This window comes from Melanerpes formicivorus, unplaced genomic scaffold (genome assembly GCF_026170545.1).
Source record: "Melanerpes formicivorus ecotype bairdi unplaced genomic scaffold, bMelFor1.0.p_v2 SCAF_426, whole genome shotgun sequence".
In the NCBI taxonomy this organism is placed as follows: domain Eukaryota; kingdom Metazoa; phylum Chordata; class Aves; order Piciformes; family Picidae; genus Melanerpes; species Melanerpes formicivorus.
The window spans coordinates 6,309-59,624 of NW_027142778.1; the positions used below are offsets into that span (position 1 = coordinate 6,309).

Genomic DNA, 53,316 nt, shown 5'->3' on the forward strand with positions numbered 1-53,316 from the left:
TCCTTCTTCTCTCTTCTCTCTTCTCTCTTCTCTCTTCTCTCTTCTTCTCTCTTCTCTCTCTCTCTTCTCTCTCTCTTCTCTCTTCTCTCTTCTCTCTTCTCTCTCTCTTCTCTCTCTTCTCTCTTCTCTCTTCTCTCTTCTCTCTCTCTTCTCCAGGAGATGATTTCATGCCACATGCGCCTCACTTGGCTTCCTGCTCACCCTCTGAGAGTGAAACACTTCTGTGCCTCAGAGAATCAGGGGCTGGATGGCTCTGGAGTGGGCTCTGGATCAGCTGCTGGAATTACACAGGACAGAGCAGTGGATTTTTAAGAGGGATGGGTCAGCTTGATGGCAACAGAGGAAATGTTTAGAGGCCTCCTGCTGAGCAGCCTGCAACATTTCGCTCCTTTGGGCCCTGGAATTCATTCTTACACTATCACAAACTGCAAGACCTTCTGGACTCCTACCTGAAACCTTTGCTACTGCACTTACCCAGACGCACACCAGATGCTCTGATGTCTCTGCCTCGCTCAGAGGAACACAGTTTGTAAGCAAAGTTAATATATTTGGATTAAAAAAAGATGGAGACAAAGTATTAATCTCTCACTGGAGCCTTGCTCTGGTTGGGGCTGTTGCTCTTTATGGGGGGGATGGATAAATGCTGAGTTTTATCTTTCACCTCCAATAAACCAGATGCCATTTACACAGGGTTGAGGTAGGGTTTTCTTTCTTGCTGGCTACTGTTTGACCCCAAATTTTCTGCCTCCTCCCAGTGTCTGGTCTCCTAAAAGGCAATTTTTTTACCCCAAATTCTCACCTTTCCCAGTGTCCCAGTCTGTGCCAGCAGTGTTTTGCCCCAGGGAGTCTTTGCAGGATGGAAAAGACCTCCAAGAGCTTCAAGTCCAACCCTTAACAGAGCACTGCTGAGCCATGGCCCTCAGCACCACAGCTCCACAGCTTGGAAACCCCTCCAGAGATGGAGACTCCAACACTGCCCGCTGGGCAGCCTGGGCCAGGCCTGGACAACCCTTTTGGGGAAGAGATTGTTCCTTATGTCCAACCCTAAACCTCCCCTGGAGCAACCTGAGACTGTTCCTGCTGCCCTGTCACTTGTTCCTTGGGATCCCAAGCCCTACCTGGCTCCAGACTCCTTGCAGGGAGCTGCAGAGAGCAATGAGGTCTCTCTCAGCCTCCTCTGCTCCAGGCTCAACACCCCCAGCTCCCTCAGCTGCTCCTCCTCAGCCCTCTTCTCCAGACCCTTCCCCAGCTTCATTGCCCTTCCCCCCCAGCCTCTCAATATTCTTCTTGGAGTGAGAGGCCCAAAGCTGAGGGCAGGATTTGAGCTGTGGCTTCCCAGTGCCAGTCGAGAGGCACAGTCCCTGCCCTGCTCCTCTGCCACACCACTGCTGCTCCAGGACAGGCTGCTGCTGGCTTCTTGCCCACCTGGGCACTGCTGGCTCCCCTCCAGCTGCTGCCAGCCAGCACCCCCAGGGCCTTTCCCATCCAGCAGCTCCCAGGCACTCTGCCCCCAGCCTGCAGCCTCCCTGGGGCTGTTGTGCCCCAGCTGCAGGCCCAGCACCAGCCCCTGCTGAGCCTCATCCCATTGCCCTCAGCCCTTGCCCCCAGCCTGGCCAGACCCCTCTGCAGCTCCTCCCTACCCTCCAGCAGACCAACACTGCCACCCAGCTTGGTGCTGGACCTGGAGGATGCTCTTCCTTCCTCTCTGGCCTCAAGGGAGCCCAGGCACAGCTGCTGCCACAGCTGCCCAGCAACCATCTCTGCACAGCCTGCCAGCAGCACCTGGCCCTGCCCTGCCACACCAAACCCTGCTCGTGGGCTTCACACCAAGCCCCAGCTGCTGCCAGACTGCCTCAGCTTCTCCCATTCCCAGCAAGACCAGGGGCTGGGGGTTGCACTTGGGTCATGGCTGCCCCCATGAGGCCTCCAGGCTTGGGGCAGAGAGACTGGGAAGTGCCCAGCAGAGACAGACCTGGGGGTGCTGGCTGGCAGCTGAAGCTGAGCCACTGTGTGCCCAGGTGGCCAAGAAGGCCACCAGCAGCCTGCTCTGGACCAGCAATTGTGTGGCCAAGGGTGTGGAGTGGGGCACTGGGGAGGCCACAGGTGAGCTGTGGGTCCACTTTTGGGGCCTCACTCCTAGGAGGACATTGAGGGGCTGGAGCAGGTCCAGAGAAGGGCAAATGGAGCTGGGGAAGGGTCTGCAGAGCAGGGCTGGGGAGGGGCAGCTGAGGGCCTGGGGCTCTTCAGTCTGGAGAAGGGAATGCTGAGAGGAGATCTGTTGAGGAATGGCTTGAATTGCAGGGACATGGTTCTATGGAACAGCTGTTTGATCAGAGTGTGTAGGCCAGACTCCATCTTGCTGTTTACTGCTCACAGCTTAGCTGCTGTGCTGATGCAGCAAGGCCACCACTGCCCTGTGACTGTGCTGGCAGTTTCTCACAAGATAGCAGCATGTGAAATAGTTACTTATAAGATAGTAGTATGTGAAACAAAGTGTGAAACAAGGAGCTGCTGAGAAAGGAGGCTGTGGAGCTGCACGTAGGCCTGACCACAAGCAGGTTGGATAATATGATGTAACCCTGGACTAAGAGCTAGTAGAATAACGACACCTGTGCATATTTAGCTGCTGAATATACTACATAAGCTGTGCTTCTGAACAATAAAGTTGAAGCCTGCTTATCAATCATATTGATTGCTGCGAGTCTTTCCCTCTCTGTTTCTCGCCGTTGGATCGCGTCCCAACAGAGATCTTCGTGGTGTTCATCAGTATCTGAGGGGTGGGTGTCAAGCAGCAGGGGCCAGGCTCTTTCCAGTGGTCCTGTAGAGGACAAGGGGCAAGGGACACAGACTGGAGCACAGCAAGTTCCACCTCAGCCTGAGGAGAAACTTGTTTGGTGTGAGGGTGCTGAGCCCTGGAGCAGGCTACCCAGAGAGGTTGTGGAGTCTCCTGCTCTGGAGACTTTCAAGACCCATCTGGATGTGCTCCTGTGTGGCCTGCCCTGGGTGATGCTGCTCTGGCAGGGGCTTGGACTGGGTGATCTCCAGAGGTCCCTTCTAACCTGGTTTCTGTGACATGATCTGGGGGGTGGCACTGAAGACATCCTCCCCAAGACTGCTGCTGACACCAGACTGGGTGAGCTGCAGCAGAGGGGCCACAGGCAGCTCCCCTATGGGCTCTGGGCAGCCCTGGTGCCCTCTCCGTTGGATTGCTCTTTGTGTCCTTACAGCTGCTTTCAGCCTTCTTTCCCTCTGCCTCGGTCTCCCTCCTTCATTTCTTTCTCTTCCCCTTTGGTAAGCAGAGGGCTTCCATGGGGAGCAGCTGTCACTCACCTGGGGGCCAGCCCAGGGCTCACCCCTGGCACCAAGATTAAACTGATCCTGCTGGGCCTGCCCAAAGCAGAGGCAGAACTGGCACCAGCTCTTCATGTGGCAGAGGTGTGGAGCAGCAGCTGCAGCAGAGGGCAGTGAGGCACTGACCCCTTGCAGCAGCACCCCTGAGCCCGGCAGGAGCCCTGCCCACGGTGGGACTGCTCACCCTGCTGGGAGCCACCTCCTGATTGCCCCTGGAGCATTTGGTGACAATGGCTTCAGGCCTTTGTGCTCTGGACTCCCATCCCGGCCAGGGCCTTCTGCCTCCTGCATTGGAGTGCAGCTAAAAGCCCCAGGGGCTGCCCCAGCCTTTCCCAGCGGATCAAATACCAACCCCTCTGGGCCACTCCCAGGGAGAGTTTCACTGCAGAGAGCCTCCTTAGAGAAATACCATCTTATTGCATCCAAAGCTACAAATCAGACAACAGGACAGAGCTCACAGACAGACACAGACAGACAGGACCCATCCAGAGGCTGGTGGCTCAGTGCCTGGCAGTCCAGCTGCAGAGCAGTGACAGTGCTGTCCTTCAGGGGTCTGTACTGGCACCTGTACTCTTTAGTATCTTTATCCAGCTATAGAGAGGGGGGTCGAGGGCCCCACCAGCAGTGTGCAGATGGCACCAAGCTGAGTGGTGCTGTTGATAGGCCAGAGGGACAGGATGGCATCCAGAGGACCTGGCCAAGCTGGAGAGGTGGTGCCCCAGGGGAACCTCCTGAGGTTCAACAAGAGCAAGTGCTCTTATTGCAAGAGCAATGGCTTCAAGTAGAGCAGAGCAGCTGTTACACCAGATGTGAGGAACAAGTTCTTCACTGTGAGGGTGGTGGAACCCTGGAACAGGTTGCCAGGGAGGTGGTTGGGGCCCCATCACTGGAGGTATTCAAGGGGAGGCTGCACAGGGCTCTGGGCAGCCTGAGCGAGTTGGGGATGCCCCTGCTGAGTGCAGGGGGAGTTGGACTGGATGAGCTTTGGAGACCCCTTCCAGCCCCAACTATTCTATGATGCTACAAAAGAGAGGAACTAACTAACTAACTAACTAACTAACCCTGAGTCCTGTGTCCAGTTCTGGACCCCTCAACTCAAGAAAAGAGGTTGAGGTGCTGGAAGGTGTCCAGAGAAGGGCAACAAAGCTGGGGAGGGGTCTGGAGCACAGCCCTGTGAGGAGAGGCTGAGGGAGCTGGGGTTGCTTAGCCTAGAGAAGAGGAGGCTCAGGGGAGACCTTCTTGCTCTCTACAACTACCCTGAAGGGAGGTTGTAGCCGGGGGGGGTTGGTCTCTTCTCCCAGGCAACCAGTACCAGAACAAGAGGACACAGTCTCAAGCTGTGCCAGGGCAGGTTTAGGCTGGAGGGTTAGGAAGAAGTTCTTCCCCAGAGGGAGTGATTGCCCATTGGATGTGCTGCCTGAGGCCCTTGGTGCCATGGTTTAGTTGATCAGATGGTGTTGGGTGAGAGGTTGGGCTCGATGATATCGAAGGTCTCTTCCAACCTGGTCTATTCTATTCTATTCTATTCTATTCTATTCTATTCTATTCTATTCTATTCTATTCTATCCTAACTAACTAAGCAAGTAACTAAGTAAGGAAATAAGTAAGTTAACTAACTAACTAACTGAGAAGCCAACCAACAGGCAACAAGGAGGAACCAACAAGGAGGCAAAGGAGGCCAAAGTCAGAGGAGCTGCTGGTGAAGGATCTCCCAGACCATCTTCTTCCTGAAGCTGGGCATGTGTCTCTGGAAGGAAAGCAAAGAGCCATGACATGGGAAGCCACAGCAGGCAGAGGCAGACAATGGCCACGACCCCCTGGCTGCTGCCTCTTGCCCAAGAGGAACCTCACAGGTTCCGCTAGGAAGCAGGCACAGGACACAAGGATGGAGAAGAGAGCTCTGCCCTGCTGAGCCCCCTTGGAACTTCCAAGCCAAGCAGCCATGCCCCAAAGCCAGAGAGAGGGAGGCACAAAAACTCAGCCCCTGCCCCAGGCACAAGGAAGAGCTGCTGAGCAACCTCCCTGGCTCTCGTGCCCAGAGCTCTGGAGCTGCCCACAGCCCTCACTCACCTGGCTGAAGGTGATGGCTCTGTCCCTGCAGATGGACTCAGCATATTTACAGAGGAAGACCCCGCAGTCACTCTGGTTCCTCTGCTGAGGGATCTCCTGGGGAAGGCAAAGCAGAGGGAGAAGTTCACTCCCTGGGCAAGAGAAGCCGCCTGGCAGCTCAGGCTCCCAGCTGGCAGCCCAGCAGTGCTCACGTACCTGGGCCCCCATGCTGTGCAGAGCCCACTCGGCAGAAGCCAGCTCCAGGCCTCTCCTGCTGCGGCTTTCCTCTTGCAGGTATTGGCTGTGCAAAGCAAACCCAGCCCTCACACCCTGGCCTCACCTCTGGCACAACCAGTGCCAAAGCTCTGGGGCTAAGGCTGCTGGCTGCAGAGGGGCCCTGGCCACCAGCTCTCCAGGCAGCAATGGTTGGATGCAGAGCTGCTCCACCCTTCCCCAGGCAGCTGCTGTGACCTGCTCAGGAGAGCACAGGGCTCCAGGGACACTTGACTTGGCTCTGGGGGGCCACTCTCCTGCCCTGGCTCTGCAGAGCTGCTGCAGCTGCTCCTCCCTGCTTGTGCAGCACTGGCAGAGACATCTACGGAGGAGCAGCTGCCCCAGTGCCCTTCCATGGGGACCTCTGGGGCGTGGGTGGCAGACTGCAGGCCCCCAAAACCCTGAGTGCAGGGCCTCAGGGGAGAGCAGGCAGGTAGCCAAGGGCATGCAGCTGGCAGCAGGCACATCAAAGGCTGCTGCTTTCTGCCTCCAAGAAGTAGGAAACCTTGCAGCCAGGAGGCAGAGACAGCCTCTGAACCCCTCCGAATGCACAGCACAAAAGCATTGGCTGAGCAGCTACTTACAGCAGAGCCTGGCAGATCTTCATGCCCCTCTGCCCCAGCGAGTCATAGTAGCTGATGGTCTTCCTCCTGACATCAATGACCTGTGGTTGGAAGGGGACTGCTGGACAAAGCACAGCCTTTGGCTGCACACACAGCCAGAGCCTCCTGACTTCCCTGGTGAGGATTTCACCCCCACCCAGCTCTACCAAGAAGCCACTTGGACTCACCACCAGTGCCCAATGTGTCCCCAGGTGGATGGGAACCAGGATGATGTCCTTCTGGAAGATGTCCAGGCCCCTGGTCCACCTTCTCACCCCCTCATAGCCACCAGACACCAGCCTGGGGTAGAAGAAGGTGCTAAAGGCATGGACAGAAGGGTATCCAGCCTTCCTGCTCCTCGCTGCCACCAGCTGCAGGTAGAAGTTGATGACCTGTGCCAGGAAGAAGCAGCTGGGGATGTAAAAGGGGACCCAGCTGCCCCAAAGCAGAGCAGGGCAGGCAGGGCAGCAGCAGTGGCAAAGCCCTGCTGAGCTCCATGCCCCTGGGCTGCAGCTGCTGTACCTCATCGTTCAGCCACTGGCCCTCCCTGAGCGTGCCCATGGCCTCCCGGGTGACACGGAGCTTGAAGGCACTGCTCAGCACCTCCCGAGGGTCACCTGGGCCCAGGGCAGCTCTGGCTGCTGCCTCCAGGGCCTGCAATGCACAGGGAGAAGCACTTGTGAGGCACAGACCCCAGCACATGGGCCCCTGGGCAGCTCCCCGCTCCAGCAAGGGCTGGCAATCAAGGTGCCCGAGGGGGAGCAGCTTCCTCTGCCACCTTGCACAGCCTCTGGCAGCTGCCAAAGCCTTGCTGACCTCTGCTGCAGGCCCCCTGGCTGCAGAGCCCTGGGGCTTCTCCTTGGCCTTCAGCGGCCTCTTCCTCGCCACCGAAACCTCCCCGGCGTCGTCAGAGGTGACCTCAGCTGGGGAACAGAGAGCCCACAGGAGACCAGGGTTGGAAAGGGCACCAGGAGCTCTCTTTGGCCTAAAGGCCTCTCCTCAGCCCCCCCTGGAGCAGTGGCACTGGCTCCAAGGCACAGAGCCCTTTGCCCCGAGCAGCTGCTGCTGGCTTCGGAGGGGTTGGCTCCTGAGCAGTGCTGCAGAGCTGGAGCTCAGAGCCCGAGCCCCGAGTCTGCCAGCCAGAGGGGCCAGCCCAGCCTGCTGGGGGGCACATTCCCTGCTGCTGCAGCTCACAGCAATGCCATTTCCCTCTGCCTGCCAGCACCGGGCAGGCACCTTCCTTCACAGCCCAGCTGCAAGGCATTTCTCCTCAGGCAAGCAGGCACTTGGAGCTGGCAGAGCCACAGGGCAAGGACAGGGAGCAGGGAGCTCCCAGCTGGGACTTCAGCTCCTCCTGCTGCTGAGGGCTCTGGGCTCCCCAGCACAGAGAGGGGCCTGGGGGAGCTCCTGAGAGCGCCGTGCGCGGGGCCGTGCCCCAGGAGACATCCTCAGGCACTGGCTACAGCCATGGCCAGGGGCACAGAAGGGCTGCAAAGGCCACGGGCTCAGTGGCAGTGCTGAAGGACAAGAGCCAGAGCTTTCCCAGCTCCAGGCAACCCAAGGAACATCTGGCAGCTTGACCTCTCCTGCCATGGCCAGTACCTGACTTCTGCTTCTTGCGAGGCACCTCCTGCTCCTCATCCTCCACAAGCTGCACAGCTCTGAGGGAAGAGCACACAGAGCAGTGCTTGGCAGCCAGGGGCAAGCTGCTGCCAGGCTGAGTTCCCTGCACTCCCACCTCTGCCAGGCCATGGAGCCCTCGCAGAGCCCTGGCTGCCTCACTAGAGCGGGGAGGCTCTGCCTCTCCTTCTGCTGAGGCTTCCCAACCCTTCCTGCCTCTTCCCAGCCCCAAAGCATTGCTGACATCCAGCAAGGAGCTTTCCTCTTTGCTCCAGGCAAGAGCGCACCGGAGGCCCTCTCAGCTCCCAGCTCAGGACGCTGGTGGCAAACCAGAGGAGCCCAAAGCGCCTGGAACCTGCGCTCGGGAGCTGGCTCCGCACGGGAGCAGAGATGCTTCTCGGCTGCTCCTATCCTCGGCAGCCGCCGAGAGCAAGGGCAGAGAGCCTTCTGCTCCGGGAGCAGCCCCTGAGGGACCTGCCAGGCTGCGACCCCGTCCAGCCGCAGAGGGCACAGCAGCCCCGCAGGGCACAGCAGCCCCGGGTGCCCTTCCCCAGCCAGCGCTGCCCGCGGCAGCAGCCCCGCTCCGCCCCAGCCGTGCCCGCCCCGTCCCGCCCGCGGCTGGCTGCGGGGCCTGCGCAGAGCTCTGCAGCGCCGCTGCCTTCCCGAGCCTCGTCCTGCCTGGGCGAGCGACGCTTCTCGCACCTCCTCCGTCCCGCTGCCGGCGCAGCGTCCGGCGGGGCCATGGCTGCAGCGCCACTGGAGGGGACGTTGCCAGGGCGGCTGCTAGGGACGCTGCCGGCTCTGACGTGCCACCTCTGTGACCTGGCCCTGCCACCCTGCCGATGCCGCAGCACCCGGGGGCCCCGCTGCAGCCTCTGCTCTGCCCAGCCGCTCCCGGCTGCCACGGATCCTGCCTGCTGTTGAGTTCGGCCTCTGGCTCCTGAGCTGTGCCTCCCCCAAGGCTTTGCCTCAGGGGCTGCCCTGCTGTGCCCCTGCCGGGGGGCTGAAGCAGTGAGTGCCAGAGCAGTGGGGGAGCAAAGTCCTTGCCCTGCAGAGCTGATGTGGGGCTGGAGGCATGGCTGTGATTGAAGGGGCACAGCTCTTTGCTGTGAGGTCAAGCACCAGCGACCCTCTGAAGCTGCCATTGCCGCCTCTGGGCTTGACCTGTGCTCAGCATGGTGCCCAGCTGGCACGGCCCTGGCCCAAGGAGGTCTTGGCCAGAGAGATGTTTCCCTGCTTCCCCACCACCTCCTCAGGCAACCTCCTGCAGTGTTCTACCACCCTCACAATAAAGAATTCCTTCCTCGTGTCCCAGCTAAGTCTGCCCTGCTCTGCTTTGAAGCCTGGCCCTCTTGGCCTGCCACTCCCAGCCCTTGTCAGAAGTCCCTTCCCAGCTCCCCTGAGCCCTCTGCAGGTACTGCTCTAAGGTCTCCCTGGAGCCTTCTCCAGGCTGAGCAGCTCCAACTCTCCCAGCCCGCCTCCAGAGCAAAGCCCTCTGCTATCTTGGTGTCCCTCTTCCTTCCCTGCATTCATAGTGCTCTGAGTCTGGGTTACCTGTGCTGGGTTTGCTTGGGAATGTCCCTGGGCTGCATCAAGGGAGTGTGGCCAGAGATGGAGAGAGGGGATTCTGTCCCTCTGCTCTGGGGTGACCTCATCTGCAGGACCAGGTCCAGCCCTGGAGCCCCCAGCACGAGGAGGACAAGGACCTGATGGAGAGGATCCAGAGAAGGCCACAAGAAATGATCAGGGGGCTGGAGAACCTCTGCTGTGAGGACAGGCTGGGACAGCTGGGGTTGTCCAGCCTGGGGAAGAGAAGGCTCCAGGGAGACCTTAGAGCTGCTTTTCCCTGTCTGGAGGGCACCTAGAAGAAGGCTGGGGAGGGGCTGTGAAGAAGAGTCTGAATCTCTCTCCGTGTCAAACCATCCTCCCTTGTCCTGGCACAAGAGGCCCTGCTCCAAAGTCTGTCCCCAGCTTTCTGCTCTGCCTCCTGAGGTACCCAAAGGCCCCCAGAAGGTCTCTGTGCAGCCTTCTCCAGGCTGATCAAGGCCAGCTGCCTCTGCCTGGTCTCACAGCAGGTCACTGGATCATTTCTGTGGCCTCCTCTCCCCCACTCCATGGCTCCATGGCTCTGCTGTGCTGAGGACTCCAGAGCTGGCCCTGCAGGGGGGCCTCAGCAGAGCAGAGGCAGAGGGGCAGCCTCTCCTCCCTGCCTCTGCTGCCCAGGCTGCTGGGGCTGTCTTGGTGTCCTGGGTGTTGCCAGGTGCTGTGACACTCTGTCCTGCATGCCAGCTGCCCTTAGGCACTCGGGATCCTGCCCTGGAGTTCTGCTGTGCCTCAGCAGAAGGCCCCAGGGCCGTGGCCGTGCTGCAGCTGTGTTGGGGCAGTTCCATTGCCTCTGGCTGTGGTCAATGTCTGCTCTCCCTGAGCTGCTGTTGCTGCTGGGAGATGCTCTGCAGGCATCCCCAGGGCCTTGTCCCAGCCAGCCAGGGGCACGCAGCTGGTTTGTGTCTCCTGGGGCAGCAGGAGCTGTGTGTGGGCTCCCTGCAGGAGCAGCTTGGCAGCCCTGGCTTCTGGGAGGCTTCCTAGGGCTGCTCTGGGTGAGCTGCAGCAGAGGGGCCACAGGCAGCTCCCCTATGGGCTCTGGGCAGCCCTGTGCCCTCTGCTGTGGCAACCAGGGCACAACCCAGCACTGGGAGTGCCTTGGGGCAGAGCCAGAGCTGCTGGCTGCTGCTGGCTGTCTGCTGGCTGTCTGCTGGTGGATCCTGGTGGCTGCTGCTGGCTGTCTGCTGGTGGATCCTGGTGGCTGTCTGCTGGCTGACTGCTGGTGGATCCTGGTGGCTGCTGCTGGCTGTCTGCTGGTGGGTCCTGGTGGCTGCTGGTGGCTGACTGCTGGTGGATCCTGGTGGCTGCTGGTGGCTGACTGCTGGTGGATCCTGGTGGCTGTCTGCTGGCTGACTGCTGGTGGATCCTGGTGGCTGCTGGTGGCTGACTGCTGGTGGATCCTGGTGGCTGTCTGCTGGCTGTCTGCTGGTGGATCCTGGTGGCTGCTGGTGGCTGACTGCTGGTGGATCCTGGTGGCTGCTGGTGGCTGACTGCTGGTGGATCCTGGTGGCTGTCTGCTGGCTGACTGCTGGTGGATCCTGGTGGCTGTCTGCTGGCTGTCTGCTGGTGGATCCTGGTGGCTGCTGCTGGCTGTCTGCTGGCTGTCTGCTGGTGGCTGCTGGTGGCTGACTGCTGGTGGATCCTGGTGGCTGTCTGCTGGCTGTCTGCTGGCTGTCTGCTGGTGGATCCTGGTGGCTGCTGGTGGCTGTCTGCTGGTGGCTGCTGGTGGCTGACTGCTGGTGGATCCTGGTGGCTGCTGGTGGCTGACTGCTGGTGGATCCTGGTGGCTGCTGGTGGCTGACTGCTGGTGGGTCCTGGTGGCTGCTGGTGTATCCTGGTGGACACTGGTGCTGGCCCCGGGCCGAGGTGATGATGGCTGTGTCCCCTCCCCAGCCAAACACCGGGGCGGGGCTTTGGGTGCCCCAGGAGGGAGGGCTGGGAGCAGGGCAAGGCTGGGAGGGGGGAGGCCTGAGCGCCGCTGTCCCACGCCGCAGTGCTGAGGACATTGCCGGCACGAAGCTGCTTTTGGGGCAGGATTGAGAGAGGAGGTTGTCCCTGGAGCCAAGCGGAGGTTCTTGTGCTGGGGGAGAGGCCCTGGGAGCTGCAGCACTTGCCATGGTGGGGACCCCCGGGGGCTGGGGCCCCTTCTCTTCTCCCTGCCCCCACAGCTGGACAGGCAGCAAACTTTCCATGACTCTGATCTTCTCTCTGGGATTCTCTGAAGTCAACTTCTTGCAGACTTTCACTACTTCAAGAGGCCTCTAAGCAAGCTGGGGACAGACTTTTGCCTAGGAGCTGTAGTGACAGGACAAGAGGGATGGTTTGAAACTCAAAGAGGGAGGTTTAGAGCAGCTGTCCTGTGAGAGCTCAGTGCTGCCAGGCAGGAAACTCCAGCTGCCTTCCCCTGGATCCTGCCCGTGCTTGGCTCGTGCCCAGCCTGCCAGCACATTGCTGCCTCCTGTTCCAAAGGGAAAAACCTCTCCTAGGATGCTGCAGGGTTTGAGCTGAGCAGGGCCTGATGGCCCAAGCACAGCCCTGAAGCATGGAGCATGTCCCACTGCCCCCATGCTGGACCCTTGAGAGCTGCCAGTGTGTTGCCTGCTGGCCAGGGAGCACTGCCTCCAGGAGTCCTCTGCCAGCTTGCTCCCTCTCAGTGTGCTGGGGATGGGCTGGGGGTGCAGCCTGGAGGAGGCTGAGGGAAGACCTTCTGGCTCTCTGCAACTCCCTGGAAGGAGGCTGGAGCCAAGAGGGGGTTGGTCTCTTCTCCCAAGGAACAAGTGATAGGAGGAGAGGACATGGCCTCAGGTTGCTCCAGGTTGGACATGAGGAACAAATTCTTGCCCTTGAGGGCTGTCAAGTCCTGGCCCAGGCTTGTCCCCATCCCTGGAGGGGTTTCCTGGAGCAAAGGGTGGCTGTGTCTGCCCAGCTGCAGTTGTTGTTTCTTTCCATGAAGGAACTTCCATTCCCATGGGACATTCCCTTGGGTTTCTGTCTAGCTCTGGTTGAGTGTCTCTGGCTGTGGCTCTGTTCCCTCAGCAGCCAGAGCTGGCCTGGCTGCCCTACTCCTCTCAGCCACACTCCTGATCTGTGTTCTTAGGCTCAGTGCTCTTTCTAAAACACAAACCCAGCTGCTCTGGTCAGCAGAGGGTGATCTGCTGGGGGTGATGAGGGTTGGATGCTTCCTAAGGGATGCCAAGGCACCCTACCAGCGAGGCCAGTGGTGCCCAGACTGACAGATAGAATCCTGGAATGGTTTGGGTTGGAAAGGACCTTAGAGATCTTCTAGTTCCATGGGCCGGGCCATGAGGAGTCCATACCCTGCAGCTCCCCACTGACATCTGCAGAGGAAGCCATCTGAGGCAGCAGCTGCCAAGGGGGAGCTGCAATGGCCTGGAGCTCTTCCTCCATCCCCTTGCAGCCAGGTCAGGCCAGCTCAGGCTCTGATCCAGGGCGACCTGCAGGCAGCTCCTTGGAAAAACACTGCTGGGTGGGAAGCACCAAGGGCTGCTGCTGGCCTGCCCACAGCAGCTGAGAGGATGTGCCTGACAGGACTATGGTCATTAATGTGATGAATGGAATGATAATTCCTGTCAATTAGGTGATTTTGATTAAAGCAAAAGCAGGAGCATGAATGGTGAACCAAGGGATCAGACACTGGGAACTGACATATGTAACTAGAGTGAGATTCTTTTTAGGCTTCATTATAATCAGTTGTTGATGATTAATTTGACTTGCTTTACTCCAGAGTAAGATTTTAGCTTTCATTATAACCTGTTGTTTATTAATTTGATTTGTTTTAACGTATGTATACAAAGGCCCTAGGGAAATGTTAGGAACTAAGAGCTAACAGTTGAAGTATTATGAAACAAGAAGTTGTTCAAGGATGAGAAAGGAAGAGAGGTTGCTACAGGAGATGTGAACACAAGAGACAATTGTGACAGTCACAAGAACCTATGTGAAAATTCATCCCTGGGAAGGAGGTTGATGGCAACAACAGAGCTAAGAAGACACCACCACAAGGACTCAGCACACAACCCACCGGCTGTGCTGACCAGAGGATTACATCATGGAAAGCCCACCAGAAGGACAAGCTAATTTAAATAAACCCACCTTTCTATGCATATGTATTAAGAGTAGGAGATTTAAAGGGGAGTTAGACTGTGAGGAGTGTGCACTGTGCACCCAGCGCTGTTTTGCATGTCTCTCATTGCCTTAAAATTGCTCCTTTCAAACTGTATTCAATCGACTGTCATTCATAACAGTTAATAACTGGCAGAACTATTAATAATGATATTGATAACTGTATTAATCCCAAAGGCCCCCAGAAAACGTCAATACAACTTTTGTACAGTTATGTTCAGGTTCCTGTGCCCGGCTGGGAAGGATCCACATCAAATGCACCTTCAGGAACAGCTGAACGATTTAGGCAGAGGAAGGGAAAAGACAACTCTGAGCCTAACATCAAATCCAGAGCTAGAGAGAGCCAGGAGCTGCAATTTCTTCTTCGGTCACAAGATGGACTCCCTTCAGCTCCTTCATGGAGCAGAGGCAGAGGAAAGAGGGGGAAACCCCAAACTCTGGAGCCTTTGCTCAAGCTCCAGAGTCAGGTTCCTCACACAGCAATGCTCAGGCTGGGAAATTCGGTCAGTCCAAGGCGCTGTGCCGGGAGCTGCAGGCAGGAAATTTCATAAGCCCAAGCTGTGCTCTGGATGCAGTTGCAGAGGCAAAGCGAAAGCAAGGAGCTAAGCTTCCACCTTGTCCACAGCGAGAGAAGTGGAGCCGCTGGGCACCGGCGGAGGGGGAGGCACCAGCAGCACTCCCCCAGCCGGCCAGCAGCCGGGCAGAAGCAAGGGCGGAAAGGGAAGGGTTTACCAACCCCCCTCTCTTAACTCCTGTTGGACACAAACCAGAGCAGCAGCAGAACAGCAATCTGAAATGTAGCCAAGTAGCTGCTGAGCAGCTCACAGCAGTGAGCGGCCAGGGCCCTGCCCAGCAGCTCTGCTGCTGGCTTGGTGCCGCCGGCAAGTCCGGACCCAGCTCCGTGCAGAGCCTCTGGCATCTACCTCCAGCTGCTGCTGCTGTCCTCCGGCTCTTGGTCAAGCATGGCTGGGCTTGGCTATGCCCCATCGGGACAGTTCTGCAGGAGGATTTCCCTGGCTTGGGTGCTGTAAGGCACCTGAACATGTATCTGGCTCAGCATCGTGGGGGAAGTCATTGGGCATAAAGTTTTGGCATGGGGGAGCTTGGCACTTGGCCCCTGGGCTGAACAGGAGCCAGCAGTGTGCCCAGGTGGCCAAGAAGGCCAATGGCATCCTGGCCTGCATCAGGAGCAGTGTGGCCAGCAGGAGCAGGGAGCTCATCCTGCCCTGTGCTCAGCACTGCTCAGGCCACACCTCGAGTCCTGTGTCCAGTTCTGGGCTCCTCAGGTTAGAAAAGATGTGGAGATGTTGGAAGGTGTCCAGAGAAGGGCAACAAAGCTGGGGAGGGGTCTGGAGCACAGTTCTGTGAGGAGAGGCTGAGGGAGCTGGGGTTTTGTCCACTCCGTTGGATTGCTCTTTGTGTCCTTACAGCTGCTTTCAGCCTTCTTTCCCTCTGCCTCGGTCTCCCTCCTTCAGTTCTTTCTCTTCCCCTTTGGTAAGCAGAGGGCTTCATGGGGAGCAGCTGTCACTCACCTGGGGGCCAGCCCAGGGCTCACCCCTGGCACCAAGATTCAACTGAACCTGCTGGGTTTCCCGACCCAAACGACTCCGTGTCTCTGCGGCTAGGCTCAGCAAACGCCGGCCGTGCAGGCGCAGAACCCGGCGCCTCCGCTCCCTGCTTCCCGCTTGCGGGGCAGCCGGAGCCGCGGCGGAGCGGCTGAAGGGGCCACGGGGTGCGCTCGTAGCGGCGCTCTGGCCACGGCGGGTCCTGGCTGTGCGACTCGGCAGCTGCAGCCTCCCCGTGCGGATCCGGGGGCCGCCGGGCCAGAGCCGCCCAGCTGGCAGCAGCGCCTCTGGAGCACCGCCAGGAGCACTGGGCGTGGGGGCTGGCAGGAAGGGCGGAAGTGACGTCACGACGCAGCACCGGATAGCACCATGGTTGCTGTGGGTAGCACGGCCTCCCCTGCGGAAGGAAGGGCGGAAGTGACGTCTGAGGGCACCCCCGGCGGCGCCATGCCAGGAGCCTTTGGGCTTTCCGTGGCGGTGTTCAGCTCTCCCTGATCACTGAACTGATGTGGAGTGGCCAAAACAGTTCCTTGCCTGCACCCGAGCAAACGAGATTCCTTCTGCTGATCCACTGGTAGGGCATTACGTGGCATATGGTGCCACATCCAGCTGGTGGCCAATCACTAGTGGTGTGCCCCAAGGATCAGTGCTGGGCCCCATGCTCTTTAACATCTTTATTGATGATCTGGATGAGGGCACTGAGTCCATCGGCAGTGATTTTGCAGATGACAGCAAGCTGGGGCAGGAGTTGATCTGCTGGAGGGCAGAGAGGCTCTGCAGAGGGACCTGGACAGGCTGGGCAGATGGGCAGAGGCCAAGGGCAGGAGATTGAACACATCCAAGTGCCAGGTGCTGCACATTGGCCACAGCAACCCCAGGCAGTGCTGCAGGCTGGGGGCAGGGTGGCTGAGAGCAGCCAGGCAGAGAGGGACCTGGGGGTGCTGGTCGATGGTAGGCTGAACATGAGCCTGCAGTGTGCCCAGGCAGCCAGGAGGGCCAAGGGCATCCTGGCCTGCATCAGGAAGAGTGTGGCCAGCAGGAGCAGGGAGCTCATCCTGCCCCTGTACACTGCACTGGTTAGGTCACACCAGTTCAGGGCCCCTCAGGTTAGGAAGGAGGTTGAGCTGCTGGAACGAGTCCAGAGAAGGGCAACAAAGCTGGGGAGGGGTCTGGAGCACAGCCCTGTGAGGAGAGGCTGAGGGAGCTGGGGCTGCTTAGCCTGGAGAAGAGGAGACTCAGGGGAGACCTTCTTGCTCTCTACAACTACCCAAGGGGAGGTTGTAGACAGGCAGAGGTTGGTCTCTTCTCCCAGGCAGCCAGCACCAGAACAAGAGGACACAGTCTCAAGCTGCGCCAGGGGAGGTTTAGGCTGGAGGTGAGGAAGAAATTCTACAGAGAGTGATTGCCCATTGGAATGTGCTGCCCAGGGGGTGGTGGAGTCGCCATCATTGGAGGTGTTTAGGAGGAGACTTGATGGGGTGCTTGGTGCCATGGGTTAGTTGTTTAGGTGGTGTTGGATTGGTTGATGGGTTGGACGTGATGATCTTGAAGGTCTCTTCCAACCTGGTTAATTCTATCCTGTCCTGTCCTGTCCTGTCCTGTCCTGTCCCGTCCTGTCCCGTCCCGTCCCGTCCCGTCCCGTCCCACCCCAGCCTACCCTACCCTATCTTTGACCTGGCTTTGGGCACAAGTGGAGTTTGCCCATGGTGTTTCCCCTTGCTCTGGTTCTGCCTCCAGCCGGGGGCGCTGGCGCAGCCGCCCCAGGGGCAGGAGGAGCTGAGCAGAGCGGGAAGGGTCCCCCTGGGGGAGGTGTCCCCAGCCGGCAGCTTGGCAGCGCCGCAGCATTGCAGGGGGCCGGGAGCGAGGCCGGGCCTGGGCCAGAGCCCGAGAGCGAGCAGGGCAGAGCCTGGGTGCCCGGAGGGAGGCGCAGCCGAGCGAGGCCTGCCCTGGCTGCCGGCTGCTGGCGGCAGCGGCCCCGGGCCCTGCTGCCCCCCCCCCCCGGGCTGCCCCTTGGAGCGGGCACGCAGGCTGCGGGGGGCTGTGGGCTGAGGGGGCTGCTGCAGGGGAGCTGAGCTGGGGCCGGGGGTGTCCCCGGGCGCTCGTTAGCCGCGGCCCAGCCCCCTGCCGCCCCAGCCGCTGCCGGAGCCGCTCCGAGCCGGGCGGGAGCGCAGCGCAGCGCTGCCAGCCCCGCGGCAGGGGCAGGGGCAGGGGCAGGGGCAGGGGCAGCGGCAGGGGCAGGGGCAGGGGCAGCGGCAGGGGCAGGGGCAGCGGCAGGGGCAGGGGCAGGGGCAGGGGCAGCGGCAGGGGCAGGGGCAGCGGCAGGGGCAGGGGCAGGGGCAGGGGCAGGGGCAGGGGCAGGGGCAGCGGCAGGGGCAGGGGCAGGGGCAGCGGCAGGGGCAGGGGCAGCGGCAGGGGCAGGGGCAGGGGCAGGGGCAGGGGCAGGGGCAGGGGCAGCGGCAGGGGCAGGGGCAGGGGCAGGGGCAGCGGCAGGGGCAGCGGCAGGGGCAGCGGCAGGGGCAGGGGCAGCGGCAGGGGCAGCGGCAGGGGCAGGGGCAGGGGCAGGGGCAGGGGCAGCGGCAGGGGCAGGGGCAGGGGCAGGGGCAGCGGCAGGGGCAGCGGCAGGGGCAGCGGCAGGGGCAGGGGCAGGGGCAGCGGCAGGGGCAGGGGCAGGGCCAGCGGCAGCGGCAGGGGCAGGGGCAGGGGCAGCGGCAGGGGCAGGGGCAGGGCAGGGGCAGGGGCAGCGGCAGGGGCAGGGGCAGGGGCAGGGGCAGCGGCAGGGGCAGGGGCAGGGGCAGGGGCAGGGGCAGGGCAGGGGCAGCGGCAGGGGCAGGGGCAGCGGCAGGGGCAGGGGCAGGGGCAGGGGAGCCCTCGCCGGCCTTGGGCAGCGGCGGGGCCCGGGCCGGCTGCTCCCCGCCCTGCAGGAGGCTGCCCGCAGCGGGGGCGAGGAGGAGGTTCCGGGGTGGCTTTGGGGTGCCCGGGCTGCCGTCCGCCCTGCCGGGGCCGGGCCCTGCGTCTCTGCGGGGCGGCAGCCGCGGAGCCGGCCGTGCCCCCACGCCGCCCCCTGCCCCGGCACCGCGGCTCCCTCTGAAGCGCTGCTGCGAGGCTAAGCCTGGGCAGAAGCTAAAGGCCAAGAGCTGCTTTCGGTGGCGGTAAGGCAAGAGAAGAGTCTCGATCTTGTGTTTGCCGAGCAGGCTTCATTCTAAAGCCTGAGCGAGGCCAAGCCCCGCGGCACGGAGCCCTGAGCCAGGCAAGGCTGCGAGCAGCTGCAGTGCAGCTCGGTGCTGAACCCGGCTGCTTCCATCCGGTGAAGTCTGGCAGCCAGGCAGCTCCAGGGTGCCAGGGAGCCTCAGCACTTCAGCACCTGGTGATACCCGGTGGCAGGGCTGTGACTGCTGTGCTCTTCCACATCCTGCTTCCCCTGCCCAGTTCCATCAGCAGAGCAGCCACCAGACATAGTGATGATTGCACAAAGTCTCCCTGCTGAAGCTATCCCCAAGGGCAAGGGCAGGGGATGGTTGGTGGCGTTGGCTGGATTTGTTGTCTTGCTTTTTGTCATCAGATCCTGCTGTCTGCAGCTGCACTGGAGAGGATTCCCAGGGATGCAGACCAGTTGATTCCTGCTGTTTCCCAGGGTGCAGGCTTCCAGCCAGGGGAGAGATCACCCAGCAGAGGCATGGGAAGGAGCTGGCCTCTTTACCAAGGGCTTATTTAGCTGCTGGCAAATCTCATCTCCAAAGAGCTGCATTGTCACTCTGAGCATGCAGGGCCTGCTCTTCCCAGGCACAAAATGTTTGGCCCTGGGCAGGGGCAGGGGGCTGCTGGCAAACATCTCTGTGTCTCTGTCCCCAGGTCAATGCAAACTGGAGGAGTCGCTGTGCCAGGGCTGCTGCTGGGGAATCTCGGGAGCTTGCCTGACACTGCTGTGAGTAAAACAGTGAGCAGGGACAAGTTACTAGCCCTGGAGTGTCTCTTTTGTTGCACTCTTGAGTTTGGTCACAGCAAGGTGGTGTTTCCCTCACCTGAGTTCAGCTCTGGAGCTGGGCTCAAAGTTTTATCCCTTTTGCATCCTTTGCCCTTGGGTTTTCCCTTGCTCCACCCTGGGCTTTGTTGGTGGGACAGGGAAAAGCTTCAGGCTTTCCTGCCCCTTTTTACCTCTCTAGAAGGAGATTTCCTGTGAGTTTTGGATGATAGACTTAGCACCTTTAGGAACTGGCCTCGTTCTGGCTCCTGTTTCACGTCTCCTGAGTGCCTTCATCAGAGCCTCTGCTCCTGGCTGTGCTTCTGTTACTCTGTTCCACTCAGCCCCTCTGCTGTCCAGCTGCAGCTCTGGACAGGTCTCAGGCTTTGTGCTCTGACAGCTCCAAGGCTCCTGTCAGGGTCATTCGTTTGGATCCAGGCTTCTGTTTCTTTCCCTTATCACAAGGTTGCCTCCCATCAAAGTGTTCTGTAGCAGCTCAGGCCTGAGTCCATAGGTGACACAGTGGCAGCCCCCAGCCGCTCTTGGCTGGCTGTGTGCTTTGGCTTTGGGTTTGCTTGTTTGTCTGGAGTGCAGGGGGGGCAGAGGCTTTTCAGCTCCCAGCCTCCTGTCCCCAGGGAGCATTTTGCTCTCCATGAAACACAGTGTCTGTGCTGCAAGAGGGCAGCTTTAGCTTTCTGCCTTTGCTGTTGTTCCACTTTCTCTGCCAACACCTTGCTGAAGATGGTCTCGGGGCTGGTTTCAGGTCTTGCAGGAGGCTGGTCCAGCACAGCTGCATTCTTCCTCCTGACTCTGTTTCTCCAATGGAAGAGCAAAGGAAGCATCTTCTGGATTCAGGATGTTCTGGTAGGCATCAGAGTGAATGATTGTTGTTAATCTGATTTACAGCCCTTGGGGTTTGTATAAGGCTCTATGCTGAGAGTGTGGCTGCTTTAAATAGCTTGTTACTTCCCTCTTGGGAGTGAAGTGCAGAACCCCATCCACACCAGGCCTTGCAGTACCTGAGGAGGGCTATGTCATGTCAAAGAGTTTCCTTTGTTGCCTTTTGGCTGGAGATATTTCTGTGGGTTTGTGCCTCAGTCCCTTTCCAATCCATGCTCCACTTGCTCCCCCTGTCACAACAGCAAATTCTAGTGGGGGCAAAGGTTTCAAATGAGTTTGGTTCCATTGTGCATGAATGGTGCAGCTTCCAACAGCTGCACAGAGAGAGCTCCAGTGCTAGATGGTGACAGCAGGTAAGGGAGCTGGAGTGAGCTGAGCATGGGGGCCATGGGGGTGTTAGGTTGAGGCTGGGGCTGGGTGACCTTGTTCTAACCAAACCAGTTCCAGGGTTCCATGACTCTCTCAGGATTTTCAGTGTAAGAGGTTCTGTTCTGTTTCCAGCCAGAGGAATGCACTGCCCCTGCCTGTGCCAGGGCTGCTGCCTCTGCTCCTCCAGGGAAGCCTTTGAGCCAGGAGCAGCTGCTGAGGCAGCAAGTGCTTGAGAAGGAAAAGGAGCTGCTGGAACTGCGGCAGAAGCTCTCAGAGCTGGAGCAGGCCCAAGCACAGGTGAGCAGGACAGGTGGTGACACTTTGCTGGGGGGGGCTCAGGCTCTTGGGGACAGTTCTTGGCTGTGCTGGGAGCTGCCAGCCCTCAGCTGGTGCTGCTGCCTGGGAAGCAGAGCTCTGTGAGGAGTGGAGCAATGCCAGTTCATCTGGGGAGCTTGGGCAGGATTTTGTGACCTGAAAACTAAGAATTGCACTCAAAATCGAGGCAAAAAAAGGTGAATTTGTTGGGGTTTGTTCTGAGTTTCCCTCCACAATGATCCCTGCCTCTGACTCTCCTCTTCTACCCCTTCGCCAGGCCCAAGGGAAACCTAAGCCTGAGAGAGAGAAGCCAGCCAGGGGTAAAGATGCTGCCCCCCAGGCAAGGGAAAGCAGAAAGGTGTCTGAAGTCAGCAAGCAGCAAGCAAGGCTGAAAAGACATCTTGAAGATAAGGCAGAGGGCGAAGAGAAGGAGGGGAAGAAAAGGAGGAGCTGCAGGGAAAAAGAAGCCAAAGCAGAAGCCCAGACATGCAGAGGCAGAGCAGCAGGCAGCAGAGGCAAAGGGCTGAGTGGTGCTGCTCACAGAGCCTCAGAAGAAGGCTTAGAAGTTAGTCTCCTCCTTCAGCAACTCCTCAAATTAGAGAGCTGCCTCAGATAGCCCTGAGCAGGCTGAGGGGGCAGGGGGCAGGCCAGTGGCCAGAGCCGGCGGAGATTGCCCAGAGAGCAGAGTCTGGGAGGAGCTGCAGGAGCCAAGGGCAGAACAGAGCCCAAGGAGGCTCCCTACAGCCTCAGCACTCAGAGGTGAGGAGCTCAGCATCCTGCTCTGCTCTTCAGGCCAGGCTTTGCTTGTTCCTGGCTGCTTTCTAGGCTGGGATCTCCTGGGCCAGGAGCTGCCTTGCCATTTGCAGCTTTTGAGGTGAGGTTTCTGGGTGGCAGGAAGCCAGGGTGAGGCTGTGAGTGCCAGCAGCTCTTCCAGCCCTGTGCTCTCCAGCAGCCCTGCTCTGGTGGCATTGCCAGCAGCTGGGCTCTGCAGCCTCACTGCAGGGAGCTGGATGCAGTGTATGGGGCACCTGGTGTCATTCTCTACTCTGGGACCTTCTGAGTGCTGAATCTCTTCAGCACTGAGCCAGGAGCTGACAAGAACAGAGGCAGGGACGACAGCACTCAGTATGAGTGACAGTAATCATCCCACTTTATTGTTCCACACTTTGTTATTTAGAGTCTTATCTTATGCATAGTTAATTCTGTTCTAATTTAACACACACTGTTGGTTCCTCTCTAGAAGGTTACATCATTGTTTTCACAACTCTGTGGAATTCTTCCTACTCAGTCTAATTGCTCTCTTTCCCAGATCTCGCCTCCTGCTTATCTTGCTTGCCTCCCTTCTCAGGGGCAGCTGGACTTCAGCATACCAGGCAATCAACTCTTTCCCACAGCTCCTATTCCACCGCTCTATTATCAACAGAGAGTTCTTCAAGGCCTGAATTGCACAGGTGTTGCTGGGACCCATGTCCCCTCTTGCTCAAAACAATCCCCAACAAGGAGCTCTCTTTCTGATTCCATGGGGTTGGTTTTCCTTCTGCTTTCAAGTGAATGGAGCTAACTCCCCTGGGTGTCTGGTCACCAGTGGTGTTCCCCAAGGCTCAGTGCTGGGGCCAGCTCTCCTGAACACTTGATCAGTGCCCTGGGTGAGGGCGTTGAGGCTCCCTCAGTCAGTTTGCAGACAGGCCCAAGCTGGGCAGGAGTGTTCATCTGCTTGTGAATGTACAGAGGCACCTGGCCAGGCTGGATCAAAGCTCAAGCCAATGGCATGAGGTTCATCAAGGCCAAGTGGCAGGTCCAGTACCTGGGTCACAGCAACCCCCTGCAACACTGCAGGCTGGGGGAAGAGTGGCTGGAAAGATGCCCAGCAAAGACCTAGGGTGCTGGGCAACAGAGGCTGCATCTGAGCCAGCCTGTGGCCAGGTGGCTGAGCAGGCCAACAGCATCCTGGCCTGGGTCAGCCATGGTGTGGCCAACAGGAGCAGAGCAGTGTAGCCTGCACTGGGTACTGGATGCACAGCCTGAGTACTGCATTGACTTTTGGCCCCCTCACTGCAGGGAGCACACTGAGGTGCTGGGGTGGCTCCAGGAGGGACTACAAAGCAAAAGTCTTGTGAGGAGCAGCTGAGGGAACTGGGGATGTTTAGCCTGGAGGAGGCTGAGGGTGGATCTTCTGTCTCTCTTCAGCTCCCTGACAGGAGGCTGGAGCCAGGCAGGGCTTGGTCTCTGCTCCCAAGGAACAAGTGATAGGCCAGGAGGAAATGCCCTCAGTTGTGCCAGGGAAGGTTTGGGCTGAGACATGAGGAACAATTTCTTGCCCTTGAGGGTTGTCAAGGCCTGGTGCAGGCTGCCCAGGACAGTGGTGGAGTCCCCATCCCTGGGGGGTTGGTGTGGTGCTGAGGGCCATGGTTTGGGGGTGCCCTGGCAATGGGAGCATGGTTGGAGTGGAGCTGAAAGATCTTTTCCAGCCAGAAAGGTTCTCTGATTCTGCTGCCTGTGGCTACTTTGCTCCTTGCTTGCAGAAGGCAGCTGCAGAGCAGTGGCCTGCAGCAGGCCTGTGGTGCCCAGGTCTCTGCAGCAGCCCTGCTGTGTCTCTCTCTTGCAGCCCATTCTCTGCTGAGCCCTGGCTGGGAGCTCTGGGGGCCGGGGACGCCATGCAGATGGCTGGGGAGCTGCTGCCGCTGCGGCCCGAGGACCACTGCAGCTCCCTGAGCCTGCACTGTGACTCAGGTCAGTGCTGGACACTGCCTGCCTGCACTCTGTGTCCCTGGCTGCCCACTGCAGAGGCTGACCTTTGGTTTCCAGCCAGTGCTGGGCCTGAGGGGTGACAGGAGGAGGGCAGGGCTCTGTCAGACGCTGTGGTGCCCAGGGCCTCTGGCACTCCTCTGTCCCCTGCTCTGCTTCTCCCTTGCCTTGCCTCAGAGCCTTTTGCTGCACTGTCCTCTACTGTAGTGGTTTGAGCCTTAACTGAGAGTTAAAAGCTCAAATGGGGAAAAGGCTGAGAATCTCTTCCCCACTCCCCCCCCCCTCCAAACAGGGAGAGGGAACAAAAAAGGGTAAGGAGCAAATCCACTGAGCAACAATCTGGAGTCAGCTTGGAAGTAGAGAGGCAAAGAATTTTCCTTTAAACTATATATATATATGGCAATAACAGGAAAAGTTCACAAGGGCAAGGAGCAAGAGTGGATGGGAGGGGGACAGAAAAGAATAATACAGAACCAGTCTCTCTCTGAGGAGGCACAGAGGCAGCAGGGAGAAGGATCAGGTCCGGCCACGTGGCTGAGGAGCAGGAGGGCAGCTGCAGTAGCTCTCATCCAGCAGAGGCAGGAGCCAAAAAGGAGCTCCAACAGCTATGAGGTCCTGCTTTTTCTACCCTTGCTGGGCAGGGAGGGGGGAGTGGAACAGCCTCAGCTTTCCCAGGGGAAACGCCCTGCAGGGAGGGTAAAGTACCCGCAAGCCTCCCCCCTGCTTGCTTCTTTTGTTTGCAGAAAGAGGCCTTAACCCACCACAGCTGCCCAGCTCCATCCCACACCTCACAGCTCCAGGACTCTTCAGGCTCTTGGGCAGGAAGCGCTCACTGCCTCCTTGGAGAGGTGTCAAACTCCTCCTGGGGCAGGAGAAGCCAAGAGCAGGCCCCAGGAGAAGTGTCAGCCTCAGCAGGCCCTTGAGGAGGAAGTGGGGAGCCAAGGTGACCTCCAAATGCTGATCACCCATGCTCAAGGCAGACTCATTCACACTGCAGGTTTGATGGGCTTGTGAAGCAGCACAAGAGCTACTTCAGTGCCTTGGAGGTTTCATAGTTTCATAGTTTCATAGTTTCATTCAGGGTTGGAAGGGACCACAAGGATCATCTAGTTCCAACCCCCTGCCATGGGCAGGGACACCCCACACTAGATCAGGCTGGACAGAGCCTCATCCAGCCTGCTCTTAAACACCCCCAGGGACGGGGCCTCGACCACCTCCCTGGACAACCCATTCCAGGGTTTCACCACTCTCATGGGGAAGAATCCACGCCGACTATGATCCACCCATCCCAGTACAGACTCTTGAACGTGGGGGGGGTTAAGAGACAAAACTACCCACAAAGCAAATCAAACATGGAGGTGCTTGCTGCTGCTCTGTTGAGGTCTGCTGGAGTTCCTGGGAACTGTCACAAGTATCCATTAGAAAAGATTTTTAAATGCATCAATGGAAAAGACAATTCTGAATGAATTCTCCTGACATTCTCATGGCTGTCCTGGTGAGTCTGCTCCTGGGTTTCAGTCTGCAGAACACCCCAGGGGAATGAACAAACCACAGCAGTTTTGACAAGTACCCTTCCATGTGTAGCCCTAGCAATTCTTGAGTGCCTGAAGGGAGAAACTTCAGTTGTGTTTTATTGAAAGCTTTGCTACTCTTCAGAAATCCTTTCAATGCCTCTGCAGCTCCCTGAAGGGAGGTCGTAGCCAGGTGGGGGTTGGGCTCTTCTCCCAGGCAACCGGCCCCAGAACAAGGGGACACAGTCTCAAGCTGCAGCAGGGGAGGTTTAGGCTGGAGGTGAGGAGAAAGTTCTTCACCAAGAGAGTCATTCCTCATTGGGATGTGCTGCCCAGGGAGGTGGTGGAGTCCCCGTCCCTGGAGGTGTGCAAGCGGAGATTGGACGTGGCCCTGGGAGACATGCTCTAGTCACGGGTCTGTGCTGGCAGGCTGGACTCCATGATCCTCGAGGTCTCTTCCAACCTTGGCGAGACTGTGAGCCTGTGAGACTGTATTCATAGATCTAGGGGTGAGTGGCTGCCAGAGCAGCAGCACCCAGGGCAGTCTGCACAGGAATGCGTCCAGGATGCAGGGCTTGGGCAGGCTCCAGAGCAGGAGACTCCACAACCTCTCTGGGCAGCCTGCTCCAGGGCTCCAGCAGCCTCACACCAAAGAAGTTTCTCCTCCTGTTGAGCTGAAACCTTCCCTGTCCCAGTTTGTCTCCACTGTTCCTTGGCTGATTGCTGTGCACCACCCACAAGAGCTTGGCCCCCTCCCCTTGCCCCCCAGCCCTCAGCTGTCAATAGACATTGATCAGATCCCTCTCAGCCTTCTCTTCTCCAGACTAACCAGCCCCAGGGCTCTCAGCCTCTCTTCCCAGGGGAGATGCTCAAGTCCCCTAAGCATCCTCCTGGCTCTCCCTTGGACTGTCCCCAGCAGCTCTCTGTCTCCCTCGAGCTGGGGAGCCCAGAACTGGACCCAGGATTGCAGCTGTGGTCTCAGCAGGGCAGAGCAGAGCAGAGGGGGAGCAGAACCTGCCCAGGCCTGCTGGCCACACTTTCCTTGCTGCACCCCAGGACCCCATTGGCTCTCTTGGCCACCAGGGCACATTGCTGTCCCGTGCAGAACTTGTGCACTAAGACTCCACGGAGCTGCTCTCCAGCAGGGCAGCTCCTAACCTGTCCTGGTGCCTGCTGTTACTCCTCCCCAGATGCAGGACCCTGCCCTTGTCCTTGTTGAACTCCAGGAGGGTTGCCTGCAGCCAGCCCTCAGCTCTTCCAGAGCCCACTGGATGACAGCACAGCCTGAGGGGTGTCAGCCACCCCCAGCCCCTAGTTCTGACTGCAGCAACTCCTAAGAGTTCCAAATGATTTGTGAAACCCAGGTGGTTAACCCCTGAGCAATAAATGATTTGGCATTCTGAAGGGCTCACAAGAACCTTGGCTTGGTTTTCCCTTTCCCTGAGGACTCTGAGTTGGATCTTGCCCTGTCTGCAAGCACAGGTAGCATGAAGGCTGATGTGAGAAACTCACCTTGTGTGACTGGCAGTTGGAGAGGTTCTCAAAGGGCTTGGTGCAAGGCACAAGGTGAAATGGTTTGGAACAGGGGAGCAAAAGGAGTTAAGAGAATATTTCATTGCCTGAGCTCCTCACAGGAAGCAGGAGCAGCACCCAGGCTCCCACAGGCAGCACATCCTTGAAGAGGTTGAAACAGGACCTGGGAGTGCTGGTGGGCAACAAGCTCTGCATGGGACAGCAGTGTGCCCTGGGGGCCAAGAAGGCCAAGGGGGTCCTGGGGGGCATTCAGAGGAGTGTGGCCAGCAGAGCCAGGGAGGTTCTCCTCCCCCTCTGCTCTGCCCTGCTGAGACCTCCCCTGGAATATTGCATCCAGCTCTGGGCTCCCCAGTTCAGGAGGGACAGGGATCTGCTGGAGAGAGTCCAAGGGAGGCTCCAAGGATGCCGAAGGGACTGCAGCACTGCCTGGGGAGGAGAGGCTGAGAGCCCTGGGGCTGTGCAGTCTGGAGAGGAGAAGGCTGAGGGGGATCTGATCAATGCCTCTCAATAGCTGAGGGCTGGGGGTCAGGAGGGAGGGGACAGGGACAGGGACAGCTTCTGCTCACTGTGCCCTGGGATAGGCCAAGGGGCAGTGGATGGAAACTGCAGCACAGGAGGCTCCACCTCAACAGGAGGAAGAACTTCTTGACTGTGAGGGTCCCAGAGGCCTGGAGCAGGCTGCCCAGAGAGGTTGTGGAGTCTCCTTCCCTGGAGCCTTTCCAGCCCGGTCTGGATGTGTTCCTGGGTGACCTGAGCTGGATTCTCTGCTCCTGCTCTAGCTGGGGCTGGAAGATTCCTGCACAAGGCAGAAGCTATTGAAGAGGAGGATGCTGAGAGGACAGCTTCTTTCTCTCTAGAGCTAGCTGAAAGGAGGCCTCTTCTCCCCAGGAACTGATGACAGGACAAGAGGTCATGGGCTCAAGCTGTGCTAGGGAAGGCTTAGCTTGGATACTAGGAAGAATTTCTTACAGCTAGAGTGGTCAGGCAGTGGAAGAGGCTGCCCAGGGAGGTGGTGGAGTCCCCACGCCTGGAGGGGCTCAGGAAATGTGTGGCCATGGCTCTTGGGCACATGCTCTGTTGGTTATGGTTGGACTGCAGGATCTCAGAAGTCTTTTCCAGCCTTAATGGCTATATGAAAAGGGAGGCAGAGTGGTCTCAGTTCATGCCACAGCTGCAGACAAACACCAAGGTGAGGGAGTGGAGCTTGGGGAAGAAAGAAGAGAGCCCTTTGGTTCCACCTTCCCCCTGTGAAGCTGAGTGGGGCTGCCTGATCCACAGAGGCTAAGAACAAGAGCCCCAGAGCCCCTGCGATGATGGCAGAGAGGGGGAAGGCAGACTGGAGCCCGTCCCGGGAGGAAGGGCCTGGCCCAGGAGCCCCCCGAGGGAGCCCCAGCCCCAGGGTCCCCAAAGGGGAGGCAAGAAGTAGCCAGAAGAGGTCTGAAGAGCCAAAAAACCAAACGTTTAGTGATCACCACAAACGGGGGGGGGGGGGGGAACCGCGGCGCAGAGGGGAGGGGAGAGGGATGGGAACCGCGAAGTGGGGTAGGGGGAACCAGCCGCAAAAAGGGCTGGGGCGGGAGAGGGGAACGCGGCGCCGCGGAGGGGACGGGGACCGGGACCGGGCCGGAGGAAAGCAGAGATGCGGACGGGGAGGGGGAGCGGGACCGGGGGGCAGAGGCGCCGCGGACGGGACCGGGACGGGGAGCGGGGGAAAGCGGCGCCGCGGACAGGACCGGGTGTAAAAGTGCGGAAGCGGGAACGGACACAAAGCAAAGGACGAAGAAGAGCTCCCACACCAAGGGAGAAGGTGGAAGCAGTGCTGGGAGCTTGGGCTGGGCTCCTGGCTGCTGAAGTCTTCACCGTAAGAGCTTCACTGGCTGGGGGCTGGAAGCAGGGAGGCTGCTGCCAAGCGCTGGGAGCACTTTGGGGCTCCTCTTCCTGCACTGCCTGCGCAGAGGGCCTGAAGGATGCTCTGGGGCTGCAGAGAGGAGAGGGGCATGAGGACAGCACTGGGGCACAAGCAGCAAATGCAGCTCCCCTCCTGAGGCACATCCAGGCCCTGGCAGCTCCCTGTTGTCTTGCACTCCCCCCAGCTGGGGCTGCAGCCATCCCCCCCAGCACCAACCATCCCCATGCCAGGGCTTTGCCTTGCAGCTGGCACGGGGCTGGCACAGCAGCAGGCTGCAGCCATCCCCCCCAGCACCAACCATCCCCATGGCAGGGCTTTGCCTTGCAGCTGGCACGGGGCTGGCACAGCAGCAGGCACGGGGCTGGCACAGCAGCTGGCACGGGGCTGGCACAGCAGCTGGCACGGGGCTGGCACAGCAGCAGGCACTCCCTCCCTCCCCCAGGCCCCGCCCCCCGCAGCCGTCCCCATCCCTATCCCTCGTCGCTGCCGGGGCCCCAGCGCCACTCACCGCCGCCTGCGCCACAGGGCTTCAAAAGCTGCCCCCTGCGCTCATTGGCCGGTGCCCGAACACAGCCTCCCATTGGCTCTCGAACGCCGACAGCCCCGCCCCCTCCCGCCCGCGCAGAGCACCATGGGAGCCGTAGGCCGCCGGGGCCCGGCCGCCATCTTTGCTCTCAGCCCCAGCCCTGCCCTGGCAGCTTCTCCTCCCAGCTCCCTGCCGGCAGCTCCGGCCCTGCCCAGCCCCCGCGGCCAGCCCAGCGCCGCCTGCCCCTCAGCAGCGCTGAGAAGCCAGCACCGGGCACCCACCAGGGCCCGCACGGGGCACGCCCAGGGCTGCCCACGCATCCCCCAGGGCTCTGCGCTCTCAGCCGGGGCTGGAGGCACTCTGGGGCTGCTCCTGCTGCGCTGCTGCTCAGAGGGCCTGAAGGATGCTCTGGGGCTGCAGAGAGAGGAGAGAAGGGCAGCAGGCAGCGCCGGGCACACCCAGGCCCTGGCAGCTCCCTGCTCTCCTGCCCTCCCCCCAGCTGGGGCTGCAGCCACCCCCAGCACCAACCATCCCCATGGCAGGGCTCTGCTCCAGCTGGCACGGGGCTGGCACAGCAGCAGGCTGCAGCCACCCCCAGCACCAACCATCCCCATGGCAGGGCTCTGCTCCAGCTGGCACGGGGCTGGCACAGCAGCAGGCTGCAGCCACCCCCAGCACCAACCATCCCCATGGCAGGGCTCTGCTCCAGCTGGCACGGGGCTGGCACAGCAGCAGGCTGCAGCCATCCCCAGCACCAACCATCCCCAGGGCAGAGCTGTGCCTCCAGCTGGCACAGGGCTGGCACAGCAGCAGGCTGCAGCCACCCCCAGCACCAACCATCCCCATGGCAGGGCTCTGCTCCAGCTGGCACAGGGCTGGCACAGCAGCAGGCTGCAGCCTGCCCCGGGGCAGGGCTCACTCCTGGCAGAGTGGCTCCCAGGGCAGCCTCACCTGGGGGGCAGAGGCCTTGGCAGCTCGGTGCCTGCTGTGCAGCTGGGGGATACAGATCTGCTGCCCACCCCCGGGGGGGCAAAGGGCTCTGAGGAGGGCAAAGAGGCCATTGGCACCCAGCCAGGCTCGGGGCAGAGGCCTCCCTGCAGCCCAGAGGCCACAGGCAAGGTGCAGCTGCAGCCATGGGGCTGGCCCCACAGTGGGGAGCACAGGCAGCTGCTGGCAGCTCTCTCACCTCTCAGCTGCCTTCTGCTTCAGGGCAGAGGCTCTGCAGCCCAGGGCAGCCTGGGCACAGAGGGTGTCCGTGGGGCACAGGCCAGCGTGCAGGGCCTGCAGCCAGGGCAGGGATGGTTAGTGCCAGGGGGGATCCTGACTGCCCCTGGCACGGGGCTGGGCCCTGCCCTGTCCCCATGTCCAGCTCTCCTCACTCTGAGCTATTTGCAGAGCCCCAGAAGCAAGGAGGTCTCCCTGGGGGTGTCCTGCACCAGCAGGGCCAGGTGGGGCTCAGCCTCTGCACAGCCACAGGGCTCCAGAAGAGCCAGAGCCTCTTTGCTGCACCAGCCAAAAGCCACCCCCAAATCCCCAAACCCCCCAAGGGCACAGCCCTGACCCTCACTGCCAGCAGAGCAGATGCCCAACCTGCTGCCAGCCAGCACTCCTGAAGCAATCTGGAGGATGCTCCAGGGCCAAAGGGAGGAGCAGGAGCAGGAAAAGCTTCCCTTGGAATGCTCTCTGCCCTGTGCAGCCGTGCCCAGGTGAGCTCAGCCTGTGCCTGCTGGCCAAGTGCCTCCTGCCCACCCTCTGCCCTCCACAGAGCTGCAGCCATCCACACAGGGGTCACCCAGCCATGGAGGGCAGGATCCCCAAACCCACAGGGAAGGCCCCAGGGCAGCACTCACTTGGGCACCGAGAGGGCATCCTGCTTGTGCTGCCAGCCTGGGGGCTCCAGGCCCCTGCAGCCCAAGGGCTCAGGGCTGCTGGCTGAGGCTGGCAGCCTGCAGACCTGGTAGGTGACATTGAGGTCATGGCTCCTGGCAGCAGCTGCAGCCCTGGGGCAGAGAGAGACAGAGCCAAGGAGCAGTGAGGGGCTGAACCTCAGCCACTGGCACCCAAGAGAGGCTCAGCACCACCAGCAGCACCTCTGAGCCCCCTCCTCAGCTGGGGCACAGCCTGGGGGGAGCTCTGGGCCAGGCAAGCTTTGAGGCTGAGGGATCCCCAGGCTGGGACTGCAGAAGCTGGGCTGGGAGGTCACCTGTGGGCTGCAGGGCACCCAACAGCAGCCCCAGAGCTGTGCTGGGCCTCAGGCACACAGCACAGGCAGCCTCCCTCGGGAGACCTTCCCCAAGAGCTTCCTTCTGCCAGGAGATTGGGGCAGAGACAGCAGCAGGTGGTGCCAGGGCAGCCCTGCCAGGGCAGCACCTCGGGGAGCAGAGGCAGCAGCAGAGCCCTGGGGGAGGCAGCTCCAGGCCTGGCAAGAGGCACTGAAGGCTCTCAGCTGCTGTGCCTGGAAACCTTCCCTGCTGACCCTTCCAGGGGAGCTTCTCCCCTGGGACTGGCTCTCTAGGAGCCAAAGCCCACCTCAGAGGGCAGGCACTGCTCTGTGAGCCAAGGCCTGGGCCCTCCCCCACCTCCAGCACCCTCAGGGGGCTGCACACCACAGGAAGGTTGAAACTCTCTGAGCAGCCAGGAGCAAGTGGCACAGGGAGGGGGCACAAGGACACTCACCCCTCTGGCTGGCTGGCAGTCAAGCCCTGCAGGAGGAGGGCTGCTTCCTTTGCTTCCTGCTGCACATCTGTCTGCTGGCTGGCTGGGGCAGACCTTTCCTCTGCAGCCTGCAGCAAGCCCCCAGAGCAGCATCAGGCCAGAGCTGAGCTGAGCCTGGGCCCCCAGCTGCCCCTTCCCTGCCAGGCTCAGAGCTTTCTCCAGCACTCCACAGCCCAGCACCTGCTGAGCCAAGAGCTCCCAGAGCAGCTCAGCTCCCAGCTTGCCCAGTGCAGCCCAGCAAGGTACCTGAGCTGCCTGCTGGGTCCCACTCACCAGGCCAAGCCCTCCTCTCACCTCCTCCAAGGCCAGCTGCGAGGGAGCAGGACACCCAGCTGCCAGCTCCTGCTGCTCTCCAGCCCTCTCCCCACCAGTCAGGTCCAGGCACACCTTGGGCACAGCCTCCTCCAACCTGCAGGAGTCACAGCAGCAGCCCCTGAGCCAGGGAAGAGCCTCTGGGGAAGCCATCCCTGGGCCTACCAAGGTTTGGGAGGGAGCCCAAGGAAGCTTTGGCCTTTGTCCCCCAGCTGTGGGGGCTGGGGGCTGCCAGGCTCCTCACTCCAGCTGGGCAGTGGAGAGGCTGTGGCACAGCAGCAGAGCAGCTCAGCTGCGTCCTGGCAGCCACTTGGGCTGCAGCCAGCAGCCAAACTCTGCAAGCTCCTGGCCATGGGGGACCCCAAGGTGCCAGCCCAGGCTCCATCCCTCCTGCCCAGCAGCCTCACCTGGGCAGCTCCAAGGGGCTGGAGCCGAGGGCAGGCAGCAGCACTGGTGCCTGGCTCTGTGCCCCCCGGGCAGCATCCTCCTAGGCACGGAGCTTGGCCTGCAGCTCTGCCACCTGTGAGCAAGGGGCAGCCCTGGCTCAGAGCATGCCCTGAGCCCCAGCAGCTCAGCAGGCTGGGTGCCAGGCAAAGCAGAGCCGCAGACAGAGCCCAGCCCTGCCCCCGGCAGCTCACCTCCGCTCTCAGCTGCGCACACAGCACAACGTACGGACAGACGTGGGAGTCCGGGCTGAGCAGGTTGCTCTTGAGCTGCAGGGAGAGGGAGGAGCGGAGCTGAGAGCAGCACCGGGACAGCTCCTTCCCCTCTGCTGAGGCGGCAGCGGGGCAGCTCCTCAGCCTGCCCTGGGCTGGTGGGGCCCGGGCGGCTGCAGCCGACTCTGAGAGGGGCTCCAGAGGCAGCCCGGCTGCAGCAGGGAGGCGGCAGGGAGGCAGCAGCCCGCAGCAGCCTGCCCCAGGCTCCTTCCCGGGCAGCCCCAGCAGCTGCCGGCCGCGGGGCGAGGTGCTCACCGAGACCTGGATCTCCTTGGCCCTGCTGGCACACCTGAGGGTGTTGAGGGTGTCCTGGCAGCAGAGCGGCGAGGGGCTGAGGGCAGCCAGCATCAGGGTGCGGCCGATGGAGCCCTTCAGCAGCCGCCTCAGCTTGCTGTCCCGCTACGGGACGTGGCTCTGCTTGCCCTGCCCGGCACAGCGAGGCTCCGCTCAGGGGCTGCCCCTCGGCTCCCAGCCCTGGCCACGCTCAGCCCACGGCAGCTCTGCCCTGGGGACGGCGCTCAGGGCCCCTCGGCGGCAGCCTTCCCTCGGCCCCAGCCAGCGCCTGGCTGACGCTGAGCAGGGCCAGCAGCGAGCGGTTGATGCTGGCTCCCTCCCGCAGCCGCTCGCCCCTGCTCTTGGCCACCGCGGCTCGCTCCGAGCCGGCCAGGTCGCCCAAGCTCATCTCGGCCACCGGCAGAGCCCCAGCGAGGCCCCCGGCGCGGTCCTGCTGCTTCACCTGTACCTGGCAGGGCACAGGCAGGGCAGGCTGCGGCTCCGCAGGGCGCTCGGGCTCGCCGCTCCGGGCAGCGGTGCCAAGGGCTGCCCCAAGCACCACCCCTCACCTGCAGCACGGCGTGGGAGCGGGAGGAGGAGGCGTTGGCATCGGTGGGATGCTGCGTGCGGTTCCTGCTGCCCCCGAGCAGCATCTGCAGGAGCTGCTCTGCCGAGCTGGGCTGGCGGGGAGCAGGCAGAGGGCAGGGATGGGCGCAGCCCCGGCACGGGCACCGAGCGCCCACAGGCTGAGGCCTCCTGCGGCTCTGCAGGGCTCCTCTGGCCTCGGGCTCAGCGCTGCTGCCAGCCAGCACCCAGCCAGCTGGCACTCCCGGGTCCCCACAGTCCCTGCCCCGGGTCCCCGCAGCCCCTGCCCCGGGTCCCCGCAGCCCTCCCCTCCCCCCTCCAGGTCCCCCAGTGCCCGCTGGCACCCCTGGGGCAGGCGCAGTGCTGCCCACACCTTGTGCCTGCTTCCACCCCCACCTGCTGGATGGAGAGACCCTGAACCACAGCTCCTCTCTCAGGATCCTCTCGGATGGGTAGAGGGCCCTTGGGCTCCAGCAGGTCACGGATCTGCTCGTTGTAGACCTGCAGCAGGCAGCTCCAGCTCAGGCTGAGGCTTGGGGCCCCAAAGGGCAGCAGGCAGAGCAGCTCTGGACCCCAGGGCCTGCTGCCCACCCAACAGCACCTCTGGCACCTGGAGCCAGCAGGAGCAGCTGAAGGTGCCCTAAGGCAGGGGACAGCTCAGGAGGCTTCACCAGTCAGGCACTGAGCCATTGCTCCTTCAAAGCCCTTGCAGCCAGGAAGCCCTCATTGCCCTGTGCCCTGTGGCCCCCAGCTCCAGAGGGAGCAGACCAGCAGCACCAGCTCAGCAGCCTGGGTAGGGGCAGCCTGCTTCCAGTCTGGGGCTGTCCTGGCCACTGGGCACAGCTGGCAGCACAGGGGTAGCCCTGGCACTACAAGCCCAGACCTTGGAGATGGTGGCCTGGCAGCAGGAGGGGCACAGCTGGGCACAGCCTACCTCCAGGTAGGAGACCAGGACCTGGTAGCTCTTCTGCTCCTTCCTAGCCTCCAGCCTCCTGTACAGCTCCTCCATGGTGAGGTAGATGATGCCAGGGCTCTTCTCTGAGCCCAGCATGGGGTAGGTTTTCCCTGCTCCTGTTGCTCCGTAGGCAAACGCTGGGAGGAGAAAGGGAGGAGCCCTGAGAGCAGCCTTCCTCAACAGCAGCACTGGGGGGATGCTGCCAGCTCTGCCTCAGCTGGAAATGCCCCTGGGGACACAGCCCCAAACCCAGCTCCTGCTATGGGGCACTGCTGCCTCCCACTCACATCCTGTCCAGCAGGACCCCCAGGGCCCTCTGCACCAGCCTGCTCCCCAGCCTGCACAGGGCTCCCAGCTGATGCCAGCCCACAGGCAGGACTCCACACTCATCTGGGCTTGTCTCTGCTCTCTTCTTGCTGGCCTGGGCCCTGCCTGCCCCCACAGCCCTCAGGTGACATCTCCAGGTCAGCACTGGCCCTGTCAGGTTGCTCTGGGAGGGGATTGTGACAGATGCAGGTGGGGCTCACAGAATAAGCTCTCTTCACTTCTTCTGGCATTTTGAGGCCCTGGAACTGTCTTGCTAGAGGTCTACACATGTCACCCAGGGGAAAATGTGCCTTCCTCTGCTTATGCAGCAGAGCAGCTGCTTTGACACCATTCTGTCACTAGGCCAATCTATAGCTGGATCTCGGGTTTAAGCCCCACTGCACCTAAAAGAAGGAGTTTGCTCAGATGTGGCTGTTACAGTGTGCTCCAAACCCTCCTTCCCCCATCTCCACCAGTGGAGGTCTGAATGGGGAAAGGCAAAGGCAGGAAATTGCCTTCCCCTGGGACAGGTCAAGGCTGCTGGAGGGGGAAGTGCGCTTGGGGTTGGCACTATGGTTAGCAGGGTGCTTGGCACCCAGTGTGCCTTGGCCTGGGACACATTGTCTCTGAACAGCTTAAGCAGGGTGAGCAGCAAGCTGTGGGGGCTCTCTTGCTCTTGCCTTCCTCTTGCTCACTCCCATGTTCTGCTTTCCTCTTGGCCTCGCTGCCTTGGCGGCAGCACTGCAGACACCAGCCCTGGGTCCTGGCTTCTCCCTGGCCCTGCCTGCCCTGGGGCCCTGCTCCCTGGCTGCCTGCCGGCAAGCTGCGGCTGCCTCGCACCCTTCCGACAGGGCTGCCGCAGGAGTTTGGCCTCGTGGCAGCCGTGCCTGAGGACACTTTGGTTCTGGCAGGGCCTTTCCCTTTGGGCTGTGCCACACGATCCGCAAATCAGATTACAAAGCGGCAGCTCTGGAGCCTGCTGCCGGCCAGAGACCTAGGGAGCATCTCCCAGTTCCTGCTCCATCCCCGGGAGCACAACCTGCGCTCTCCTTGGCTCTCCCTGAGCTCCTGCCTGGTCTCTGGTTTGATCAGTGGGGTGAAGCTGTTTCGTGGTTTAGCCTTTGCCATTTTCTGAATGCTCTACACTGCACTCAAGCTGCCCAGGAGCACCCTGGGGGAATTTGCAAGCAAACAGAACCTGTCCACAATCTGATAAGTGTAACACCTAATCTTGGGGGGGGGAATAAAGAGAAGTCTCTTGTTGTAATTCCTGCCTGGTTAGCTTAACCCAAATCAAATCAGTGCCTTAAAAGCCAGCAGACAGAAGCAAACTTCTGGGAGTGGTTCCTGCTTTTGTTTAGGCACATGCAAGTCATTTGTCTGCAACAAAACCCCAACTCCTCTGCAGAGCAGGGAACAGCAGAGTGCAAACAAAACCCCACTGCTGAGTCAGCAATGAATTCAACTGCAGATCTAGGCAGAGGGACACAGCCTGGCAAGGGCAGAGGGTGCTGTGGATTGTGCTTCCTTAACAGACCCATGGTGGCATTTTTATCACCCAGAAGCTGGATTTCCCTGCTGGTTTTCCAGCTGCTGCCTTGAATGGACTTCAGGAGGTGTTCAGGAACACACCTGGATTCTCCTCCTAGCTTTGATACTGCCCTGGAGAACAGCTTGTGCTTACTTTGAAGGAGAGCTGTACCTGGGAATGCAAGTCTGGAAGGATCTTTGACAGCCAAAGGCTTGTTCCCCTCCAGTCAGATGTAAACTCTGAGCATCAAATGTGACAATGATCTTTGCTCCTTCTTCCCTGTGGTTGAAATTCCCCCCCAACATTACCTTTGCCAGCCCAGCCCAGCTGGAAGCAAAGGAAAGCTGTATGTATAGGCAAAGGGAAATCTGCAATGGGGTGCAAGGAATATGTACAAACTCTCCAGGAGTTACAGTGTTGAGATATATTCACAACTGCAAACCAGCACAAGAACCCCACTGGTCAAGGAGCAGGGGAAGCTACTAGCTGGGGTCTGCAGCAGCCCTCCTCAGCCAGGGAGGGATCCCCTGGGCCCCCGGGAATGGAGGGGAAGAGAGGAGGAGGGGAGGAGAGGAGCTGCTGCGAGGCCACCTTCAGATCCCTCCTGGTGCCACTGCCCTCAGCACCTGCCAGGGCCAGGGGCTGGAGCAGGACAGGGCCAGGCCCCCCCCGGCTGCGCCGCGGTGCCAGCACACAATGGGCATCGCCGAGCCCGACGGCCACGCCCTGACAAGTCCCGCCCCCCCTTGGCACTGCAACCAATCAGCAGCGCCGCTCCGCCTCAGCCTGTTGCCTGGACACCGAGCGCGAGGGACACGAGGAGGAGGAGGAGGAGAAGAAGGAGGAGGAGGAGGAGGAGGAAGGAGTTCAGTGGCCAGGGACAGCTGAGTCGAGGCCAGCGAGCGTGGCGCCATGGTGCACAGCATGCGGAGGATGAAGGAGCTGGAGGAGGGGCTGGCGCCGGCAGCCAAGAGGCGCCGGCTGGGGCTGGGTGAGGAAGGGGCTCCGGGCTGGCCGCTGGCTGCCTCGCCCAAGGAGCTGTGGCAGCAGGAGGCAGAGTCTGAGCGTGCCGGTCGTGGCAAGGGGGATCAGCCCGGGGGGAAGCAGCTGGAGCCCTGGGTCGAGGCTGGCAGCCACGGCGGCAGCCCCAAGGAGGAGCTGACCAGCAAGCAGGGTAGGTAGAGAGGGCCGAGGGGGCCGCTGGTGCTCCTCAGCCCTGTGGCTCAGCGCCCCTCTCCCTGCAGGCGGTGAGCGAGCCCCAGCAGCAGGAGGGGACGGGGTCCCCGTGCCCCAGCAGCTGCCCTTCCCCGTGGGGCGCCTGTCCCTGCGGTGGGAGCGGCTCTGCGGGGTCGGCGCTGGGCTGCACAACCTGGGGCGCAGCTGCTTCCTCAACGCCACGCTGCAGTGCCTGAGCCACACGGCGCCGCTCGCCAACTACCTGCTCTCCGAGGAGCACGGCCGCAGCTGTGAGTGGGGAGCCTGGGCCGGGCGGCTGGCGGTGCCAGGCTGGCAGTGCCAGGGTGCCCGTGGGGAGCGGGAGCTGCCTGCCTGTCCTGCGCTCGGCACCTCTGCAGGTGGCCCTGGCAGGGGCTGCGAGTGTTGGGCTGTGCCCTCTCTGTCCCTGCTGCCCCTGTCTCCACCAGAGGCTCTTCCTGTCTTCTCCTGGCCCTAGCGGTGCTCCCCAGCTCTGCAGCCTGGCACCGGCGAGGTGCTGCCTCTGCTGGCTGCAGCCAGGGCAGGGCAGGAGGCTGCCTGCGGGCAGCAGCTGCTGTGGGAGGCTCGGAGCTGGGAGCAGGGGGAGCTCTCAGGGCTCACAGCCCTGTCTGTAGGGCTCTGCTGGGACCTGCCCCTCAGGGCCAACCTGTGCCCTCCTCCGGAGAGTGCCTGTGGCTGTTTCCATCCCCATGGACGCTCTCTCCTCTGGGGGGGGGGGAGGGCTGTTGCAGTGGTACTGTGAGTGGGATGGCATCAGCCAGGGTGAGGTCTGCTGGCCCCTGTGTACCCAGGATGCCCAAGAGCTGTGCTGCAGCACAGAGCTCCTAGGGACCGCTGAGCGTGGCTGAGCACTGTTGGAAGAGAGATCCCTGCAGCCTCTGTCCTGCCTCCATCTCTCCTGGCTTTGTCCTTGACGTCCTGTCCTCTGCTCTGCTGCTCCAGGTCGCCAAGAAGGCTTCTGCATGCTGTGCCTGATGCAGGACCACGTGGGGCAGGCGTTTGCCAGCAGTGGGCAGGCCATAAAGCCGGTGTCCTTCATCCGGAACCTCAAGAGTAAGGGAGGCTGCCCTGCCCTGCCCTGCCCTGCCCTGCCCTGCCCTGCCCTGCCCTGCCCTGCCTTGCCCTGCCCTGCCCTGCCCTGCCTTGCCCTGCCCTGCCCTGCCCTGCCTTGCCCTGCCCTGCCCTGCCCTGCCCTGCCTTGCCCTGCCCTGCCCTGCCTTGCCCTGCCCTGCCCTGCCTTGCCCTGCCCTGCCCTGCCCTGCCCTGCCCTGCCCTGCCTTGCCCTGCCCTGCCCTGCCCTGCCCTGCCCTGCCCTGCCCTGCCCTGCATTGCCCTGCCCTGCATTGCTCTTCCCTTCCCTGCCCTTCCCTGCCCTGCCCTGCCTTGCCCTGCCTTGCCCTGCCCTGCCCTGCCCTGCATTGCCCTGCCCTGCATTGCTCTTCCCTGCCCTGCCCTGCCCTGCCTTGCCCTGCCCTGCCGTGCACTGCCCTGCCCTGCCTTGCCCTGCCCTGCCGTGCACTGCCCTGCCCTGCCTTGCCCTACCCTGCCCTGCCCTACACTGCCCTGCCCTGCTTTACTCTTCCCTGCCCTGCCCTGCCTTGCCCTGTCCTGCCCTGCCCTGTCCTGCCCTGCCCTGCCCTGCCCTGCCCTGCCTTGCCCTGCCCTGCACTGCCCTGCCCTGCCCTGCCCTGCAGCAGGGACTGATGCTGGAGCAGCAGCTGTGGGCTGGGAGCAGCTCTTGGCAGACAGCTCTCCTGAGGTGACTCAGGGAGCCTGCCAGGGGCTGGGGGCTCCGTGGGCTGCGGGGGGCTCCTCCCGTGGCCGTGAGTCTGACAGCAGGTTTGGGCTGCGGGGGAGCAGGGAGGGAGGGAGGAGCTGCATCTGTTGCAGCAGATGCTGAGGCTGGCTGCTGCCCCTCCTGCAGACATTGCCCAGCACCTCTGCTTGCGGCAGCAGCAGGATGCCCACGAGTTCCTGCGCTACAGCATCGACGCCATGCAGCAGGCCTGCAGGAACGGCTGTGCCCAGTATGTGTGGCCCTCCTGCCCTGTGCCCTCACCAGTGCCCCGTGCCCGTGGGAGGGCTGACCCTGTGCCCCAGGCTGAACTGCCAGAGGGAGGCACTGAGTGCAGGGGCCGCACTGGATGGCCCAGCTCTCTGCCCCTCTGTGCCACAGTCCCCCTTCTCCCGGCTCCTCTGCCCCAGCCTAGCTGTGGCCCTCTCCCCCGCTCCTGAGGCTGCTGTGGGTCTGGATCCTGTGCCAGCTGCCCGGGAACCCGGGGTGCAGCTGGCTCAGGTGCAGCTCTGTGGCTGTGGGTGAGCAGCTTTCCTCTGGGCCCTGCGCTGCCTCAGTCTGCAGCGCACAGCTCTGAGCTGCGGCCAGCAGCTTCTGCTCCTTCTGGAGGAAGGTGCCCCTGGGAGCCTGGTGCCAGCCCTGGAGCTGTGGCCCTGGGAGAGCAGCCTGGCAGAGGCTGCGACTTCCCTCTGCCTCTGGAGCTCTGCAGCCTGTGTGCTGGGCAGAACGCAGCGGGGGGAGCTGTGCTGAGGACACGGGGAGGGGGCCCTCGGGCGTGGGGGAGGGGCGGTGTAAGCCCTGCTGCTCCTGTGCCTAGGTTGGATGGCCAGAGCCAGGCCCCGACGCTGGTTCAGCAGATCTTCGGCGGCTCCCTGCGGTCCCGTGGTGAGTGTTGGCTGCCAGCTCCTGGCCTGGGCCTCTCAGGGCTGCCCGGCAGGAGGAATCATTTGGGAGCACTGCTGAGCGTGTGCAGAAGATGCCCAGCTGCAGCTGCTGGGGTGGGTGCAGGGCCATGGCAGGCTGCGCTCAGTGCTCTTTCTCTGGCAGTGACGTGCTTGGAGTGCAAGAGCACCTCGGACAGCTACGAGCCTTGCCTGGACCTGGCGCTGGAGATCGGGGTAGGGCGGCAGGGTGGGGGCTGGGGAGGAGCTCTGCTCTCCTGGGGCTGTTCCTGCAGCTGCAGCATCGCTGCCCTCAGGGCTCCTGAGCCTGCCGGTGCCAAGGCACAGCCCAGGCAAGAGGGAAGCCGCTGCCTTGTTGAGCTGCCTGCTGTGTCTGGCAGGGCAGTGCCCGGTGCCTGGGCGTGAGGCTGTGTGGTGCTGGGGCCCCTGCAGCTGCCCCTCGTGGTGCTGGGCGCTGCCAGCTGGTGGGGCTGAGGGGTTTGCTGCAGCCTGTGGCCCTGTGCCCACGCTGGGTGTGCTCTCTCGGGGCCGTGGCGTGGACAGCCACTGGTGACCTGAGCTCTGCTCTGTCCTTGCAGGAGGCCAGGAGCGTGGTGCAGGCGCTGGGGCAGTTTGTGCAGGCAGAGCTGCTGTGCGGGGAGAACGCCTACAAGTGTGGCAGGTGAGGCTGGGGGCTGCGGGCGGCCGGGGGGCGCTGTGCTGGGGCAAGCAGGTGTGCCCCCTGCTGGCTGCGGGAGGGCTCGACTGCCTGCTCCGCGGCTCAGCCCTGAGGGCCGTGGCCGTGGAAGCCTGCCGCGAAGGCTGCCTCCTGTGGTGAGGAGGAGCTGGGCCGGCAGCCGTGGCCGTGAGCAGGGGCCCTGGAGCAGCGGCTGCTGTCAGCAGGGTCAGTGCCAAGGGCTTTGCTGCCCGGCCAGGGCTGGCAGGCAGCTGGCTGGCAGAGCAGCTTGAAGAGCTGGAGCTCTGCCTGTGCAGGTGCCAGCAGGAGGTGTCGGCCAGCAAACGCTTCAGCATCCACCGAGCCCCCAACGTCCTCACGGTGGCACTGAAGCGCTTTGCCCCCTATGCCGCAGGGAAGATCACCAAGGTGAGCGCTTGGCAGCCCAGGGCTGAGGCTCTCTCCTGGCCCCAGGTGCTGCTGCCCAGAGCAGGCCGGGAGGTGCTGCTGTGGCCAGCGGGAGCTGTGCCGCGCTCCTGCAGCCCTTCCCCCGCTGTGCGCTGCAGGCGGAGTTCGGCTCCTCCTGCCGCCTTCCTCAGCACCCCCTCTGCACCAGGAGGCTGAGTGCCCTTCTCTGGAGAGGTGGCCCTGCTGGGAGAGCTGTGCTGCTCTTGCCCCAGCACAGAAGCCATGGCCTGTGCAGGCTGCTGAGCCCTCCTGTCTCTGCAGGAGGTGCGGTACCCCATGCTGCTGAACCTCCGCCCCTACATGTCTGTGCGGCGCAGGGACCCCGTCCTGTACAGCCTCTATGCGGTGCTGCTGCACTCTGGGCACAGCTGCCACGCAGGGCACTACTACTGCTACGTGAAGGTGAGCCCAGGAGCTGTGGTGCCACCCCCTCAGGGCTGGGGGGTGCTGGGGGGTCCCTGTAGGCCCAGCAAGGAGGGTGCTCAGCAGATGTGCGTGGTGGGGAGCACTGGCTGCGGGGTACAGGCTGTGCTGTGCCGCAGGAGGGGGGAAGGTTCAGCTCTGGCAGAGCCCCCTGGCCTGCCCTGGGCCTCCTCTGCCTCGTGGGGAGAGGAGCTGTGCCCACGGGCGCTGCTCCTGCTGCTCCTGCTGCCAGGAAGGTGCCTGGGCACAGCCCAGCCCTGCTCTCTCTTCTGCTGCTGCAGGCCAGCGATGGGCAGTGGTATCGAGCGGACGACGAGCGGGTCGGCTCCGCAGCCCCCCAAGAGGTCCTGCAGCAGCAGCAGGCCTACCTGCTGTTCTACCAGAGGTGAGTGTCTGCTGCCTGCTGGCCCCTCTGCCCCCTGCTCCCAGCACTTGGCACAGGGCTGGCACAGGGCTGGCTGCGGGCAGGAGCTTGGCCCGGGTACCCCAATGCCCTGTGCATGCCCTGGCTGGGAGGAGGGTGGCAGGGAGGGGCCCAGCCCCTTGTCACGGTTTCACTCTCCCTCAAGAGCACCTCATGCCCTCAGAGCTTTGGCTCCTCTTTCTCCTCTGCATCTCTGAGAGAGGCTCAGCCCCTGGCAGCTCATGCCAGCCCTTCTCTGCCTTCCCCAGGATCCCCAGCCTCAGGAAGAGCTGGCAGGGGCCCATTGCCAAGGCTGCCTCCAGCCTGCCCGGCCGCACTGGCAGCGTCCCAGAGGAGGTCAGGAAAGCTGCGGGCAGGGGGCTCCTGTCTTCAGCAGGGGTGGGCCAGGGGAGCCCTGGAGGCTGCTCTTGGCCAGTGCTCCTGGGTGCTGGGAGCTGCTGCCCCTCTCTCTGCTCTGCCAGGGCAGGGGGGCTGCAGCCTGGCAGGGAGGCAGGCGCAGGGCAGGAGGGTTTGCAGGAGGCATCCTGCAGAGCCAAGGCCTGTGTGGGGCTGGGGAGGGCTGGGGAGGGCAGGGTCTCCGTGTCCTTGGCTCCTGGACTTGTCACTGAACTGCTGTCCCTGTCTAGAGAGCAGAGCTGCTGCCAGGGAAGCAGCTGCCTGGGCTGGAGGAGGTGGGAGGCCCTGTAGCCCACAGCGCCTTTGGGATGGGGTCGGAGCTGCTGAGCGGAACCAGCCTGCCAGAGCTGCCTGCTGAGTGCCCAGCAGCCAGGAGAGAGGTGCCAGCTGTGTGCCAGGATTATTGGGCACAGCTGCAGGGCCTGACACGCAGCAGCAAGTCCTACATCAGCAAGCTGACCGTCCTGGCCCAGCAGAAGGTGGCCTTTGCCAGCAGCATTGCCGCCCTGGTGGAGGCACAAGCGGCCAAGGTTTGGAAGTTCCCCTGCCTGCTGCTCCTAGCTGTGCTGCTGGGGGGAGCAGCTGGAGCCAGCGGGCTGGGGGGGGCTGGAGGGCGAGGAGGGCCTGGGGAGATGTCCTGCTGTGAGGCAGGAGAGGGGCAGAGCAGGGCAGCAGGGGGCCGAGGGCTGCTTTCCAGCCTGCCCAGAAGCCTGGGGGTTAAAAGCTGTCTGCAAGCCTGTCCCAGGGGCTGGTTTGGCCTGCACGAGCAAACCTCAGTGTTCCAACCCTGCTGAAGTGCTGGCTCTGAGGTGTCTGAGCCTGGCAATCCCTGGGTTTGCAATGCTTCAGAGGTGCTTTGGTTGTCTCAACTCCTCCCTCTCTTCTCACGATTCCAGGCTCCTCCAGCACAGAAGCTCCCTGCTCTCTACCTGCTGGACTCCATCATCAAGAACGTGGGAGGAGCATACCTGCAGGCTTTTGCCCCAAACCTGGTGGAAACCTTTCTCTCTGTCTTTGAGAAGGTCTCTGCACTTCAGAAGAGTTCTGTAGGCCAAAGCTGTGGCTGGGCAGTGAGTCCTGTGCCCAGGGGTGGCTTTGCTTGGGTGGTGAAGCACACCAAGTGCTTGGCTTTTCTGCATCTCTGTCCTGGCTCTGCACTGAGGGCCATGGTCCCTGCTGGTGGTTTGAAGCAATCAAGTGGGCCCTGAGCCTCCAAGGAGGTTGGATCTGTGTCTCCCAGATGGGTCTGAGGGTGCAGCTGAGCTGAAGCAGAGCTGGCTGAATTGGAAGTGCTAGCCCTGCTCTGGCATCTGGTGGGGCAAAGTCCTTCAGGGGCTGGAGAGCTGAGCACAAGCCCCTGGGCTCATTGCTTGCCTCAGAGGCTGTTGCCTGATTCCCTTGGCATGGGAGTGTGAGCTGCACTGCTGAGAGCTGCTGCACACCAGGCCAGTGTGTTGAGATGCCAAGTGCTGAGAGCAACAGGACAGCCATGCAGCCTTCCTTCTGGCAGCAAAGCTGCAGGCTGTGTGTGGCAGGAGCTGAGGGAGCCCTGGGGTGGTTTTGTTGCTGCAGGGGGACACAGAGACTCGCAAGAGTTTATTCCTCTTGCGCTCGACGTGGGACAGGGTTTTCCCCCTGGAGAAGCTGCATGCCCTGGATGTCAGAGTCAAGTCACTAGATCCTGCTTGGCCAGTGAAACCTCTGCCTGCAGCTGGGAGTGCTGCTGGCAGCCCTGTGAGCCCTCAGCCTGCAGCTCCCTCGGTCAGTGTGTGTGCCTGCTGTACGGACAGAGGGTCCCAGAGCAGCCATCCTTGTCTGTAGGCTGCTGGGTGAGAGTGCAGTGCCTCAGGAGTGCAGGGCCTGGGCTGTGGAGGCAGGGCAGAGGCACTCCTGAATGCAGAGCACTGGGGGGGGGCTTGCTTTGCCTATGTCAAACCTGTGCTCTGGAGGGTGGCCATGGAGGAACTGCTGTTAGGCGACGTCCCCCTGTCACAGCAGCAAATTGGAGTGGGGGCAAAGGTTTCAAATGAGTTTGGTTCCATTGTGCCTGAAGAGTGCAGCTCCTAACAGCTGCAGAGAGTGAGCTCCAGTGCTGGAGGGTGGCAGCAGGGAAGGGAGCTGGAGTGAGCTGAGCATGGGGGCCGTGGGGGTGTTAGGTTGAGGCTGGGGCTGGGTGACCTTGTCCTAAGCAAAGCAGCTCCAGGGCTCCCTGGCTCCCTCAGGATGTGCAGTGTCACAGGTTCTGTCCTGTTTCCAGCCAGAGGAATGCACTGCCCCTGCCTGTGCCAGGGCTGCTGCCTCTGCTCCTCCAGCACAGCCTTTGAGCCAGGAGCAGCTGCTGAGGCAGCAAGTGCTTGAGAAGGAAAAGGAGCTGCTGGAGCTGCGGCAGAAGCTCTCAGAGCTGGAGCAGGCCCAAGCACAGGTGAGCAGGACAGGTGGGGACACTTTGCTGGGGGGGGCTCAGGCTCTTGGGGACAGAACTTGGCTGTGCTGGGAGCTGCCAGCCCTCAGCTGGTGCTGCTGCCTGGGAAGCAGAGCTCTGTGAGGAGTGGAGCAGTGCCAGTTCATCTGGGGAGCTTGGGCAGGACGTGGTGACCTCAAAACTAAGACTTGCACTCAAAAGGGAGGCAAAAAAAGGTCCTGAGTTTCCCTCCCCAATGATCCCTGCCTGTGATCCTCCTCTTCCAGCCCTTCTTGTGGCTCACAGCAAGCCAGGCTTCCTCAAAGCTCTGCTCTGTGGAAGGACAAGGAGGCCTGGCTGCTGGCAATCAAGTCCATTGCTCCTCAGGCCAGGCTGGTTGGATGCCAGCCTCTGAAGATGGCAGCTAAGCTGCAGGGCTTTGCCTTTGCCATTGAAAGTTTGCTGTGCTGGCAGCTGGAGGCAAAGCCAAGCACCTCAGAAGGGCCACAAGAGGGAAAGTGTCTCAGGGGCTGGGCAGCTGAGTGGCCTTGAGCAGGAGGGCTGGGGAGAAGCAGGAAGGCTGCAGTGAGGCCCTGTGTGAAGGGCCACAGCTTGCAGTGCTGCTCTGGAGCCCTGATTCTGCACTGGGCTTGGATTGGATCTTTTGTAAGGGGGCTCCATGGCTGCAGTGCTGGTGATGAGCAGTGCAGGGCTCCTTAGCAGGGCAGGGGCTGAGCCTCACAGCTTTCAAGACACTTCTGGTGGTGGCTTTGGTTTGCAGAGAGGATCTGAGCAGCTCAGAGTCAGAGCTGTGCCAGGCAGCCCAGTGGTGGATTTGTCTGTCTTGCAGGCTGCCTCTCTGGGTGTTCAGCAAGGATCATCTCCTGCAGCTCCAGCTCCAGCCCCTGCTGAGCAGCACAGGGCTGCCACAGCTCATCTGGCAGCTAAAGGCCCTGCTCAGCCTGCTGTGCAAGCTGAGGAGAAGCAACCCTGCCCAAGTCCTCCCCAGCGTGCTGCCCCCCAGGCAAGGGACAGCACAAAGGTGTCTGGAGTCAGCAAGCAGCAAGCAAGGCTGAAAAGACATCTTGAGGATAAGGCAGAGGGCGAAGAGAAGGAGGGGAAGAAAAGGAGGAGCTGCAGGGAGAAGGAAGCCAAAGCAGAAGCCGAGACATGCAGAGGCAGAGCAGCAGGCAGCAGAGGCAAAGGGCTGAGTGGTGCTGCTCACAGAGCCTCAGAAGAAGGCTTAGAAGTTAGTCTCCTCCTTCAGCAACTCCTCAAATTAGAGAGCTGCCTCAGATAGCCCTGAGCAGGCTGAGGGGGCAGGGGGCAGGCCAGTGGCCAGAGCCGGCGGAGATTGCCCAGAGAGCAGAGTCTGGGAGGAGCTGCAGGAGCCAAGGGCAGGAAGAGAGCCAAGGAGGCTCCCTACAGCCTCAGCACTCAGAGGTGAGGAGCTCAGCATCCTGCTCTGCTCTTCAGGCCAGGCTTTGCTTGGCCCTGGCTGCTTTCTAGGCTGGGATCTCTTGCCCTTGAGGGTTGTCAAGGCCTGGTGCAGGCTGCCCAGGGCAGTGGTGGAGTCCCCATCCCTGGGGGGTTGGTGTGGTGCTGAGGGCCATGGTTTGGGGGTGCCCTGGCAATGGGAGCATGGTTGGACTGGAGCTGAAAGAGCTCTTCCAGCCAGAAAGGTTCTCTGCTTCTGCTGGCTCTTCAGGCTCTTGGGCTTGGGCAGGAAGTGCTGGCTGCCTCCTTGGAGAGGTGTCAAACTCCTCCTGGGGCAGGAGAAGCCAAGAGCAGGCCCCAGGAGAAGTGTCAGCCTCAGCAGGCCCTTGAGGAGGAAGTGGGGAGCCAAGGTGACCTCCAAATGCTGCCCACAGCCTTGGCTCAGCAGAGCTGATGCTGAGGCAGAGCCTTGCTGACAGTGCCCTGGGGCTGTGTTGTCTCTGCCTGCAGCAGAGCTTTGCTTTGTGCCTGGGGCTGCCCTTGGCTCCTGGGCAGCCTGCTGTGCTCTCTGGGTGCTGCTGTGGTGCTGCAGCCCTGCAGTGAGCACTGGAGCTGGCTGGAGCTTGTAGAAAGGATCCAAGTGCTGCTCCAGCTGACAAGTGAGATGAGCAGAGGCTGCCCTTGGCTCTTCTGCCGGGGTGGGACCCCCTGTGCCCCCAGGGGGGATCCCCTGTGCCCCCGGGGCAGACACTGGCCCAGAGTCCAGGTCCCTGTGAGCCTGAAGAGGAAGCCCAGGATGTTTAAGTGGGCAGTCAGTTCCTGTTGCTCCTTGATTCCTCCAAGCCCCTTGGCTGACCTCCTCAGACCTCCAGCATGTTTGACACTGAGGGTGGTGAGAGCCTGGCCCCAGTTGCCCAGGGAGGGGTAGGTGCCCCACTGCTGGCACCACTTCAGGTCAGGTTGCTTGGGGCTCAGAGCTCCCTGCTGTGCCTGCAGCTGTTCTGCTGAGTGCTGCTGCTTGGGCTGGCTGCCCTTGGAAGCTCCCTTCCCACCTCAAGGCCTCAAGGAGTCATCCAATGGAACTCTCCCCCCAGGCTGTGAGGCCAGGCTGCCTCTGCACATCCAAGGGGAAGGCCGAGGGCCCTGGCTCTGCTTCAGCCTTGAGCAGCTGGACCCTGGGCAGCTGTTGGTTGGCTCCAGCAACAGCTCTGAGGTGAGCAGCAGGGGCTGGCAGGGCTTGGGGGGAAGTCCCACTGTGGAGACAGGCTGGGGAAGAGAAGGCTCCAGGGAGAGCTCAGAGCAGCCTTCCAGGAGCTGTGGGAGCTCCAGGAGAGCTGGGGAGGGACTTTGGCCAAGGGCTGGGAGGGGGGATGAGAGGGAATGAGGTGAAGCTTGGGGAGGGCAGCTTGAGCCTGGAGCTTAGGAAGAGTCTTTAGAGTGAGAGTAGGGAGAGCCTGGCACAGGCTGCCCAGGGAGGCTGTGGCTGCCCCCTCCCTGGAAGTGTTCAGGGCCAGGCTGGATGAGGCCTGGAGCAGCCTGGGCTGGTGGGAGGGGTCTCTGCCTCTGGTGGGGGTTGGAACTGGATGAGCTGGAAGGTCCCTTCCAACCAAGCCATTCCAGGATCCATTCTATGAAGTCCTGGCTGCTTGGCATCAAACCCCCAAAGGCTGAACTTCCCTTTGGCTTCTGCCAAGCAGCAGCAGGCAGCATCCTCTGCCTTTGCCAGCTGTCAGCTTGTGCTGCTCTGGGCTGGACCTGCAGGCCAAAAGCCCAAATGGAAGCTGATGGAGATTCCCTCCCCCTCTCCCTTGGCTGGGAAGGTCAAGCAAATCAGGCAGGAGAAAGGAGAGGTAAGCTCAGGACAGCAAATGCTCTGGAATCTGTTGGGCAGAAGAAAAGGTCCTTGTTCCACTCTCTTTGTGTAGATCTCAGTCCCAGGGCAGGTTCCAAAGGGATAGGGTGAAGGGCAGGGGGCAAAGCATCCAAAGGCAGCCCCAGCTGGCACTGGACTCCCTTGGTGCCAGTGGCTGCAGCTCTTCAGGAGGTGTGGATGCAGCAGGGAGCAGCAGGGGGGGGATGCAGCAGCCCTGGGGAGCCTTCTGTGCAGCAGTGGCTGTGCAGGGGAAAGAGAGAGCAGGAGCAGAGCTCTGCCCTGCCTAGCAAGGCTTGCTGGGCAGGGAGGGGCAGTGGCATAGAGCCCCTTGGAGCCAGGGGCCCCCTCCTCCTGGGAGGGGGAAAGCCAAGTCTCTCTCTGCCCAGCCAGAGCAGCTGGGGCTGGGCTCTTTTCAGCCCCCATCAAGGGGGGTGTAACCCTGCAGGGAGGTGCTTGGGCAGGACACAAATCAGCCTCCTGGAAGGAAAGAAGGTTCCTCAGGGCTTGCCATGGGATGTCTTGCAGGTGATCCTGCACAACAAAGGAGCCATCCATGCCTCCTGCAGCTGCAGCTCTGGGCTCCTGCTTCAGCTCCTGCCCCTGCCAGGGCCTCCTTTGGCCAGATGAGTTCCAACTCCTGCAGGTCTGCTTCTGTCCCCCTGTCCTGGGGCACTTGAGAGAGGAGTTGAGGTGCAGTGTGGAAGGATCCCTGAGCCTGGGCCCTTGGCTGTCAGGTGAGAGGCTGAGTGCAGCCCCCTGTGCTGTGAGAGCAGCTTTGCAGCCTGCCAGCAGCAGTGCAAGCTGCAGGCTCTGCAGTGCTCTGCAGCCAAGCCAAGGCCTCCTCTGCTGTGTCCCCCCAGGGGCTGTGTCTCTGCACCCCCTCTGCGCTTCCATGTCCCTTGCCTGCGCTTCGGGGACGGCTCCTGGGGTGAGTGTGGCCTGGCCTTGGAGCACAGCCCGAGGGCTCTGCAGCCCCAGAGTGCAGCCTCAGAGCCTCCAGCACTGGTGGCCCTCCAGAGCAGCCTGCAGGAGGTTCCAGCAGGGCTGCAGGCTGCCTGGGCAGGGCTTTGCCATCCTGAGGGCACAGAGGCCCAAAGGACTGGCAGAGCAGGGTCTTGTGGGGTCCCTGATGGTCTGATCAGCCCCAGGCTGCCAGTCCTTGGCAGCAGGATGGCTGTGAGAGCCCCAGCAGGGCCCAGGGGCTGGGACTGCAGGAGCAGGGAGCTGAAGCTCTGGCCTAGCCCATAGCTGCTGGGGGTCAATGTTGCCAGGCCTGGAGACCATTTCCCCCTGAGCTGCAGGGTGAGATGTTGCTTGGTGCTGGGAGGGCCACTGGCTGTCACTGCCAGGGAATGTGGCCAAGAAAGAGCTCTGCCTCAGGCCCTGGTGTGCTCAGAGCCCTGGCTCCTTCTCCTTGCCCAGCAGAGGCCCAGCTCTGCTGCCTGAGCACTGAGCTGCAGGTTCTGCTGCTTCAGCTCAGGCTCCCAGAAGGCTTTTCCCTGAGGGGCTCTCAGCTCTGCCTGGGAAGCCAGTTCTGGGCTGACTGAAGAGCTGTGCTCAGCCTGGCCAGGATGCCTCTCTGTTTTCCTCCTGCTGAGGGACTTGGCTAAGAGAAGTGCTGGTCCTTGCTGAGCTGCAGCCTCCCCTCCCTCCATCCCTGCCCTGTCTCTTGGCTTCCTTGTGAGCAGACAGAGCCAGAGGGATGCCAGCAGGCAGCGGCCTGGGATGCAAGAGGAGAAGAGTCCTCTCCAGCTGCTGGCCTGGAGAAGGCCTTTGCAGCTGCAGGCTCCTGGTGCTTGCTGTGCCCTGCTGGCCACCCTCTGCTGAGAGCAGCCTTGGCCTTCTTGGCCAGGAGGGCCCCTGGCTGCCCGATGGGGAACTTGTTGTCCCCCAGCAGTGCCAGCACAGAGCTGCTTGGCTTCCGCGGCAGCTGCAGCTCAGAGGGAAGAGAGCCAGAGGCCAAGGGCAGCCTGAGCATGTCAGGAGATTGCCTGCAGGAGGCAGGGGAGCTGTGTGCAGAGGTGCAGAGCTGTGTCCTTTCTCCTAGGCTTCCCTCCCAGCCTGTTCTGTCGCCTGACCAACACCTCCGTGCTGCCTGTGGCCTTCACCCTCCGTGTGCCCGGGGACGGTGTGGCAGAGCCCAGCGTGCCCAGCGCTGCCCAGGGGCTGGACACCTCTCTGCCCTGCTGGGAGAGGAGAGCCAGGAGCTGCCTCAGGCCCTGTGAGTTCACCAGCAGCCCTGGCAGAGGCACCATCCCTGCCCTGAGCTTCCAGGACATCCAGGTAGGGAGCAGTGGGGCCAGAGGGGCTTCAGCAGCTGGGGCTGAGGCTGCCCTGCTCTGGGAGAGGGCTTCAGTGCTGCTGGCTGGGAGGGGGAGGCCAGGCAGAGCCCTGCAGCAGGGCTGGGCTGTTGGGAGCTGTGCTGCTCTGGGGCTTGCCTGAAGGAGCAGCCTTTGGAGCCTGCAGGGAGAAGCTGCAGCTCCTGCCCCCCAGGCTCCAGGCCAGAAGCCACTGCTGAGGCTTTCAGAGCTGCTTAGGCTGATTCCTTGGCCTGCAGCTGGGCAGAGGAAGGCTGAGGGCAGCAGGAGGCTGTTGCAGGGAGAGATGTGGCTGGAGGAAGCAGTTAGCTTCTCTGCCTGCTCTTCTTCCTCCTGTGCTGTGGGCAGGATGAGTTGGATTCCCTGCAGTGCTCTGCAGGGGGACTGCAGAAGCTGTGGTGGCTGTGAGCTGAGCAGGTTCTGCTGGGCCAAGCTTCTGCAGCAGCTTCCCCCTGCACAGCTGGAGTGGTTCTGCTGGAGGCAGCAGCTCTGCCCTGCACTGCTGCTGTTCCCTGGCCATGCAGTGCTGAGTGGCAGCCTGCTGGGGCCTGCATTCCTCTCACCCATGGCCTGGGAGCTGCCACAGGCACTTCTGCAAGCAGCTCTTGCCAGCAGCCTTGTGGTGCTGCCAGGGCCTGTGCTCTGCAGATGGAGCAGCACCAGGGCCAAGGCCTCCCTTGCTTCCCATGGCCTGGGAATGGAAAGGCAGCAGCTGTGGGGGTGCTGAAGTGTTTGGGGCTTTGCTCTCCCCCCAGCTCACCCTGTGCTCCAACACCCAGGGCTTGTATGAGCTGGCTCTGGTGCTGGATGTGGATGGTGTGGGCCAGGAGCTGCTGGCACTGCCCCTCACAGCCAGGGACCAGCACTTTCCTTGCAGCCCTTTGGCTCTCCTGCTGCCTCCAGCCCCTTGCATGTGGTTTGCTGGCTGCAGCTCCCCAGGAGGAGCCTTGCATCATGAGCTGGTTCTGCCCAGGCAGAGCTGGGAGCAGCAGGGCTTGCAGGCAGCCCCCTGGAGGAGCATCTGCCCAGAATGGGCAGGCCTGGCCCTGAGCCTTTTCCTAGAGGGCACAGCAATTCTGTGGCTGCTTGGCACTGCCCCTCCCCTGGCACAGCCTGGGGCCATTTCTCTTGTGCTGTCACTTGTGCCTTGGGAGCAGAGCCCAAGCCCCAGCTGGCTCCAGCCTCCTTGCAGGGACTTGTGGAGAGCCAGGAGGGCTCTGCTCTGCCTCCTTTGCTGCAGGCTAAAGCAGCCCAGCCAGCAGCTCTGCTCCTGCCCAGCCCTGTTCTCCAGAGCCTGCCCCAGCTTTGTTGCCCTTCTCTGGACCTGCTGCAGCCCTTCAGTGGCCTTCTTGGAGTGAGGGGCCCTAAAGTGCTGCCAGGATGTGAGGGGTGGCCTCAGCAGTGCTGAGCCCAGGGGGCCGATCCCTGCCCTGCTCCTGCTGGCCACAGGCTTGTTGCTCCAGGCCAGGCTGCTGGTGGCAATTTGCAGCCACTCTGCTCTAGGCAGCTGTGTTCTGCTCCCTTCCATGCCACACGAGGGGTCAAGCAGCCTCTCCTCTGCCAGTGTCTCCATTGCCTCTGGCCCTCTCTCTGCCCAGCTGTGTGGTTCCTGCTCTGCGAGTGCCCAAGCCCGTGGTGACCTTCGGCCGCTGCTACCTGCAGCTCCCTGCCCAGCAGCTGCTGCCCCTGGGGAAGGACAGCGACCTGCCAGGCTGCTATGCACTGCTGCCTCAGGTTGGCATCACCCCCACCCACCTCCTGCCCCCAGGGCTCAGCCAGGCTGTGCTGGGGAGCAAAGGGCTTTGGGAGAGAGAGACCTTGATGCTTTCCAGTCCATCCTACAGGTTTGCTGGGAACAGGAACCCACTGTCTTGGTCTGGAGAGGGAAAGAGCCTCAGTTCTTGTGAATATTCCTGTGTTAGGAAATTAGAGGCACAGAGGAGGCCAAAATAGCAACAGCTAGACTGTGTAGTACACAAATAGAGTGGATGGATCAGAAGGGGAGAGAGAGAGAAAATAGGGAGAGAGAGAAGAGGAATTCTATTGGCACCCCCTCACCCCCCAAGACAGTTTGGGTCTGTGGAGGAAGGGTGCTGCAGCTTTGGCTGTAGAGCAGAGGTCATTGCTGTCCTCTGAGCAGCCTCTGCAGCTCCATGAGTTGTAGCAGGCAGAACTTAGGACATGGAGAGAGGGCTCCTTTTGGTCTGCTTCTTCCAGGGTCTCTGTCATTTTTCCTCTCCTGGTATGCTCTCCGTTTTCCTTCAGAGCAGCATTGTCCTGCCTGCTGCCTTGGCCTTCTCCTGCCTTGGCCTTCTCCTGCCTTTGCCTTCTCCTGCCTTGGCCTTCTCCTGCCTTTGCCTTCTCCTGTCTTTGCCTTCTTCTGTCTTTGCCTTCTCCTCTCTTGGCCTTCTCCTGCCTTGGCCTTCTCCTGTCTTTGCCCTCTCCTGTCTTTGCCTTCTTCTGTCTTTGCCTTCTCCTGTCTTGGCCTTCTCCTGCCTTGGCCTTCTCCTGTCTTTGCCCTCTCCTGTCTTTGCCTTCTCCTCTCTTGGCCTTCTCCTCTCTTGGCCTTCTCCTGCCTTGGCCTTCTTCTGTCTTTGCCTTCTCCTGCCTTGGCCTTCTCCTGCCTTTGCCTTCTCCTGCCTTGGCCT

At 61.7% G+C, this 53,316-nt stretch overlaps 2 protein-coding genes and 2 long non-coding RNA genes across 5 annotated transcripts; 3 read left to right on the top strand and 1 right to left on the bottom strand.

The window, feature by feature from the left end:
• Positions 1-4,785: 4,785 nt before the first annotated feature.
• On the bottom strand, positions 4,786-8,638 carry LOC137459856 (sentrin-specific protease 2-like). The gene is made up of 9 exons (XM_068170567.1): positions 8,385-8,638; positions 7,878-7,936; positions 7,092-7,198; positions 6,798-6,929; positions 6,464-6,667; positions 6,258-6,337; positions 5,617-5,701; positions 5,422-5,517; positions 4,786-5,098 (listed from the first exon to the last, which is right to left on the bottom strand). Exons 1-9 carry the CDS (start codon positions 8,636-8,638, stop codon positions 5,036-5,038), a joined length of 1,080 nt encoding a protein of 359 aa, XP_068026668.1. The 3' UTR covers positions 4,786-5,035.
• A 7,016-nt stretch (positions 8,639-15,654) lies between these two features.
• LOC137459860 (uncharacterized) lies at positions 15,655-26,387 on the top strand. 2 transcript variants are annotated; one of them, XR_010992535.1, is made up of 6 exons: positions 15,655-15,776; positions 19,052-19,124; positions 19,924-20,024; positions 20,562-20,726; positions 23,350-23,474; positions 24,233-26,387. It is a non-coding gene; the product is annotated as an uncharacterized lncRNA (long non-coding RNA). The 2 variants fall into 2 exon arrangements; XR_010992534.1 differs by lacking the exon at positions 23,350-23,474.
• A 10,886-nt stretch (positions 26,388-37,273) lies between these two features.
• LOC137459857 (ubiquitin carboxyl-terminal hydrolase 36-like) lies at positions 37,274-44,460 on the top strand. Its single transcript, XM_068170569.1, has 14 exons — positions 37,274-37,535; positions 37,606-37,827; positions 38,519-38,629; positions 39,501-39,603; positions 40,189-40,256; positions 40,419-40,489; positions 40,852-40,934; positions 41,246-41,357; positions 41,658-41,798; positions 42,101-42,204; positions 42,492-42,579; positions 42,870-43,169; positions 43,536-43,661; positions 44,212-44,460. The coding sequence occupies exons 1-14, from the start codon at positions 37,274-37,276 to the stop codon at positions 44,458-44,460; spliced, it is 2,040 nt and encodes a 679-aa protein (XP_068026670.1).
• Positions 44,461-44,909: 449 nt separating this feature from the next.
• Positions 44,910-47,652, top strand: LOC137459861 (uncharacterized). The gene is made up of 3 exons (XR_010992536.1): positions 44,910-45,061; positions 45,891-46,483; positions 47,572-47,652. It is a non-coding gene; the product is annotated as an uncharacterized lncRNA (long non-coding RNA).
• Positions 47,653-53,316: the final 5,664 nt, after the last annotated feature.

What these genes read in the sequence shown, in the direction of transcription:
- LOC137459856 (XM_068170567.1), bottom strand. Translation starts at nt 8,638, where the DNA reads ATGGCCCCGCCGGACGCTGCGCCGGCAGCGGGACGGAGGAGGTGCGAG. An exon ending in CCAGGGGGCCTGCAGCAGAG is followed by an intron (nt 6,930 to 7,091) that starts GTCAGCAAGGCT and finishes TGTGCATTGCAG; the next exon opens with GCCCTGGAGGCAGCAGCCAG. An exon ending in AAGATCTGCCAGGCTCTGCT is followed by an intron (nt 5,702 to 6,257) that starts GTAAGTAGCTGC and finishes TGCTTTGCACAG; the next exon opens with CCAATACCTGCAAGAGGAAA.
- LOC137459857 (XM_068170569.1), top strand. Translation starts at nt 37,274, where the DNA reads ATGGTGCACAGCATGCGGAGGATGAAGGAGCTGGAGGAGGGGCTGGCG. An exon ending in TGCAGGAACGGCTGTGCCCA is followed by an intron (nt 39,604 to 40,188) that starts GTATGTGTGGCC and finishes TCCTGTGCCTAG; the next exon opens with GTTGGATGGCCAGAGCCAGG. An exon ending in ACTACTACTGCTACGTGAAG is followed by an intron (nt 41,799 to 42,100) that starts GTGAGCCCAGGA and finishes CTGCTGCTGCAG; the next exon opens with GCCAGCGATGGGCAGTGGTA.